At 39.8% G+C, this 67,637-nt stretch overlaps 3 protein-coding genes across 3 annotated transcripts; 2 read left to right on the top strand and 1 right to left on the bottom strand.

Annotated features, from left to right (window-relative positions):
- Nucleotides 1–32,695: 32,695 nt before the first annotated feature.
- Nucleotides 32,696–55,964, top strand: LOC124168386. The gene is made up of 4 exons (XM_046546600.1): nucleotides 32,696–32,751; nucleotides 33,816–33,994; nucleotides 36,970–37,125; nucleotides 54,603–55,964. Exons 1-4 carry the CDS (start codon nucleotides 32,696–32,698, stop codon nucleotides 55,001–55,003), a joined length of 792 nt encoding a protein of 263 aa, XP_046402556.1. The 3' UTR covers nucleotides 55,004–55,964.
- LOC124168202 lies at nucleotides 41,184–43,439 on the bottom strand. The gene is made up of 4 exons (XM_046546334.1): nucleotides 42,179–43,439; nucleotides 41,984–42,081; nucleotides 41,470–41,671; nucleotides 41,184–41,393 (listed from the first exon to the last, which is right to left on the bottom strand). Exons 1-3 carry the CDS (start codon nucleotides 42,669–42,671, stop codon nucleotides 41,528–41,530), a joined length of 735 nt encoding a protein of 244 aa, XP_046402290.1. The 5' UTR covers nucleotides 42,672–43,439; the 3' UTR covers nucleotides 41,184–41,393; nucleotides 41,470–41,527.
- On the top strand, nucleotides 50,085–52,340 carry LOC124168203. Its single transcript, XM_046546335.1, has 4 exons — nucleotides 50,085–51,345; nucleotides 51,443–51,540; nucleotides 51,853–52,054; nucleotides 52,131–52,340. Exons 1-3 carry the CDS (start codon nucleotides 50,853–50,855, stop codon nucleotides 51,994–51,996), a joined length of 735 nt encoding a protein of 244 aa, XP_046402291.1. The 5' UTR covers nucleotides 50,085–50,852; the 3' UTR covers nucleotides 51,997–52,054; nucleotides 52,131–52,340.
- Nucleotides 55,965–67,637: the final 11,673 nt, after the last annotated feature.

Genomic DNA, 67,637 nt, shown 5'->3' on the forward strand with positions numbered 1-67,637 from the left:
TGGTCTCCACCTTCGCACATGTGAAGAAGAGCTGCTGCCCTCTCCCCCGGGTGATGAGAGGCATAATTGTTGGCAGCCCCCAGCCGCCAAGTCACGGTATCTTCACAGGTTTCGGTATCATTTAAATGGTCTACCTTACCCAAGGATAGACTAATACCACCTCAGAACACCATTGCTTTTTGCCCACGACTGCTCATTCCCTGAGTGAACTCGCCTATCTCCCAGCTAACTTCTTAATCTAGAGGTCAGCCCACCACCTGCAACCCAGTTGATGGCTTTAAACTCAACCACAATGTTACTGGATAATCATATTATTTTGCCCTCTAATTACTTATTTAACAAATGATGAAATGAGTATTAGTACAAGCTCATTTTTCAATTTCAAAATGGTAACAACACTACCCAAACTGGTAGATTTTTATAACTAGGCTACATTTGCAGTAAACTTAAAAATTGAGAATTTTAATGTGCACTATTTAATTGAATTTCTATTTGGGATGGATGGCCAAGTCATTGCTGCTGTTAATACAGCTAATATTGATATTCATCCATACAATTTACATTATTTACATTAATTTTAGAGTTCAAACTTTTTAATGAACTTTCCTTACAATTCACTCCATAAAAGATTAGCAGATTAAAAAGTAGACGAATACAAGTGATTCATAACATAATTATTCCTCTGCTTATTTGAGGAATAGGTATTATTTATTTGTGATTTCTGATGTTTTGATGTATAGTTCATGTGAGTGACGTAACTAGGAACATGCTTTGGGAGGCTATGGAAGGAAATGAGAGGAGTTAGTGGGGCTCCCCCCCTGCAAATAGGGAAATATATTGAAAAATAACATGCCTGAACATGATGGTGAATGATGATCATGAATGTGAGTAGGTGGGACAATTAAATTTTCATCATGTACTACTCCCATTTTTTTATTTTTCCAATACTGATTACCTATCAACTGAATAGGTAGTATCACAAATGCATACTTGAAATGCATGTCTCATCGGTCTTCTGCATAATTTCGATACTCCCGGTCTAAGGGTAACATAAAGTGATCCCTGTATAGAAAGCCACAATCAATACTGACACTTATAACATCACCGGCTATAATAAGGTAAACATGTTATGTAGAATCAGCTATAAAAACTGTGGTTGTGCTATCTACATTGAGGAATTTCTTGTAAAAAACTAGATTAAAGTATGTGTAGTGTTGACAAAAATGGCAAATTTACAGCTGTAGCCCTTCAGGCATGCGATTTGGTGATTGTGTGCATTGGCGTCGTCAGCATCAACATTTTGGGGGGGACAAATGGTTATATTAAATTTTTTATACAATTTAGGGGGGGACAAAACTGGCTTTTCAAATATTGGGGGGGACGCATCCCCCATGTCCCCTTTGGCAGCAACGCCCGTGATTGTATGTGTTGGTATTTGATAGTCAATGCGTCAATGTGTTTCTTAGTCCTTTGAATTTGCCTGCATTGAATTATGCTCGACATTTGTTTTTTTTTAGCACCGTCTTTTTTTTGTTGTCTACTTCCGGGTGCCCGACATGTTGTGATGCATTTTAGCTCAGTAAATGAAGTGATGAGTATATCCTGGTGTATCTTTAATTTAGCGTGTCTATAATCATTCCCTACCTCGCTCCAAGAGTATGTATGTATATATAGATCACCCCCTGGAGACATGGGAATTTTTCTTGACTTACTGGAAACCCTACGTGAGCATATCAACAACATGAGTAACTATATTATAATTAGCAGTGGCATAAATCTTGATGTGACCAAAAAAGTAAAAGAGGTTAAATTGTTTGAGGATTGGCTAAGGTCATACAATTTATTTTGCATTAATCGTTCTTCAACGAGAGGAAGCTCATTTCAGGATAACATCATAATAAATATAAAACTAAGCGACTATGTAGTAGGAATTGATGATCCATTAATCTCAAATCACAAGCTACTTTGGGTTAAAATCAAAAACACGCATTTTGTTAACGCAGTACCAAATAAATTAATAAAATCTAGTCCAAAACAAAACAAGCTTTTCTAAGGATTTACTAAATAAAATCTAGTCCAAAACAAAACAAGCTTTTCTAAGGATTTACTGGATATAAGGAAACAACTATTTGATACTGCACAAGGAATATACAAACAAAAAGACTGTAAACTGAAAATCTAAATATTATCTACAAAAAAAAACATAGAGATCGCGAATAATACAAGAAAAGAGAGTAAATAATGTTAAATTCATCGAGAATGCAAACAACAAATGTAAAGTGGCTTGGCAATTGTTAAAGAAAGAACGCAATCAACAGCAAACGTACACAGAGCTGGACATAGACCCTAGTGAGTTTAGTGACTTCTTCATTGAAGCAGTTAAGAGGGCTAGAAAGAATCTACCACTATCAACTTCAACATCTTTGCAAACAGTAGAAACAGCAATATCTCACAACTCTCACAATGGAAACTTGTTGAACCGCAATAAATTATAAATTTAGTCAAAAGACTCAAATCCTCCACCACTAAGGACAGCTTTAGATTCTCTAATAACCTAATCATGCAAATAATTGATATAATTGCAATGTCTTTGACATTTCTTACAAACAGCTGTCTCTCTCAAGGCCAATTTCCACACATACCTAACCTATCAAAAACAACACCCATCTATAAGAAAGGCACTAAAACATATCTAAGCAACTATAGACCAGTGTCCATAGTACATACCTATCATGTCCAAAATAATAGAGAAAATATTAAAAAATCAACTGATGGCCTATTTCGAACATTCTAACACCAAGTCAATTTTGTTTCAGATATGGTAAATCTACCACACTTGCTGTGGAAAGCATCTGCGCTAAAATTATGGAAGGTTTCGAAGAAAATGAATATAATGCAATAATATAGAGTGACCTTAGTATAGCTTTCGACGTAGCACAATAAACATCTTGATGAGGAAGTTAGAGCTCTATGGAATTACTGGCATGACACTCAACACTCTATGTATTTTGCATTTTATTAAATAGACAACAACTAGCACTGTATAATAGAAAATTATCTAAAAAAGCAACAGTTGAGCATGAGTTACCCCAAGGGTCTGTTCTTGGACCCCTTTTATTTATAGTTTATGTAAACCATCTCCCCAATTACCTAAGAACAGCTCCCATTTTATATGCTGGTGACACTACATTAATCACATCCTACTAATATTGTAACATTGTATGGAAAACGGCCAATATGTATTATGTTAAGCAAGGCTAGTGAATGGGTCGAAGGCAATGTACTATTCTTAAATGAGAGTAAGATGTTAAAATTCACCTTCGTACAAAAATAAACATGTAACAAAATAGATTCAGTCAATGTCCTGGATTTTCACCTAGACCAGAGGCTGTCTTGAGCTGATGTGCAGCAAGGAATTAAGGCTAGGGGGGGTTTTAGGAGGTATAGTGGGGAGTATGGAATATGGGAGGTGCGGGTGCCCTCCCTTAGAAAGTTTTAAAGATAAATGGTTCAAAATGATGAGTTTTACGGCTTTCTGAGGGATATTTTATTAATCCTTGCGCTGTTCTTTAAGTAATATATATATCCAATTAAAATGGATTAAATTTTAAAATTTCCCTCAGTTCTGGGAGGGGGTTATCCCCCAGAAGCCCCCCTTGCTGCACCACTGGTCTTGGGATAATCACATTGATAAACTATGCAATAAAATCAGTAGAGTACTGTTATCTTCTCAGAAAACTAAAGCCTATTGTATTATCAAAAACAGTAATAATGAATGTGTATTATGCATTTTATCAAAGTCACATCTGTTGCGGTATTATATTGTAGGGTAATGCTCCCTAGGCAAGTATGGTGCTTTATATTGTAGGGTAATGCTCCCTAGGCAAGTATGGTGCTCTTGTCACAAAAGAAAGCCATGAGGACATTATTCAAATTTAAAGCATAAGGATCACTGCAACTGCAAGTCTTTCTTTCTTGAATCAGAAATTATGACTGTTCATTCTCTCCATATATATATGAGCTACTAAATTTGCCTAAGATAACCTAAAAACTTTGACATGTAGGTCTGATGTACACACATACCACACCAGGCATAAAGAAGATCTGGATACAGCATACTATACACTGTTAAAGACCAAAAATAATTTTAAAAACATGGCTATTAAGGGGTACAGCACACTGCGAAGATTTGAAATTAAAAGACTCAAATAATATTAAAATCATGGCCCAGAAATAGTTGTGCAGGAAACCCCTGTATTCAATAGGAAACCTCTTTATTCAATATACATGTCCGAAGATTTCAAAGGTCTTTGTGACTACAGGGTCAATTATAAATGCAATACATTGTAATACCTGACTTGTACATAGCTATGTATCAATATGTTTAAGAATGCTTTTTCCTTTTAAGTTTTGTGTGGAAATGTATGTATATTTTTTCTTTTCAATGTCATTTCTTTACAATATCTATCGTGGTTTATATAATTTAATGACAAATAAACCAATTAGTTGATTGAATGTGTTCCAGACTGTGCCACATGCTATAGCCATGAGAGTAAGATTACTGATAACAAGGTGGTCCAAGACGTTTCACGCAAAGCGTTAAGTCCATAGGTTTGATTCCTGATTATTTGGGTGTTATATTTCCCATCAAACTTTATCCGAGTTCTATTTCTTGAGCAAGAGAGGTTTGAATTTTCATAAATGAGTGGTGGCGCTCACTCCAAGCCAATACTATGTGCACTGCATACTACCGATTATCCAACCTAAATTACAGGCTAATGATGGGGAAAGGCGGCACGAATAATCGGAAAACACGGATAATCCAAACTTTCACTTTAATTTCTTCTAATTTTCCTAATTTACGCAAATCAAACAATGTATTATTATTTGAGCACATTACCCAGACAGCACACTGGTAACGGTATACATATACCGTAAGTATACCAGGTGTATACTGTTTCCTTGTGAAACTGTATACATGTTTTAGATTCTAAGTATACATAAACAGTATCCTGAAGCGTATACGTATACAGTATACGAAAGGTATCTGTATACCTTTCATATACTGTATACGTATGTGCTACATATGGAAACAGTATCTGAGAGGTATATGTATACCTTTCATATACTGTTTCCATATGTAATCTCAGTGGCGGATGCATATCTATCATTTTAGATGGATTACTGGAATCGTTAAGAGCTTTCTATTCCCAATTGGTAATAACGCGATTGCAATCGTATTCCTACTGCTCCACGTATCACCTGGTTTCCGGAAACCACGCACCCGAGGCTGCGAGATCACGGATTTAGAAAAGTGTTTTGCACGAATGCTTCGAAACCACTGAGCGACTTCGGAAACTACACTGTCAGGCAGCACGCCGCGCAGTCACGTCTCGCACGAGTTGCTCGGGATGCAGCTGCTGCGGCACGAGGATCCGTGATCACTGAGCGTGATTGCGCACCGCGATGCTTGGGAAACAGGAACACGGAACACCCGTGAAGGCAATGGGCGCGCGGTCGCGCAGCAACTGTTAGAGGAACCCAGGGCTTACGGCAAATTGTCTACGCAGACTAGTTCCTGGCTATGACTCATGCTATCTGTACTTCCACTCCCCCGCTGCTTTCACTTCTACTATTACCCAGACGGCACAGAATCCTCCGTATCTAATTCGTATGCAGATATCCATTGACGAAAAGCGAGGGAGCGGTAGTCAATGGATACTATCTGCATACGAATTAGATACGGAGGATTTTGTGCCGTCAGGGTACCTTCCTCTCCCTTTTGACCTTGACTAGTAACGGCGTAAACATGTCCGATTACGACGAAATATTCGGTTCCCTAGGGCCGTATCCAGCCGCATACGAGATCACGGCAATAATAAAGACCGTAGATAATATTTCTCTTAATTTACGATTCCTTGACCATTGAATCTTCTAAAATTAATCAAGAGTTTTTTTTCCCGCCGCTTATCGTCGTCAGCAATGCAATAGCATACGTCCAAGTGCACTTGAAACATTCCTTGTGAGCAAGTGCATAAAACAATTTCATTTTAAGAATAACATTCTAATGGAAATAATAATCCCGGTTTAGCCTTACATAAAAATGAAAATGTCCTGGTGCTTTTGCGTCCATTTTTTGTAAAGACCGCGGAAAATTTCGAAGGAGTGTGAACTCATGCACGGATAATCCGCAACACGGATAAGCCGCCGCCGGATAATCTGGAGTAGTTTAAGTTTTAATTCTGGAGGAGTAATTTAAATTTCCCGCTCTAAATATGAGCGAAAGATCTGCGCTCTCAGTTTGCATTGCGAAACGACTGGAGTGAGTGAAGCCGTCGCCAACGGACGTCAGTTGGGGACGAATCAGGAAATATATACATCGACAGACTGAATGGCGCCACCATATGGCTTTATAAGTGCAAACAAACGGTTGTGTAAAAACTGGGGATGGTCGGATCGGATCCAAATATCCCTTGAGGATTTTGCCCTTCACCCAGTGGCGGATAGATGGCTCATTTCTCGGAGGGCGTTATCTGGGCGTCAGAGAATCTGATTAAGATCATCGCTTCTAAATAAAGCCATGATTGATAGCGAAAGAGGTGATATTGAGGCTATTGTTAGCTATTTCGGTGAAGGTTGATGTGATTGATGACTACAAAGGCTCATATCACGCTTTTCCGACCATTTGAATCATTCCTCTGAGAATGTTATTTAAAAAAATAATTAGCCTTTCATGGAAATTATTCTTACATCAGTGTCGCCGTCCTTGTGTGTGCGCGCATGAGTGCTGGGATTCGTAATTTGATTCCCAAAGTTTAGCATCGTCGTTAATAATGTACATACATTGAATCAAACACCAGTCACTCCACAGAATTGAAGTTATGTGAGCTTAGGGTTGTATATTTAAAAGAAAAACCATCCATTATAAAATGTTGAGTAGCCTAATCATTTACTTCGCGTTTAAGTTTAAACTAATATCTTAAGACATTTTAATTTTTTAAAGAACGCGCGGAGTACACACTGCTAGAATTTGTACTCCGCGCCACCAAAACATTCTCAGGGAGCAAAATATTGCTGCAATGTCCTCCCAGAAGTCTACCTCAAGGGTGTTTGAAAATGAATGAGCTCAACCAGATTCCCACCCTATCTCATCTACAAACGTTGTATATATCGATACTCTCCTTACCTTAAACGCTCTCCAGCAAGTAAGCGCCTCTACATCCATGCAATGACATCAGTTCCACTTGGCGAGGGTCACAATGGACAATGCTTTTAAGCCACTGCACTTATGCACTGCAAGTCGCACGCGCTTACCTTGCTTACGGTAGTCCTAAAAATTGCACATTCATTGAAAGTGGTTTTTTATCGAGAGGAGAGCGATGTGGGAGGGCTCCTTCCTTTGCTAATTACGTGACCCAACTATAAAACTTTACATTGAACCTTTCTTGAACATAGTCATCTTCTTTCATCAAAGTGCAACTGTCAAATATTTGTATGTCTCTCCGTGGTTTCGCCTAACATTCTCGTCCCCATTGCCCGAGGAAGGAAATAAACGCTAAATTTTTCGCGTTTGATAAAGTCAATACGAATACTTTAAACAATACAGGTACCAGCCTGAGCAAGGAGTCTCAAGAAGAGATTTATGCATGTATGTCGGGAACGGTGTATCCTTCTCTAGCCGACATCGAAATTTTATTTCAAACTTGTCGCTATGCATTCTCCCAATTTCTAAAAATGTCTATTGAAAAATTATTTGTTCATGACTTACTTCAAAATTTCCTTTGCCTTCACATCTTTACCCAATTTCAACTTATGATGAAGATATTGAAGGGTCAATTTACGTTTTGAACACAACGAATTACCACATCCATTAACAATAACTTCATGTATTACTTAGCGGGTTACTTTCATGCGCTCCGTTTTTTCTCATCCGAAATATCAACAGTCCAAATCACGGGGCAAGGAAATCGAAATACGGATAAAATTCCCTAGCTAATATGCACACCGTCACTGAGATATTTTATCTGGAAAGCGTACCTTTTTATCGTTCTGAGATATCCTTCACTACTACTGTTGGCGTCAAAATGATGTGCCGCTGTACTTTGCTAATTTATTTCTGGGCTTATGCAAATGCTAAAATAATGAGTAATACGTCATTTTAAGGGAAATTTTATTTTCAATTCTGATTTCATTTTTGTTTTATGAAAATTTTTAAAATATAGACACGCGAGTGGAATAAATGACTCCGTGAACCGTACAATTAGCCGTTTTGTCAACTTCATGAACTTTGTAACTCAACCTAGGAAAAACTGCTACGTCTACAGCATTCATCTTCCATAACAAGTTGGAAAAACTGCTACGTCTACAGCATTCATCTTCCATAACAAGTTGCAAAAATTCATGGAAAATAACAAAATGGCTTTTTTGTAGTTTTTGAACGCTTATTTTGTCTTTAACTGATGAAAATCTTTTAACATTTTCTAGTCCTACACTTTACCCTGAAATAAGAAATAAAACTGATAGAAAAAGTATTTCATTTATTTGTAATTTTTCTATGATCCGATAGTTCTTAATTTATATGTAGCATAAATTATATTTGGGCATTAAGAAAATACGCCAGAGTGTGCGAAGACCACGTGTCTGCACACGAAACTCGAGAAGAACATTGGAGGGGACTGCCACTGAAACATTTTTCTTCGAGCTTCAGGAAGCTTTGTGACGCTCAACAAATCAAACTTTTAAGTAAATCAAGCATAAATGCTCAACTTGCTTATTACTTAATTCGTCCTTTTAGTAAAGAGGCCTCCTTTACAAAGTTTAAGAATTTTTCGTCGCTAATTCCGCTCAAACCTGACGATATAATGAATGTCAATAACAATCGCAAAGCTACCTTTTTAATCCTTTGAGCAGCCTGAAAATGCTATTGCTATCTTTCTTTGGAAACCACGCGCACTGTTCCGATGGATCACAACCGCGAAACCCATTCAAGCCCCCCCTTCCACCCTGTCACACGTTCAAATCTTCCCGAGGTGAGTGCGCTACGAAAAACAAGCTCACCGCGGCCTCAAGGAGACAATACACATAGGAGACAATATGAGGGCACAACTTCCCTAAGAATACTCCAGAAAGGTTGTTACGGTTTCCAACGCTTGCCTTGCCTTCCAAACCCTACGCAAGGCTTCGATGATTCGGACCCATTATCCACTCACCCTAGGAGCCTCTCTCAGCGCCCAGCGTGTGGCTGTCCTTCTTTTACTCCCAACTACGATGCTCACATGCTCTCTCCTTCCTTTGCCATTTTCTAAGAAGACCTTTAGTTTTGGAATTTGCGACTATCTACACTGCCATTCGTTACCTTACCCTCCTTCCAAAGCCATTGCCACTGTTAGTTTTGCCGCGAGACGAGACGAGATCTCATTTTCTGACCTCGTCTCGAGTCTCGTCTCGTGAACCCGTCTCGTCTCGTGAACCCGTCTCGTCTCGGTCTCGAATCTCGGACGAGACTCTCGTCTCAGTCTCGTTACCCCCAAAATAAATAAAGCACCATAAAAGCCGTTTCTTTTGCGTGCTTATTCACTGAATCGGTACCTCGAAATAAGAAAGCCATGAATATAAATTTTAAATATACATTGATCTGGACACCAATCACGTCAATGCTTGTAAAATTATTGATTTTATTGATACTCAATGAATAAACTCGTAGCTTAAAACCAGGGGCGGTCTGGGGTGATTGGGGGCCCTCGGCTGGAGCTCATGATGGGAAACCCCTAACCGGAGGATTCGCTCGCCTCCACTACCCCCTTCCACTCCCCTCGGAACAGGGGCGCAACTAGGAATTAAGGCTAGGGGGCGTTTTAGGCGCAACTAATACTTACGGCTGTGGAGGTATTGCATACCCACCAGGGTAAGCAGGAGTTGCGGGTGCCCTCCTCCCAAAGCATTTGAAGGATAATGGTTCAAAATTGCGAGTTTTACGGCTTTCTAAGGGATATTTGATAAATACTAGCACTATTCTATAAGTAATACTGATCCAAATAAGTAATATGGATTAAACTTAAAAATTCCTCTGAGCTCTGGGGGGGGGGGGGTTATCCCCCCCAAAACCCCCCACCCCCCTCGCTGCGCCTCTGTCTCGGAAAATTTTAGGACTTTAGCTTATAAAATTTACTTATGCATTATGGTTCTGTTATCTACATATTTAGTACATTTGTTCCTTGAAAATGCCCTGAAAGTAATGAACCTCTTAAATAACCTTATCGAATAATCCTTTCAAACAGCAGGAGTAAAAATGCAAAATATTACAAAGGACATTTTGGGGCCAGATAAAGACTTTTGCCTGTTATGCATTAATTATGTGTAGTAAATTTCACATCGCATATAGATGTAGTCACAAGTACGCAGCTTTTACCCATACTCGATGGTTATAATTGTTTTAAAGTGTAGGTAAAAACTTGTGCAAAAATTGAGGTACTAATTTCGCAGAAAAATTTAAGCCTGAATTAACAAACATATCCCAAACTGTATTCTTTAAGGATAATGTGTCTCAATTTGTTTCGTCCATATGAATCAGTTAGCCAATTAAAATTGTTGGGTGGATAAGAAAATAATAGGAAAAATATTAGGATACATATTTAACATTTTCATTTATTTTGATCTTTATATTATAAAAGCAGTATTTAAAAAAATGTATTTTGTCAGTAACTTTCAAATAATAATGGACCCAATTAGTTATTCAATTATTTTTTGTGCTTTGTTTTCTAAGTGATAATGTGTTCAGAGACTCACAAAAAATACTCACAATATAAATAATTATAACTGTAGTAATACAACCAACTTCTACACACTTAAGGTAAGAAATAAAACAATAACAATTAAGATCAATTCTACACTACTGACATTCTTTAAATATTGCTGATATTTGACTCGATGCCGAACTTGAATTCAAAAGTCTATACGAGAACTCCCTGCGGCCGGATGAGATTTAGATGACCTCTCCTTTTTGGCATGCTATCATTCAATTGTTTACAATTTTCATGACACATGATCGGTATCGTTGAAAATTTTTGTAAACTGCTTAATATAATGCACTTATTAATAAAGTACTCTACCGATTAAGTTAGGTTTCCATGGAGTACTTGAGAAGAATTCTGGGATCCTCCATCCCCATCAACCACTTCCCTCTTCAATTCACAATAAGACCTTCCTCCATCCATTCTATCAAAACAATCCTATTTTTTTCCTACCTATCCCTCGTTTGCCTAACATTCTACCCAGTGGCGCCGACTCCATGGGGCCTCAGGGGGGCCGAGCCACGACCACCGAGAGACAAGGCCTGAGCGCTGATGCCTTCTAATTGTCTGACGTCACGAGCCGTAGGTTATCAACCACGCCTTCCGACAATGCTTGCAGTTGTTTATATTTATAAGCCATTGCGGTGAAAATGGTAATTGGGTTGTTGAACGCTAAGTTATTTGGAGTTTTAAAGCTTTTGCGATGTTTTGTGGGCAACAGTATTGAATATAAGTGTTCAAGAGATGGTGTGCTAAAGTTGTCTTTCTCTGTACAGAGGAAAATACAAGGAGGAAACGAAAGTGTGCGTTTTCAAATTTCCTAAGGACGAAGAGACGAAGAGGAAATGGATACTTACCAATCCAAGAAAAGACTTCCAGCCGGCGAAATATTCCAAGGTGAGTTACTATCTTTTTCTTTCTATTTTGGACGGCGTGATTATTCAGGGAAATGTTAGTACAATGTAAATGTTGATCGTCATTAAAAGTGAATTAAAAAGATACTTGATATAAGCATTGACCGGTAGACGAATTGTTATTGGTTTCTTGAAACAATTCTACTCTCGAGTGTATTTGCAGGTTGATTTCAATATTATTTTCGTTATCGCTTGAATAATTAATGGTTTTAATTATTTCATAGTACCTAAATGTCTTTGAAATTTTCGTATATCAACGCTAAATAAAATACGGCGCTTATCCTCGTGTTCTAAGGTGTTGTTATTAAGAAGAACTTGATTTTTTGAGGGTGTTATGAATAGTTTTTGTTATTAGTAAATTGTGGAAACATGTGAAACACTCGGGATGAATAAATGGGATACCTACTTGTGTAATAAATATGACCCATGCCTACGATGGCATTTTACATTATTTGTATGTTTACGCATGCATAGGGTAGTATTACTGTTTTAGAAAAGAAGATTTTTTTGCATTAAGCAGTTCTTACAAAGGTAATATGTACTAACTAATCGTGTTAATCTGAGAACGATTGTGTAGAGAGCGAAATCTTAAAGTCTTCGAGGGTATTAAATAAATGATTCTTCAGTAGTTAATCAATTATGGAAACATGTGAAACGCTCGGGATGAATAAATGGGCTACCTACAAGCGAGATAAATATGGCTCATGTCTAAGTTGACATTTTAGATAAAATATTGTTAATCTAACTACCATTGTGTGCACAGCGAATTATTTAAGTCTTGTTTACTACACCCTTATCAGACGAAGGTATTCTTCACTTGAAATACATTTGATTTTCCGTCTACCAATAAAATTATCTCTGTTTTTAAGGTGTGTATCCGGCATTTTCTGGTTGAAGATGTGCTTCATTAAATCTCCTACTTCGATGAGAAGTCAGGAAAACTGCTGGCTGTACCATTGAACAGCCCAAAACTGAGGGATGGTGCCATGCCGAGGATCTTCCCTGATTGCCCTGGGTACCTTACCACTTCAGAGCAGACCAGGGATGCGCCATCAATGAGGGAAAAGCGTCTTGAAAGTGCTACTGTGGAAGCTGCTTTAGCTGAGAGTTTGAAAACTCAGGAAGCATATAAGGCTTAGAAAAAGCTAGACTCTTTCGGAAACGTAAATTCTCTGGTGAAGATGAATAAGCATTCAGCATTTTGGGATGTGGTCGTGAAGCCGTGTGCTATAATATTAAAGCATTTGGAAGAGTGTGCACCACCTCTTATTACTTACTCATTAATAGAATACATTCATAATAATATCAAAATATACCACTGAAAAAGGGAATTAAAAGCAATAGGCAAATTCACTCCACTTTTTCATGCCTCTTTCATGTATGAAAAGTACCAATGATGTGTTGGATAGAATTTAAAAACTCCACAAACTGTTAATATTTATAGCTATAGTGTAGCTCTACTGGAAGAATGCAAAATTAAAGACTTTGCAAATTAATCTTTGAATAACTTTATCAAATCACAAATGTCTCTTGTTCCAGAAAAAAAGGTAAGTAGGTTCAAGAAAAGAGGACAAGTAAGGTACATCTGTGACATATTTGTATTTGCTGCAATGTTTTGTTAGTATCTCCTGAAGTTCATATATTTGCTCGCAATTCTGGTAATTTGGTTTTCCCACATCCAGTTACTATCAAACGGCTCTGCTCTTCTTTTAAAGTTGGTCCAATTAATGAGAAAAATGAGTATGGGTTTCTATCTTACGTGAAGCACCGAGTATCTCATTACAGAGCCACGAGCGTTATATCACCCTTATTCATTAGAAACCCTTTCTTGACTACAAGGGCAGAGTATAGTAGAACCTGCATATAACTCCAGCAGTTTAGCTTTTAGTGCTCATGAGTTCGCGGTAGAGAACTTACTATATTCATTTAAAGATGTTGTCCATATTTTGCCAGTGAGTACTCTGTCAGCCTGTGTTCTAAAAGATATTCTGAAGAAAGTCATCATTGGTCTCGAAAAAGTTGGTCTGGAGGTGGTTTGTGTTATAAGTGAAAACAAATCCATCAACAGGAAGGCAGTATCTCTCTTCACCAATCCACCAAGGCTGAGTATAGTTTATCCACATCCTTCTCATCATTCTTGACCATTACTCTAAAGGCTTGACTGTCCATATGTTTAAATGTATTCGCAACAACTGGATCAATAAGAAAAACTATTATTTTCCCAACTGAATGCGTTATATATGCTACATTTCTGTGTTATCAGGTAGGACATGGTATTTTTCCATTCAAAACTATTTCCCCAGGTACTTTAAAGCAGCAAATCCTAGTTCACCGTTTCTTAAAAGGTTACAATTCGCCCCGTTAAGTGCATAAATTGCCATGAAATTATAGTTTGCAGATAGGTCTAATCAAAACAATCCCTTTGTCATTTAACAGAAGCACAATTTAGTTTTATCCAAATCTTGTGCATGTGTAAGAACATAACTTTTTTATTTCATTATCGTTTAATGCAGCGATGCTGAAAAAATAGAAGCCCCGTGAAGGATGTAAAAATCCTATGACTTCTATGTTATAAGTTCCACTGATGCGTAAAAAATGTTTTACTGAATATAAGACTTTTAATGATATTCTCGAGGTTTCGAATGCATTTGGAAGCAAGCTGTTTCTCTTCGAAGAAGATTTTTCGGCGAAGGCGTAGGTCCATTCGAGACAATTATGTTTCCCGAGGTAGGGATTTACTGTTAACATCATTTAAGTGTATGTACATATGATATTATATAAGGAAAATTGTAGCCGGAGAAATGTCTGTTCACATATCGTTTGGTTTTCTTACGCATTCCCCACCAATCGGCGCTATCAATGGCAGTCTTCGCTACTCCCTCCGTCTGCCTACGACTCGTGACGTCACAATTCAGCGCTCAGGCCTTGTCTCTCGGTGGTCGTGGCCGAGCCCCCTCAAAAATTCGTTATGGGTGTGAGGAAAAAATGTGTCAGGCTTGTCGATTTTCCTCGTAGTGTCCAGATATCGAGATTCGAGTTATCAGGGTTCTAATGTTGATAATATGACTCTTCTAAAATGCTTAAAAACTTTAAACTCACTACTTATAAAATTTCCCGGGGCAAGATTCCCGGTTTGGGCCCCCCAATATTTTTTGTAAGTCGGCATCCCAGATTTTACCCTCTAACGTTGTTTTCAACATTCCCTCCCCGCTAAATATTCGCCCAATCCATACCTCCTGTCTCCTCCGTATCTCATCTACAATCTGCCTCTCCGCACCCACCATGTCGAGCACTTCATCGTTCTTCCTCCTCTCCGTCCACTTTACTTTCTCCATTATTCGCCACATCCACATCTCGAGTCTTTTCTCGTCCTCCTTCCAAAGTTTCCATATTACTTATAATGCGCTACTCTATGATAATTTTTCAAGCAATTTAATAAATATTTATTGTTTTATGTATCTCGTTCTCTAGAGATAAAGTAGCTGACCCATCTTAACGTCTCAAAAGCAGAATGGGCAGCAGTTTTCAAGATAGTACAGTTGAAGAAAGAAGTTGATTTTTAGGATTAAATTCGTCAACTCTCTGGTTTTAAACGGAATATAATAGAGTCATTTTTTTATATCTGAAGGCATAAAATCACTTTGAATATTTTATTGGAAAGAAATAAACATTTCTTCAAAAAGCAGAGTAATTAGTATCTTGGCCGCAAATCAAGGGATCTGGGTTCAAATCCCGGTTAGGGCAAATGATTTTTCCTCTCAGAAATTTCGCACAAATCTGCAAATAGATTTTTTATAGAGGTTTCTGGCCCCTTTTAGAATGAACTGCATGAATAAATGCCGATCATATGATCCAGTATGGCTTTTTGATTAAATGGACTTTTGGCTGGAAAAATAATCAAAGGAAAGCCAATTGCAGTTATCTTTTTTAATAGTAACATCCTCAACACAATTTAGTGACAGTATGCTAAATACCCTCACAAACCTCGGAAGATATATCATGCAGGAAGAGGTACATAGTTATTTCAACTATCATCCGTCTTTCTGCCGAGGTAATGTGCTCTGCGCAATTCGAAATGGGCCATCATTTTCCCCTTGCAAGAAAACTATAAGAAGGAATGCAAGTGCTGCTGAGCGATACTTTCCACACATGCGAGCATTATCCAATACATTTAGTCGTAGGAGTAAACACTAAAAGTTCCCTTTTTAGAAAATAATTCAGTTTTTTTCAGGATAAATTGTCCAGGGTTATTATCGCAGGAAACAAGGAAAAGTAGTCAGCCATTAACACTCCCTAACATGGCTCAGAAGTCACGCTCTTGCATTCAGAAATTGACTTTTCGGCTAAAATTACTTTTTATAGTTAGATAATTTATCTATAAGTTATTATTGAATTAAATTTATGATGTAATACTTAAGAAAAAAGTAATATTTACTTCATCTCAACAGAAGGACATAGTTTTAGGGATAAAGCTATATAAAATATCAATGCAAAACATACATCTGTATTTCGAGACCTTCGAGAGTCTCGCGGAAGTGGTATCGCCTGGTCTCGTCTCAAATCTCGTCTCCAATTCTACCCAACGGTCTCTTCTCGAAAACGAGACGAGACGAGAAAGTCTCGAGTCTCGCGGCACTGTCGAAAATAAGTTTCTGCAGGGCTCTTACATTTCAGCGGAAAATTCAGTGTGAGCAAGATGAATCCCATATAGAAAAGTGCCCTTCGAAGGTTAAATCTTGGAACGAAAATATCCAAGGAAGCAAATCGTGAAAGAGAGAGACCAAAACTTGAGAGGACGTGAGAGAGTTACAATCGCCAATACATATTAAGAAGTTTTTTGAAAGTGTGAAGTCATGCGATAGTAGTAGAGGAAATTCGGCCTCAATGATGAAATTTCACGATCTAGGGAAAATAAACCCTGGTTCTTCGCTTCCCAAGCACAAGCAATGAGATCCTTTCGTGCTCACGAAGATAAACGGCCTAATTTTCTCGGTAATATCGTGAAAGGGAATATTTTTCAACCAATGGGAATGACGCATTTGAGGAAAACCCCGTGCGAGCTAGTTCGCAGAAATCGCTTGCGCGGATGTCGAAGAGAAGCGATCCTCAAAAGTGCAAAAACCCCTTTATAGAGTGAACTAAGGTGGCTAAAAGGGAAGTATGGCGAGGAAAAAACGGGGCAGTACAATAGTCCAAATTAAGAGGGCATTCTTTAAATAGAGGAGCCTGTTAACAGCTCGGAATATAATCCCTGAAGTAAGAAAGCAATTCATTCGGAGTTCCATCTGGAGCACGTTTCTCTACTGTCGTTAGGCATTGACGACGACTGCAATAAAGAAGATTTTGAAATTTAGTGCTACAGAAGAATGAAGAAAATCGAATAGTGTGTGGTAGTAAAAATGATTTGAAATTCATAGGAAGAGTACGAGAGAAGTGTTTTGAAGACCTCGGTTTCCAAACCCTGCCAAACACCCTAGAGGTGGCTCGCAGGGTATTATGTAGATGTAGATGTTTGGAGAAGTGACAATGTAATCGTCCACGCCATGAACATTGCCGTTGGAGAGAAGCCACGGCAAAGGCAGACCTCGGATGGAGCGGGTGTGAAGCAGAAGGATAATTTACCTACCACGTAATATAATTGAGTGGAGAACTGAGCCAAATAGATTTTAGGTTTGTTGTCTTTTGATGATGATGTTACGGCAAGGCGGAGACTTATTTTTGGTATACGATTAACATTAATATGAAACGTTGTAATTTTAAAATGCTCAAATGCCAAAGCATGTGAAATAGCGCCGTTTTCTTCTAAGCGCCGTTCACTGAGTAGGTATTGCGTCGTCTATATTTTAAGCTTATTTTTTACTTCCATTTTTCCTGTCGACGCTCTTATCTCTACGCTATACTCGAGGATCTCGCGAGTGTAAAACGAGAATGCTGGAGTCCTCTGACGAGGAACAACAGCTGAACAACCTTTTCCCTCCCCTCTTGCGACTGATCTAATCTCCGCCCGCCTAACTTCTCCCCTCCTCGCCAAGCATATTCAGTGGACTCCTCGTGTGTCCTCCTACCTGCCATTTTTCCCTTTATTTTGTTTCGATTCTCCTTCTAACCCACTTTTAGAACGTCTTTAGCTTATTCAAGATTCGTTTTTTGTATACCATTAATATTTTTGGCTTTGTTTAAAAAAAACTTCAAATAAACACTTATCTTCGAAATTTACTAAGCAAGTTGCGGATCTCAAAGATGTTTCAGTTTGTACCTTCGTCGTAACTAGGGATTACGCATGGCATTAGCGAAAGAGGGATGTCATGCATGTAAGGTCAATAGGAAGTAAATCCGACTGGAACCCTTCTTTATTTTATCACCTTAACGAACCCTTTCACCTCGTTCAATTTGTTGTGTCATCCATTCCACCATTGTTGTAACTAGAGATATGCTTTGGGGGTTGATGGGGGGGGGGGGGGGAGAGGGGGATTAGTGGAGGTAACCCCCCCAGGAAATGGGGAGTTCAGGAAAAGTTTTGAAAAATAACATGCCTGAAAATGCATTTTACATCATTTTGGCGCTTATAAGTTAACTTTAAACAGTGCCAGTTATTATGTATCAACTCCAGTTATGATATTTAAATAAATTTTTGATTTCTCCGAGGCTTTGGGGGGGATACATCCCCTCATTCCCCCTCATCCCCCCCCCCCCCCGCCTCTGCATGCCACCACTCTATATTTTGTTGTAAGCCAATCTTTCCCATATGTTTTCACTTTGATTAAACTCCATCAGTTTGTTCTTCTCAACAAAGTCCTCATTGATATTTCTCTTCTGAGCTGCAAACATTATCCTCTAAATTACGATCCAAGCAAGTCACATGTTGTAAGGTCCGTGAGCGTGGAAATGCAGGCGCAGGAGCAACATTTGAGAAGAACAGCTGAGTTTACACAAACCCACATTGACAGATTCCTGGGATCTGAAAGTAAAATAAATTTTATTGACTGAGAGACCATATAATCTTGCAGAAAGCATTGCATTTCAGGTTTACCGAAAATAATAGCTTAACATCAATATAAAAACCAATTTTTATGAGAATAGCTAGCTTGCTGGAAAACCAATAAAACTCTATAATTGCATCTGTTCGGCAAAATATCTCTCTTAATTTAACGTTTCCATCGGACCTAGGAATATTGTGTGATTCTCAAGAGTAATTCTCTGTGTCGCTACATTGTGCCATTAGGAGAACGATCTCTCTTTGCAGCATAAACGTATACCGTTTTCAAGGACTGACATCCAGTATTCTCTCATTACCTTCTGTTGGGACTTCGGAATTTTCCGAGACATTTAAAAGCTGTACTTTATTTGTAAGGATCATGAAGCCAAAAATTCTGGATCTTGGATGAGGATACGTGACTCTTTGAATACGCATGACTAATTAGTGTGTTCTGTTTTTCGTCCTTAGGAAGATTGCATTTTGAGAACACTGTTTGAATCCGTCATATAACGGTGCAAGTTGCTATTGATCTTGACTATATTCTGAAGAGTATAAATACAAATCCATAAACTAAGAGCTGGGTGGTAAAGAATTTGATCTTGGCCGTTGCGATGCATGGATGCGAGAAAGATGCAGGGCCATTAGAAAGGCTGGAAGTGAAATAATAGATCCAAATGCTGGAGGAATATTCTTGCGCTTCGCATAGATTCAGAGTGGACGTCGTAACGAAACGAGTGAAGGGAATAATGAGATATGAGAAAAAAACTGAAGCACAATTGTAGGTAACTTCTTTTTTGTTAAAAAAAAACATATTTTAGAGAACAATGGGAAGTGTGATTTTGAGCCAGAATGCCTTCGTGTGAAAGATGAAGGACGTATGGGTTCTAAGATTTGGACATTTTGAGTGGCGTTCGATGAGGTGAAAACGAATGTTCGTACCCCCCCACCCACCTCCCCAATTTCCTCTCTATAACCTTCCACACTCCACTCCGCTTCCGCTGGAAGAACAATTGGTCTAAAATATTTCATTTTGGAAGTGCGGAAGTTCTAAAGGCGAGGTGGAGTACAAAAATTCGTTTACTACGTTTTGAAAATGAACACTTTTCAAAGTTGTCAACTGTTGCACCTAATCCAACTGATCATAATCTGATGTTTTTTGTCGATTCACACGCATCGGAAAACCGCACATTTTATTCATTGAGCTTTAAATTTATTTCGTTTGCAAAATTCTGTGAATGAAATGTATTCTTGGTCATTGGGAAGATATAATAAAATGTAACTTTATCGCGCATTGTAGTGCCAGAGTGGTAGAGAGGCCCTTGGCCCTGGGGTCCCCTCACCCTCCAGAATAATTAGGGAGCCCCTCAAGTTACGCCGGAGTAATTCCAAAACATCGCCGCGAACTGTCACTCAGACTGTTGCTGATAAAAGCTCAGGCTCGAGACGGGTTTTTCGACCTCCGAGATCATTCGAAAGATACATGCGATCCTCCAGATAAGTGACGATGGCATCTCCCGAGAAACGTAATCGTCTCACTTGCCGTTCCCATGGTGACAAATTCGCCTTTTTAAACTTCCTCGAAATGATGATTCCTCGTCGTGCCTTGATCTCATTTCTCTTGCATTAGCTGCAAACGCGATCATTTTTTGCTAATCTCTGCGCGAAGGCGATCCCCTGAAACCTTTTTTACGCCGCGCACGAGAGTGCAAGTGAGTTGGTCTGGTGGCGGCCTCCCACCCCGGGAGTCTGAGCTCGAATCTTGGCGGAGGATATTTTTCAGAGTTGCAGAGAGAGATCCCTGCTGGAGTGCTTTGAGGAGGGCACTTCAAGGACAGCACACCGTCCGTCGAATGGGATGTTAAGCCGTGGTCCCTTTGGCGCCGTTCGTTAAGAATCAGTCTATAGCCTATAATGCTGGGTTTAACTCCATCCTTCCCTCTTAATCCTAAGTCCAAATGATCACAGCTTTCGGTTGCCTCCTCTGACTGTCATATCGTACGAAATTGCACGTCTTGGAGCTTCCTCGATGGGGCGCGCAAATATACTAAAATTAGAGCAGGGGCTGTTTGGTCAACTCGCGTTCATAAATTTGCGCATGCTTTCCAGGCTTTTCATTTCACTTCAACGGAATATCCTAGGTGAGATCTAACCCCCACTACGTACTCGCAAGTGTCACTGCGGTAGTGCACACGGGAGGGGGAGGTTTTTTCGGGTTACAACCCTGAGCCCCTTGAGCCTCCGAAAGAAGACCCCCCTTTGCCCTGGGGTGTTTTCCATGGAAGGGCCCCCAAATCTACGGTAAACCAATCTCCCATTTCAAAATCCTGGCTACCCTTCTGCCTCACGCTACTGAGTATATATACACTTGCTCCCTGCCATTCACCGTGGCTTAAAAGGGTATCATGTAGATTTAAAGGTAAACGTTCGTACGTATTAAAGTTGTGCGATTACGTGCCTCGTGAAAAGCGAGTTTGAATTGTGCCCCGGATTGGCGCAACAGGCGATGCTTCTGCGGTGGAAGAGATTGCATCTGGAGAGTCGAGTGCGGGCCCTCGTCGTTTTAATCGCGTCTTAACTTTTTTTTACTCTTTGGTCTCCTAAAAAAATAAACCTTTATCATTTCATCTCAACTCCTATTTTTTTATTCATTCAATATAAGATGCATTAATGAAACTAATGATCGTTTGGTGTAGGCATAGGGGGAGTGGGCTGACAAGAAATTTCATTTCTTCCAGTAATATGCACTTCAAGTGAGCTTATTGTTTAAAATTAATATATAATGACGTAAATATAAATTATATTTTAGCACTAATACGGCACAGTGGCTAGAGGTGAAATATTAAGTACGACCAGGCTGGATTTAACCATAGAGTAGGTATATACATACTCTATGATTTAGCAAAAAGTCTCTTTGACATTATTTTGTAATGGCTTATTTTGCATTTTTCTCGAGTGGTAATGGAATTCATCGATAAGGAAGGGAAGAGTATGGATCACTGTCTTCAGTTGCACTCACCAGAACCGGAAGAGGGAATTAAAGCAATGAGTGGAGAGAGCAGAGTTGGAAAATCAACTCCCCACTTCCCCTCACCTCCCTTCATCCCCTTTCGTCATTCCTCGGAGAACACTCTACACATCTTCACTATGCGTCCGATCACCTGAGAGATGTTACACCTGTGAACGGGCAGTTAGCCTCAGAGTGCAACCGAGGCAACATCGGAACGTGCTATCATCTCCTTACGTCGTTCTTTAACATTAGAACATTTTCCGTGTTGCCTTCGTTGGCTGCAGTGTCATAATCTATTCATGATACTAGGGGACACGGAATAGAAGCGACAAAAACATTGGAATATTGTGGCCATGATTACCTTTTGATCGATGCTTCACTTTTCGTGAGAAAGAAGCAGCACTTGGTTGGTCCAAAAAGGTGTAACGAAATTGTACTTCTCTTGTATATACGGAAGTGAAAATAGTCAGTGTTAAATTAAACAATGAAATCTTTCATGGATTTATAAAAAAGGAACATTTTCACAAAATAGACAAGAGGTTTGTTTAGTAGTTTACAGTGGGTTAACAGTGAAGAGACGAATAAAATTAAAATGTGAGAATCAAAACATAAAACTCAATTGTGCAGCTTGCATGAGTCAAATAATAATTATGTAGGAAACAAAATCAATTTCTAACCTTCCAAAAAATCCCTTAACAACAAGGGAAAAGCATTGACTAAAAAAAGGATCATAAATTCTGAAATACACATTTTAGCAATCATCTGTTTCAACATTAGAATTTTCGATTGCACATTTTACGCACAATATAGGTACTTTAATGCTCATCGTTTACTTAATCATAGCATTTGACACAAAACTCGCTCCTCTTTTGTGAGTTCACATGAGTAACATCTTCGGAGTTTCTGTGGTAAATTACCATTCATTTTGGGTAAACTCTTCTCGGGATTCCCACCGAGTTAATTCCTCCATAATGGGCAACGTTTCAGGCTGCGACTCGGGTCTCATCCTCAGGGCTGAATGTTGTTTAATTTGTTTGTGGTTGCTAAGTCTTATTGTTGAAATAAATTTAGTTACTCAAAAAATATTTTTAAAAGCTAAAAATTATGATGCCAGTTCTTTTATCGCACCTATGTGTAACTTATGAAACAATCTATTTCCATATGTGACCTTTTTTAAAAAAATGTTATTTAACTATAGAAAAAAGACTCAAAAATGAAGGAATGAGGACAACGTGTGAGGGCTCAGGGGAGCCCTTCGAGGATACAACACACCGGGGCCGGGAACCAAGCCAGTGGCTCATACGCCCAGACACCCGGGGAGGGGAAAGAAGGGAAGGAAAAAGGATGGAGGCGCCGCCGCGATAGGAGCCCGTCGACGCCTCTGGGAAGGGATAGGTACGGAAGGGACGCGACGAGGGAAAAACACCCCAACGCTATAGAAGCGAAGGGGGCCCTACTACTATTAGCGAAACCAAGCATAAGCAATTAATGTTCTAGCGATCCTAGTGGATTTTCCTATGAGGAAGAAAAATCCATCGACCGAATCGCTAGATGGGAATGAGGACAGTAGAAAACGAGGACACCTCGTCAAGAGGTTAGTAGAAAAATTAACCCGGTGGGAAACCCAAGAAGAGTTTACCCACGCCATTCGCCGGTAAAGCATCAAATCATATTTTACCATTTATTTTGCATGTGAGTCATGGGCGTAGCCAGGATCAAAACTAGGGACAAGCCGTGGTCGTCCAAGTTGTAACACAGATAAGGCTAATGAAACCAAAATTTTAAGAAAATTATGACAGTGCTTTATTAGATTATATAGTTATTTGTTTAGAAATAATAATTATTTTTTTAGTTTCATGTAACTATCGTTTTGAGCTAAATTTATTTTCGCTTTTAGGTGGGGGCAGCCCTCGAAAGTTGACCACGCGATGACTCATCTGTCCACAGTGCCTCTATTGATCTTTCCCCGAAACAAAATGTCCCTTCAAATGTCCAAATGTACGCCATACCTTCATCATTATTCGGTCCCACACAACTGTCCTCATCCCCCACGTCACAGTCGAAAACATTTTCTCAGGCATCACCGTTAGCAAGAAATTCATCCTCGGATGCAGAAACAAATTCCTCCCGGCCATGCATGTCCGATTCTTCGCCATTCGAATCCGTTGACGAAGTGAGTCAGGTGGCATCCACTTCGAAATATTTCTTTTGAAGCCATTTTAGTTCCAAAGCTGCGCACAAGAGAAAGAAGTACGGAGCACAATTCGTAACATTGATTTAAGTAGCTGTAGGGTCAGATTCGACTCGAAACAAATGAGCTTCGAGGAAAACGAAATGCAGCAACACAGATTCACTTACCATGACGCAGCTTCATCTGTCTGGGTCGACCAGGGTTAGGTGGCGTTTACCAGGGTCTCTTCCTGGCCAACTTTGCGCCGCTTTGCGGGGGTCTGTAGGGAGGGGAAGTTTATTCTCCTGGCGACGATATTTAAGGTCCACTGTGAATCTGGAACCAGTGAGAAATTCAGGAAAAAGTCTTCCTAATGAGAGGCTTACAAAAGTTCCTGAAAGACCGCACTATCAAATTAAAAGACTAATTGAATTTCACAATAAACGATTTGGTAATCACTTGAATTTTAACGCTTCTATATTATCATGTTTTATTTATGCTCTTTCCAATGTGCTTTTCTCACGATTTACGCATCGATTTCAACGACTGTCAAGTACTACGTCAAATCTCTGACGTTTCAATGCTTGGTTGATTGCATAGGATGTAGGTATCTATTTATTTGAAAATTGCAGAAAACATTGAATTCATTTATATTTCGCCATAGCATCTTTTAATCGTTCTCAAGAGCCCTCTACTCATCGCATCATTCGTCTTCCAACGTTCACGTTCAAATATTTTTTCGTAAAATTAAGGTAGTATGTTTTACTGTTGATAGGCCTGGCTACACGATTTTTTAATACGTTTGAGTTAATGTACGAATGCGTGATTCAATTAAGAACAGATTCTGTTGTCTGTTCATGTGTCCGCACAATTTAGGTGGATAAACGCCGCTTTCTTTCGTATATTCTCCCATTCATGCATTTAGACATCAACAATTACGAGTGAATACATTCTGTAACGAGACCTTTAAAGTTTTTCCAGTAATTACCTAAATTATGTAATACGGATCGCTCACCACCAAAAAAAAGCGAAGTTTATTGCAACTGATTTTTAGATGAAACATTTATGCGTTTACAAACATGAAGGCTTGAAAATGGTGGCCAAAATTATGGTCATATCCATAAATCTAAGTTAACTTAGAACTGGTTCTATTTTTTGCTCATGCTGCCTTTGGACAAGTTGGGTGTATATATGATGCATGTCTGCGATCATTCTCTCGTTCCTGCATTAAGGCATTATCTTGCGCGCGTTGAGGTACGGAGTAACCAGGCCCTTAGCAACGGCAGCTGGAAAATTTCCCCAAATCACTCCATATGGTCATTATCTTCAACCATATTCGGTTTGGAGTTTGTTGGAGGCCAATATTTTATTACATCGTGCTTTTTTATCACTTCACCATGGTCAATCTGTTAGCAGCAACGTCATCAACTCGTTTGAAATGTTTTTGATTAACCCTGTATATTTCTAGATAAATCTCGATTTCCACTCGAAGATGAGTGTTGGAAGGGCGCATGGAACTGATCTGACTATCGGAGGTTTTTTGTTGTGTCTCCTGATCATCTAAACGATAAGAACTCCTTCAAGCCTCGTCCGGATTCGTCGCGCGACGTTCATGTCACGCATTTTGAAGCGGCACGAATCGACTCAAGAAGACGCAACACTTTCGCTCAATCGGCTTCTAACTTATCACTTGTTTATTAAAACTATACATGAAAGATCTTTTGCAGTTTCCTCTTAAACAATTCTTTGGCTGCACTGCACGACGTGCTACGTCCTAACGGCAGAAGATCTTTCATTCATGATATAAAGGTTCCACCACATCTCCCCTGAAGCAACCGGTTTTACATGTTCAACACGTTCGCTATCATCTTGAAATAGGTGTTTGAATTATATGGAGTAGATCGTAGTCAATGTTGACTTGTGCAAAAAAAATCCCCTCATGGAAAACTTTGATGAAAATTTTCATGCCTAAGATGCAGTCAAATGTTGAAGAAGGCCTACTCTACGTACCATGGGCTCAGATTGATGCGATCAATAGTTATACAGAGATAATACGTCGTGAAGAAGCTTCGAGCTTCATTCCTTCTAGGCCGTTCCATATGTATATTTTGGCATTTCCCCGACGTGTTACTTTCTCCATAATTCATGCTATTAAGTGTGGTCTCATGATGGCAAATGATTAAAAAGGAGGTATATCTTCTACAATAGATTACAGAACAAGGCATTGGGGTGAGGTAGAAAGGGCCAATACGGGCGATGATTGACCGACTCCCGTCAGGTTATTTCTGGAGAATTCTCTTTTCATTTTTCAGCTAACAACTCACAGATCAGCTTATTGAGTTCATTTCATCCGAGGAAATGGTACGACTGCGGATGATTTCCCTAAACGAACTGAAGGTCGTACTTTGTGATAAAGCGACTAACCGGGAATCCACCCGGACCATCAGCAAAGGAGGCAAATGGCTGCGCTATTCCACAGAAAGCTTTGAAAAAAGAACCTCGTGATTTCAATCGTTCCCTGTGACCTCAGAGTGTTCATTTTCTTGCGAAATACCATATCCATTCCTGGCTCTTATTGTCTCGCCAGATTCTATTTTTAAACACACAACGTTGCTATCTTCAGCAATAATCTCTTTTAATTTTCTATGGACTCGTCTAAAGCTGTTGTAGAGTCATTTACTAGATTTCGTTTGTTCATGACGAGCGTAACATCTACCTTCTTTTTACTTTCTCCTTGCATGGCCTCCTTGGAAAATGAAAACTTCTCTTTGCACAGCCTAATTTTCTCTTTTATTGTATTTTCGTCAGTGAAATTCAAGGCGAGAGAAGACACGATTTTTCCCTAAGTATTCCTCATTGAATATTGCTTATGTAATGATGCCACGGGTAATTTATCCTCGCTTAAACTGTATATTATTGAGTATATGTATGTGAAAATAGATTTTTCATAGAAAAAGGCTTCGTAATATACTAAATCATTCTTAAATTAAAATATTACGTTACTCATGTAGAGAATAAGAGACCGCAGTCGGCGTCATCAATTTCCTATGTGAGCGACAATATGAAATGAGATTTTTTGAGGAAAACTATTAGAAGATTACAATTTTCCTAGGAAACTTGGATAACCGAGCACATTGTCATAATTTCTGCGCGTAAATACTCACTTAGCAAAAACGGGATCCAACAAATAGTATCCTGGTGTCCAGCAACCGCCATTGCATGGCATTTGGTCCATGCTTGGGTGTCTGCTTCATGACATTCCGCCGAAGTCTTTTTCTCTTCTCAAAGGACATTTTTCCCGCGCCCGAATGACAAAATTAACCCATCAAGGAGGCTCCTACGAGAGAAAATCTTACAAAATAATAAAATTACTTCAAATTTGTATGATTCATCATCATTATTTTGAACTTAAACCATCTCTTATCATCCAAGTTATTTCTAAATGAGTTATCAAATTGCATTAGCCTCATCGCATAAAAATTACGTAAACTTTTATGAACAGGATTTCAAAAAGGTTATATTTTGATAGTTTTGTTTCATCTTGAAGGTTATTGAAAATAACTGGAGACAGAATAATCCGATGGTCAATAGGGTAGTTTCCTTCATCAAAGAAAACGAAAGGCATTGATTGCGATTCCTTACCCACCATTTGTGTATTCATAATATATAAATTATTTGGTTTTAGAAATCCCAGTTTAGACGAATGTTAATGGTCAATTTTAACCTCATTTGAAAAAGGCCAGATTGGCGCCCATACGTTGCAACTCTATATGACGTCACAGGGGCCCAGATGCTAAAAGAGTAATCAGGAGTTTCAGATCGCCTGATATTACCAAAGTATGCATGAGGCACAGAGCTCAAGGAAACATCTCTTAACAATCACTTCTTAAATTTGCCTATGGTCGGAAAGTTTCCTTCGTTTGAAAGGGTATTAATAATCCTTATTTAAGCCAAGCGCTACGTGCGAGCAGCCTGCATCGTTGCGGGGCTCATAGCCTCGCACCAAGGTGCCCTCAAACAACGGCAGCCGGAACCAGAATGACGTCACACGGGCTTTTCCCAGCATTCATTCTTGGCGTTTTCGTGCGCTGAAATATTTTCACTTTTCCTTTAATTGCGAAAAATAGATATCGTCATTTAAAAATCTTAAAGCATGAAATATGTCCTCCAGGAGTAATAATCATTCGAATTAGGCAATAAAAAAATAGGAAATCAGCATATTAATGCTAAAAATTAAATATCTGCGCAAACAGTTATTCAGTTGATTTGCCATTCTTTGCCATTGCCAGAGTCTTTTATTGTGCATTACTTTGCCTAGTTCTCGGCGGGTTAAAAATCATTCTTCTCCCCTCAGATGGTTGCCAAGTGCATCGAAAAACTGATTTCGGAGAGATTTATTCTTGCCAACTTTAATTGCCATTCGGATTTCTGTTCTGCGGACATTTTTTTCATGAAGCCATTACAAGCTCAACTTAATTCCTCTTGGGCAGTTTTCACTCAGAATTTGTCGTAGGCAACCCTCTCTAGAAGTGCCGGGTGGCTTGATGCAGGAAAGGACTCTAGCCTCCTCCGCTGAGCGATCACGATTCACTCGCCTATCACGGATTGCAGAACTTGAGCTCCATCCATGCAAAAAAAAATTGAATAGAATGATTCAAAGAGTCATTATGCCTCAAGGTTCGCTATTTCTTCCCATAATTATTCAATTGCGCGAGAGTAGTGTATTATTGTTAGGATTTCTATAAACCTCCATGGCAATGGTTTACATCAGAGTCCATCATGCTTTTGGGCCCCACCTCCCAACCTGACACCAGCTTATGTAATGGCATCGTGTCTTTGCCTCCAGCTTATGTAATGACAGTGGGTCTTTCCTTGTTTCACCTGATGCCACTCAGAGTAAGCTTCGCCAATATCTATTATCGGTCACGCAGATTTCGGGACAGTCCACTTATGCGTCGTGCATAGCAACAGAGGGACCGCTCGTGTAAACTAACAGAGATGGCAATCTCGACAGACTGCAAAAGCTCTAAATTTGGAGGACGACTATATCTTCCTCACACATTCACTCCAGTTAATCAATCCCATCCACATAGACAAATTCCATTGGTTCAGTTCCCGGGCGATGCCTCATGACATCTCTCAGATAAATCATAGAAGTGCTAGGTGGCTTAATGCAGGAAAGGACTCGAGGCCTCCTCCGCCGAATGTTCTTACGAGTACACCCACGGTATGACTTCTATCAGCGGAGTCTCCATAGGCTGATGAAATAAAAAGCGTAATCGGCTACTGGTTGTCGACCCCTCCTCCACATTATGTATGTTCAATGTTTTTTACAATTGGATAAGGCTTCTTGAAATAGGATAGGGGGAGTTTTAACTTCACGTGAGTGCATAAAATTCATAAATTGAAAAAAAAAAAGGTTTTATTGATAGAAGTTTCTTAAACGTGACCTTAAATTTCATAGGTGAATTCATTTCATAGAGATGGATGAAGGGTAAAATCTAGATCCATTGAAACTATTGGTAATATAACAAATGACCTTACGATAAACCATCATTATTATTTCGATTACTTGCACCTCTTTGATTATTAAAGATCATTTTCTACACAGAACGAAAAACTACATTAAAAACACTGGAATATTAATGTGTGCATTACCAAGATCTATTGAAGCGAAGAAATCGTTTTATACCGTATAGACAGACCTATTACCCCATTTTTATCAAACTCCCCCCTATATGAACAGCATTTTATACATCAATTTAAAAACAGTGATCCTCCATGTTTTCTCCCAATATTATTGTTAAATTACTTTTTTAAAGACTAAAATACCAAGTTAAGGGCCAAATTTTCCTACGTTTTTATTCTCAAAGGAGGACTTTTTCATCCACTTAAGCAGCAGATCCAGCCTCGACAGTAAACTTTCCTCCCATGTACAACCAACCCAATCTCTTTTCAACTCCCATGCAATATTTCGTTAAATCTGAAAAAAAAAGGGTTAAGACGAGACATTCCTACCTCTAGACCGGTTGAATTTTGTCTTTGCTGGTGAGGTATTACTCCGTTAAACCTGGGCTGTCATCTTGATGTGTTCACCGTCTCCAATCTTGGACAATATGGGCCCATTTTTATTTTTCAAAATTACATCTAAGAAAATTCTTACGTGAAGTTTCCAAATTCAGGAAAATATTATCAATGGTTTACTCTCTTACCCTTGAAATGTCAAATACCAGCACAAGAGCTAGCTGAGTAATCTGTCGTCAAAAAGACCGGTCTAGAGGGAAATATTCCTCTTATTAGACGTATAAATTTGCTGCCGTCATTATTTTCAAATTATCAAGTTTTTCCCATCATGAAAAAAATAGCATTTATTTCGTTGAGTGGTTGATTTTCTAAATGGATCTTGGTCTTTCTTTCTGTGACATCTGGAGTCCTACAGGTGCTATTGATGACGTGTTTTTGATGCAATACCCACTCCGCCTGTCGAGTGAAGATAACGCCGTTCGGCAGCTGCGGAAATAGCGCAACCTGTTGCCATGCTAACATCTCCTTGTAACGAATAGTTACGTCATAATTAACAACGTAATAACGTATTAGTGACGTTGATGATCAAATTCATATCAGTGTGTATCGCGAGATGAGTTGACGTCACACGCTTTATTTGCGTTGCTAGCCGCCTTTATTTCCGTGGGTACAGGTTTCTTATAATTCTGCTAATAATTAATATGCTTAACCTGTTATATAAATCCTCGTCAAAGTTTAACATAGCCGGATTATTTAAAGTATCCTCCACACCTTTCTCGAGAATTCTCTTTCGATATTGATTCCTAAAGGTCGCGAGATAGGGAGACCCTCTATTCGCAACGTCCCTCGCTTCTTCAGAAATGTCCTTTTGAGATTTTGAGAAACTATTTGAGACGAGCTGATTATTGTTTTATTTTGTAAAAAGGAATATTTTGGAAATTCCTATACGTATTTGTTTTCATTTATATGGCCAGTGATTCCAACTAATGATAACCCATGGAAATATTTTCTTTAGCTCTCATAAAATTACATTTTTTCCCCTTCCACCCGTCCTTCCTTCAGCGATAATTTTCACCATCACAATTTCTCTTCCCACTTTCTCTTCTAAGAATAAATGAAATTATTACCAAGCAGGTCAAGCAGGATTTTGATGATGTCATAAAAACTTAATAATTTTTCAAATCCAAGGCATCAAAGTATTGAGTTGGAAATGCTGTACACAAAAGCCAACAAACGCGGCAGACACCCGGAAGAAATTAATGCAGTCACAAAAATTGAAGAGGAAGCGTCATCTTCGGCTCAAACGGTCTTTCTCACTAAAGTACTTCTCTTTTATACCTTACGCTATGAACATCATCTTTAATCGACCATCGTGAGATTGGTTTGACGCAGCTCTCCATTCCTATATCCTAGCCTTTTCATAGCGACGCATTTCTTCTCTTTTACATCCTTTATATTCTGACCGACGTAACTCATTCGAGGCCGTCCCTTGCCCTTCTTCCCTTCCACGTGTCCTACAATTATGTCATCTTGCACATGCCTCAAAATGCGGCCAAACCAGTCCTCAAGGTTTTTAGAATATTTCTTTTTCTCCCACTCTCCCCTGCACTCCCTCATTGCTTATTCGATCCATGCATTTTATCTGAGTCCCTATTTCCTATAGCATCACATTTCGAATGCTTCCACTCTTCTCTGTTGCTGTCAACGTCCAAGCCTCGCTTCCATTGAGAAATATGCTCCATGAGTAACATCTGATGAATTTCTATGAAAAATCTCTCACCTATTCAAGCTAATGTTTTCCTAGCTTAATTTTTCTACTATCCTCCTCTCTTTGGTTCCTTACAAATATTTTAGCCTTCCTTTCGTTCATTGAAATTTTCAGAAGAAAGCATATACTGGTGGAGTTACGGACAAAGCTGGAAATGTGCTTGGGAAAATGGCTGATCTTCTGTTGTCGATTCGCACGCAACGAAAAATAAAACACTGAATCAGATATAGATTTCGTTTGCATCGTGATAGTTAAATTCATCGTTGGTTACAGGCATATCCGTTTAAAAACAACTAAATCGAAAAATGGATTATCAGAGGATAGATGCCCCTAGGAAATTGTCCTCCTCAGCAGATTGCCCTCCTCACCTGCATCTACGTACATAACACCCAGCGAGCCACCTTTAGGATGTTTAGCAGGGGTAATCAATCAGGTGGTCGCCGTAAGGAAAAACATTCTGGGGGTCCTGAGGCCTCTGAACACCTCCCCTACGTGCCTTGATTCCTCAAAGTATTTTTCCTTATTTTAAACTTTAAAATTTTATGTAAGTTTTTCTCAAATGTCAGATTTTAATGTTTGAGATGGAGCTATATGTCTCAAAGAGTTTTTTCTCTGCCTCCTTAAATATCAATATGATAATGTAACTTTAAATTGAGTAACATGCCGCGAGAAATATATCTGTCGGTCGAGAGTTCCGTAAGCCTCAACTTGCAGTAGTGTAATGACGCATAATCCAAACGACGTGAGTCTGTCTTCCAAAGTCAAGCAGCAGCGGACTGGTTGTCCCGAGAATCCCGCGGCTTAGTGAAAAAGCCTTCTTCGAGAAGACAAACTGCCGCCGGGGCGAACCCTGACGATTCTCCATAACATTTCTCAGGAGAACCCCATGCTACCCGGACATGGGCGTCGATTTTATTTACGGAGAATTCATTTCATTTTACAACCATCTTTCGCGCTCCCACGGAAACTTTCTAACTAGGATTGGGTGGGTGTTGTGGCTAGAGTGCCGGCATCCCACTCTGTGGGTCCGGGTTCAGATCCCGGCGATGGCGGAGATACTTCATTCTGTGCTCTTTGGAGGGAACTCCAAGCGCAGCACTCGGTCTGTCGCAAAGCCGTGGCGCCTGTCGCTGAGAGAACACCGGGTTTCCCTCCACCCTTCCCTTCCCTCGTGTCACAAATGACCTCTACCCTCGGTCGCCGCCTCCGAATGCCATTCACTTTCTCAAACCAAAGTCCCGTTCATAGAAAAAGCAGCAATAGGGAGTGGTGGGCGAGAGATTCCTGAATTTCAGATTGTTTGACCTCTGCGTCAATGTTCGCAGAAACAAATAGTGCGGAAATCTGGATAAAATTAGCGTGAAGTCTCGTCGATTATGCATTTACATGAAAAATAGTTGGAGTCTGTCGCAGCGAGCAGTCATTTGTTTCAAGCGCTTTTTTCCCGTTTGTGTTGATTCAAATCGTGGATCAAGGAAGATGATTTGTATCTTTGGATGAAAAAGACCATGGATACACTTTGGAATGGATACTTTGACACCGGGAGAGACAAGGAGGCAGCTAACAAACATTCACTCCATCTCAATGCGTACGTGGGTGTGCGTACGGCAGTTTGCTGTTGATTCTGCAAATCAGAGCCGGCCTTAGGGCGGGGCGACCGGGGCGACCGCCCCGGGCCCTGCGTTCGTGAAAAAAAATTAAAATATACGATAGTTTTGTATCAAAGTACCATAACGGCGTAATTACGAAGTCTGAATTTGGGAGGGGAACACATACTTAGCCAGAGAGTGGTAGGGATTCAAAATGCTCGAGTTTGTAGATGGGGTATAGAGTTTAATATTTTAAGTGAAGGGCCCCGCACTGAAGGTTCGCCCCTAGCCCCGCACTTACTAGGGCCGGCCCTGCTGCAAATGGATGATAGATGGCGCCCCGTCCGAGCTATTTTTTTAACCCCCCTTTTATTTTAAAACTAATTTTTCGTTAAGTGCAAAATTTAAATTGATTTTGTGCATATTTTGATCGGTCTCGACCCGCGTTCAATTCGAAAGCGGCGATCCCCACTGAGTGAAAGCCGGTGTGGCCGTCACCGGGTGTTTTCGGAGATAGTGATAATGCGGTCCGTTCCCATGGAGTCCATATCTCTTCCTTATCTCACCGTCTATATAGTCATCCCCGTCCGGCTCCCATTGGCCCTCAGTCTCAGAAGACCAAGCCAACGCAGCCGATCAACGGGTCAGTGTTCTTCCTGCCGTCCGGTCAAAAGGCAGGAGTCGAAATGCTCAGTGTCGTGCTGTTGCTTCTGGCTGCTCACCTGCCCAGCCTCTCGGCCGCCCCACAACTTGCAGGTACTCATCAACTCCTTTCATCTAGATGTGCACACTGCCTTGCAAAGCCAACATCCAATCACTCCGAGTCCTGCCTACCCTACAAGCCGTCTCAATTGACGTGTTTTTTGCGTTATGATACCAGCCGTTCATCTGAAGAAATTGAATTAAAATAAAAAAGGGTGCGCTGCAGATATTTGCGCCATTAGTCCCACTAAGCATTTTTTTAAGGTGGCAACTGATCTGGGGAAAACGACTCACCCAACATTGTTCTCGCTACATATTTTAATTCCCACCGCAATAGGACTGGACGATATGCCATGAGGACTTTTCACGTACCCGGTATCTCGTCTTTGCACGCGTCGGGGATGTAGGTCGGATTATACATGTGTATATGGCAGAGATTATCTCTTACATGTACTATTTATTTCATTAGATTGGCAGATGGAATGGTTTGGGAGGCTTCTTTAAGCGCCTTGGCACTTGGAATTTTCTCGTACCACTGTGCCAACTGCATGTTTAATCTGCATGTAACTAGCTCGCAACCACGATTTACGTATGACCCATCCAACTGGTCGAACTTCGCATAACTTCTGTTCTCTCGAGGAACCCGGCGTAACAATGAGACCAGGTACCTACTCTTCTTCATTATATATTATAATGCCGTTCGATCACAGCGCTAAATGCGTCTCACAAACCCACTAAGGACGTACTGAAAATTCGTGCACACCCGTATTCCTGCGTATCATTATCAGGTGAGAAATATCATTGGCAGCCACGCCTCCCGGCTGAACGTCAGGTTTTTAATCGCAGTGAATTCTATTGTGGTACTCATTTACAGAACAATAATGTTTGAACCCATCCAATCTTCCACGAAGGAAGTTTCACATACAGAAGCGAAAACATTGCCTGAATGAGATATCAAGTTTCTGAAAATAGCCTTCCCCATCCAATAGGAAGGCAAGTGCAATTTCACGGTGCCTGAATTCTAGCGTAAATAGTATGGAAATCATGGATCCTTTTTGTGTCACGTAGAAAGTAGTGGGCAAGGTCCATCAAGAATGGTGACGAAACCTAATGAAAGGCTTCATAGATGGCTCACTGATCAAGGGCGTACCCAGGATCATAACTAGGGGAGGGGGGGGGGGGGCAAGCCATAGTCTAGGGGGAGGGGGGGCAAACCAAGTTGTGACATTAGTCTATGAGATTATTTCCTTGAAAAAATAGTTTTATTTTAGTTAAATATCTCATACTAATACATATCATTTTTCATGGGTTTAAAGAAAATTTTTTGAATGCTTTCGTTTCAATTCAATACTGATTTTGCTAAAAGACTTTTCCGATTTTTGCTGGTGGGGGGGCAGCTGCCCCCCCCCCTTTCCCCTCGCTGGGTACGCCCATGTCACTGATGATGATGGCATTCAATATTTGGCCTCGTACATTCCTTAGATTCTTTTTTACTTTTCACCTTAAATGTTGCATGTTGTGTCACCTTTATTTCTATTCTAGGGGAGCGCAATGTAAGAACTGCGGAATTGCGCATTTTGTTTACACAGAGGTTAAATGACGCAAAATCATCCTCTTAACTGAGAAATTGCACGAGCAATTGCAACTCTTTCTTTTGAAACAATCAGAATTTTGATGCATTTAAATAAAACAACTGAGCAAACGGCTTCAGGTTTTAGCCTTATTAGCGTGTGCGTTCATCTAATTGTAAGTGTCCATACCTCATTCAGAGTAAGGTCCTTAAATGCTAGACCGCTCCTAATTACTACCGTTGTGGCGTGACGAGATAAGACTCGCGAGCTTCATGGTCCTCGATTGCCCAGCTGTCCAAATCTCATTAACCTTGGCAATCGCTGCCGGCTAATGCAATCACCACGACGATGCTGCCGCGGAGTCAAGCGTGCGGCCCTCTTGAGAAGCTTCACGATTGACAGGGAAAACACACTCAAGGCTGTGCGTTGATAGTCGACATACCTATTCTACTATTTTAGATTATATCAACTCAATCTTAGACAACTTATGAGGATGATGGCTTCGATCTGTGATGGATATACTTTTCGAAAACGCTTGGTTGTTGAGCTTCTGAATTCACCACAATACACCCTCTCACTGTCCAAGCTAATTAGTGCCGCGTAAATACTTGCATCTTCCCTTGGAGCTGTTTCATATCGAGATTGCAGAGTTATATAAGTGAAAATTAGTTCATTCGTTATGCGCTCCGAAATTAGGATCAATCCTTTAATTGGGTCGAGATGACGTCAATTTGTTGCTATGTCGTCATTTGTTTCCCCCTTAACTGGGGAGAGTGACTATAGTCGCAAGCGGACTCCGCTCCCCATGCGGGGAGCGCGACTATAGTCGCGCGTGCCGTCGCGTCGCAATGTTATGCGGAGAAGGCATGAATATTCATTCTTTATGCATCATTGCGTGTTTTATGCTTTGTCAGAGGTTCTATACCAATATATTTTAAGTATATTGCCATTTTTGTGCAATAGCTTTACTATAAATATTTTTTTCGAAAACGGCATCTCCGAAAATCGGTGGATTTGCTCCCCACCAGGCGAAAGATAAGGAAATTTCTGCCCCCAACCAAGGGGTTAATCACGTTATTAATTTTCATGATTTTATACATTTTACTGGTGTTTGAAGGTATTTGATGGCAGTGAATGGCAATTTTTTTTTAATTAAAAGCACAGTCAAATTATTTAACTATTGACCATTTAATTTTTTAAACTCATTTAAACATGAAATTCGATTTAATCCAGAGTTTTATGTCCATTTATGCGGCTGAATATACTATACTCTTTAAAACTGTTATTGACTATATCTATTTTTCAAATATTGAACCTCATAACCAATAATTTATTTTTGCTTTTTTATATAGCCAGAAATAATGATAGAATTCAGAATTATCGATGCACTAAGTTACCTTAGATCCTCATAACCAAATATCAATGGCAGACAACCATTTGGTTTCCTTTATCGCGCAGAGGCTGGCTGGAATGGACGATATTCCGTGCAATTGGATGGAGCAGACGTCTTCATCGATCTGGGAGACAAATCCTCGGGTTCCATGTCAACTAAGGGACTGCTGTCCTCTGGGCCTCCGTCAACCGCCTCGGCAGGACCCGAAGGCGTTGTCACCGGTGAGAATTCACTCTGGGCTCGCAATCATATGGATGCCATTTCATGATCAGGGGCTGGCTGGCAAACATAAAATGCTCCCGGGGCTACATGAACTCGTAATCGATAGGATATCCGTTCGCTTGTATTTCTCAGCAGAACCCAGTAGCCGTTGACCCGTCTCGTCTGTTTTCAACACCTGCTACGAAACGTTCTATTGGGAAAAGTCTCCCAGCAAACTTTGTCCCGCCACCAGTGGCGCCGACTCCAGGGCAGTGGGCTTGAGGTGGGCAAAATTCTTATGGGTGTGAGGAAAAAATGTGTCAGGCTTGCTAATTTTCCCCGGAGTGTCCAGATGTCGAGATTCGAGTTATCAGGGCTCTAATGTTGAACATATGACTATTCTAAAATGCTTAAAAAACTTAAAACTCACTATTTATAATATTTTCTGGGGCAAGATCCCCGGTTTGGCCCCCCCAATATTTTTTGAGAGTCGGCACCCCTGCACCGGCGTTCTGCCCAGGTCGGCTGATCAACAGTCGTCGAGGGCTCCGACAACCCTCACGTCTATCGTGGCGTGTAATAAAAAAAGAAAAAGGATTATTTGAAGCAAAGATTTTTGCAATATAAAATTCTACGTTTTCATTAGGTGCTTTATTCACAAAGTACACCGGGTAAAAATATTATTTTTTATCCATGTGCACGAAATGGCCAAATTTCCGCCTGCTTAGATTTCGAATGCACAGAAAAGGTCGGAACAAGGGCCGTCCTTATCGAGAAAGGTCAATTTTCACTACGCTCTCCGAACAGTAACGATTAAATTATATTAAATATTTTATATATTTTATTTTTATTATACATATAATATTATATATTTTATTAGATTTAGGGGATGTTTCAAAGACAAAAATCTCTATATTGATAATATAACCATAATACATTATAAAATTGTACAAAATGTAAAATTTTCACTTTTTATAATATTTTTTCTCGTGAAACTTCTATTTTCATTAACTTTTATTCAGTTTGTATGAGCCAGAATAGCGTCAAAATCTATTTCGGGGCATTCAATTTCCTAAAATTTTCCAGCGTGGGAGGACCCCCCAGTAGAGGGGGCCCGATCTTGAGCCCCATCCGAGGACCCCCAACCACTCCTCCCCCCCCCCCCCCCCCCAACACCACTCACGTTCTGTAAGAATATCAATTTCCTTTCTCATGGAATATTACTATGACAAAGATAATGCAATGAAATGGACTGTGTATGATGACATGGAGGAAATTAAGTTTTATTTTTCTATCCAATATACTGAGAATTATCTTCTACCGTCAAACCATTGTCTCAAATAATCTTTTGAAATATACTAAATAATCATAAATTATTATTTAAATAATGAGATAAATATAAAAATTTTAATGAAAAAATAATTTGGAAGTCTCGAAAAAGAGTAGGCTGTGTTGAATAGGGCCAGTGGCCCAATTCATTGTCGAGTGCGACACGTTGAACTGATTTATTCTGTGAGGACGTGAATGGAGCTTCTCAAAGTCTCAGCAGGGCTACAGATTAAATACCGGCCTCAATAAATTTCACAGGGCTCCGAATTTCAGACCTTCAAATCCGCCCTACCTACGTGCAATCAGTCAGGTAGTTAGAGGTTTTCATTTGTAGGTGTTTTTATCTCTGATATATTTGGCATGTCTGGTGATCAGATTATCAGCGCGCTAAATCTTAATTTGGAAGAAGTTATCGCAGAGTGGAAAAAGATGTACCTACGTTGCAAATTGATAATCTCTGCCTTGGCGACCGACCAAGAATCACCGGTCTTCAATTAACCCTTTCATTGAGGACTTAAGTAGCGGAGCGATGCCTCGGAATAGTAGGTTAGATTTTTTTGCTAACCCCTCTCTGCTGTGAAGGTGAAATAGTAGATAAAAGTGGATGAGTCAATCTTTTTTCTCTTTGAAGTTTCAAGTGCACAGCTATCACATGTGTCCACTCATAGTTGAAGTGACTCTTAGGCTGTTGTCAAGGGACCTTAAGATGGTGAAATCGGACCCAAGCCAATGGAAATTTGTGCATGAAAAATAGTATTCTTTTCTACCAATTTGCAGCCCTCTACACGATGATGTATCTCGTCAAGGGGTCAATTAAATGTCAACGTCTTTCCTAATCGTTTCCTTAGTTGTTGACGATTTTCTGCTCGTTATCACTATTTTTCTTTATAATCTGTGTATCGATACGATGTGAGGTAAATGCCTAGGCTTTTCCTTCAATGCAATGCGGTTCGCCATCATTTTCGACTTTGCTGTCTCCTTCGAGGAAAATGGCTTCTCGGCATGAGCTCGTGACGTCATAAACTTATCTGCGCAATGATTGAAGCCGTCACGTCGCGAACAATGTGAGCGTGAAGTAGGCGATGGCCCTTAAGGCGTTATGGTAGTGACGGCTGGGAGCCGCTCTGGGCGACCGAAGTCGATCGTTTTTTCCCCCTGCCGGAGTTCACATACCACTCAATTGCGGAACAACTAGAAGAGATAGAGACTTGCGGTTTTCTTTATTGTATTTAGAAGACGTGTATACAGATTAAGACAGGACATAAATAGTAATATGTCCTCAGGTGATCGAGAAAATCAAGTTGGACTTTGGCCAATTATAACTTGCCTCCAAGCAAAAACATAAGAATTTTTAAACCGTCTGTCTGTGGCTACACTTTTCTTCCACAACCACCTTGAGACCCACAGTTCTATGTGAATTCGCTTGGCCTAAAATGTCTCTACCCTGGAGTACTGCAGGCCCAAAACGGCGACAAAGGACGTGATTCGGGCCAATTCGAATTTCTTACTTCCCCTCACCCCGCACCGCCCTCCCAACTACGGCAACGTCGCAGAAAGTGGAATGGGGACCGCTCCCCTTGACCCCTCAAACGAAGGCCCACCTTTCCAGCTCTCCCCAGTCGCAGTCAACGCAGGGAGATTCACTAACGAGTATCAGATTAGTACTCTTAGCTGGGTTCAAAAGTCGAAGCAGGCTGCTTTAGCAGTAGCACCAAAAGGATTATTCGCGGCTAATTTCAACAAATAAGAGTCTCAAGAGCGCCAATACGCTTCATATAGAAAAACAAAAGAATTGACAGTTGCGCAGGATAAATAATTTCATCTTTTTCTTCATAAGAAAATTATATGAAATTTTGGCTAACCAATGATCCCTCACAAGAAGTAAATTGATAACTAGCAATATGTAATTATATTATTTGCCGTCGTAGATAAATCAACATTTTCCTCTTGCGATACATACACAGCCATCGGCTCCTATTGCGTTCCCAGTTGAACTGCTTCAATATCACTAATATGTTGAATCAAGACCTCAATCGATTCTTACCGTCTTCCCAATGATTCTCAGTCACTGACTACCCGTACTAGTCGCGCGTAATACCTAGTTGACTGCTATTGGAGTCAACTTCGACATTTAAACCCAGCTGTGAAGCCATGGAGAGGGAGAGAAAGAAATTATTTTCGACTTCGCTTCTAGTAGGAAACTTCCAAGTGTCACGGAGTGAAGTCTTGTGCCTCTGAAGTTTCACTTCGTTGGGAGAATCGGTAATGGTCAAATCATTAGCCTCTAACCATGCGCTTGTTTAATTGTTGCAGCTTCAGAACTAGCTTCTTCAATTCTTTTCAAAACACAAAATTAAGTCTTCCATATTAAGTGGAGGAAGTGTTGGATAAAATACTGGGTTTTTTTAAAAAACGATATACAGTGGTTTTGCAATATTGTGATGACTGAATTGATTGCGAGTGCAGGAGAAGGAATTTTGGACGGTTTAGTTGGACAACCTTGGCATGGGAAGAGAAAATTATCGAGGTGAACGATGAATAGCCTTTTTTTTTATAAACAATCAAAATATAAAATTACAGTTACAAAAACTGCGCTGACAGCTAGAGTGAAAATAAATAAATAATACTTTTGTTACTAATTTTGGAAGTTGAGATACGATTAGAAAGAGTAAAGTGAGAAAATAAAGTTGAGAAGAGGAACTTATCAAAAATATTTTCTTACATACTATAGGTTAAAACATCTTAAATTAAGGAGCAGAAACCCAAATGATTAAAAATATTACGACATAAATGGCTGTGTGAAATATTTTATTAAATTACATTTGGGAAACATTATATCTTCGCTCCCTTTTCCACTATCGCCTTGCTAATATGAGCAGCTTCTCTTATATCTTCAAGGCAAAGCCTTTTGCCGTACCTAGGTTGGACTATTTCTGGCAACAAGCATTCCATGAAGAATCTATAACAGAAAATTAGATGTAATTGTGCCAGATTTCAATTCTATTGAATATTCAGTAAAAGTTTAAAAAAATTACTTTGTGAGCTTTGGCTCCACTTCCTTCATCCACCATTCATTGTTGGGCGAAATTAATTCTAATTCGCGGCTCCAACCTTTCGTGTACACAAAAAAAGGCATCTGGCCCTTTTAGTCATCCTTAGCTGACTTTGCACCTGATAAAAATAATTGTGCGTCTCTTTGAGGATATATTTCCTCTCTTTTAGCTGCACATAGGGAAGCTGTAATGATAATGATTTATGTAAATAATTTGGGTGAATCTGTTCACTGCATATACTATTTGGTTATATTCAAAACGCTGTGTCGTGTTGTGATATTCGCTCGATAAATTTTGCAGTATCAACAGCAGAAAATCAAAATTAAGGGGCCTTCGAAATAAGTTTTCGGTAAGCAAGTAGACTCGCGTTAAATAAAAAATATGAGTGAAATTACAAATCTATAAATGGAAATTAGTTAAATGCATAAATTAGTTAAATTAATAAATGGAAAAAACACATTTCATATATTTAGCTGCATATGCTACTATTTATAACCTTTTTTGCATTAAAAGCTCCTTCAAATGTTGGATAGGAGGCAGCGGTGACACCAGGACACTTCTCTTCTAACACAGTATCGCTTCCAATCAGACCGTCTAATAGAGAAAATTAAATGGATAGACTGAGTTTACATTAGGTAAATTGTAATATAAGAGGTTTGTCTGAATGATTTACAGAAAGCATTGATATTACCTGGACTAGCCGAAAGATATGGAAACTCCTCATCAACATATAAGCCGCTGGGTTCCACCTTGTACCCCATGCATCGCAAGTGGTCTTTCGCTATCTCCTCCATGTTTCTTCCATTCATCATGTCCGGAGTGCATACGGATCCGTATAGAATGGAATGCACAAGCCTTTTACAGGAGGTGTATGGTCGCATATGGCAAACCTCTCCGTGATTGGAAGCGGACAATCTTTTCCGACGCTCCGTCATCCAAATACTTCTGTCTACTTGAATCGTTGTAGACTTCTGCAGTTTTAACCTACCCTCTGCGGTCATTCTGCTTAATTGTTCAATGAAATCGCCCTTCATGCGTTCCAATAACTCTAATGGCTCTGGCGCATCATCATCCACCATCCGGTAATCTTTATCAGGCCCAGCTCTTTTTGCTCCTGTTTTCAATTTCTTTTTACTTTGCAGCCCTTGCGCTCTTCGTTCCCTCATTCTCTTGGTCTGCCTCATATTTTTATCCTCAAATGTTTTGGTGTATTTTCCTGGGATAAAAAAAGATCCACAGTCAACATTCCAAAAAAATAAAATCTACTTTTCTATGCCTTCATTCCTCTCTATTCATAAATTACTGTTATGGTTATGATAATGACTTACCAGGACTGTAACCACCCGTTGTTGCCTTGTGAATCTTCCCTAGAAAATGGCAAGAGGAATTCAGGGATACGACTGCAGAATGACATCGGGTTCCAAATGACTTGCTTTTAGCATAGTTAATGCGTTTACCATTTCAATATTTCGCAGCTACGCTGTTCAAGGTTTCGCACATACTATTAGTAGCGCGAAAGATCAAACTTCTTGAATTATTTGCCATCTTCTCAACTAATTTCTGTATTGGAGTCCACATATTAGCAGCTATGAAGTCTGGCACTAAGTTAACCTCATCCTCTTTCCCGTCTGGCCCTTTACAAAAGTAATCGGCGCATCGATCATGCTGCCCGAACACATGGCTAGGACAATTGATGATGTCGTTACGAAGTGCCATTATTCGGTTTTGCATGGACATACCTGTTAAAATAAATTAAGGTTAATCACGCGTATTTTCTCGTCTCATATGCCATAAATAACCTCTAACTTCAATACCTTTCTGATTTTTCCAGTGTATACTAGCACAGGAAATAGCTGTGCGAATCTTCAGGACGTTTGCATCCAGTTTATGACGAAGGTGGGCTGGGTATTGCGTGTTATCCTTAATTTTGCGCATATTGTTGCAGAAGTTCCGTAGAATGTGGCTTATGCATTCAATGTTTTCCACGGGCATTGAAATTCCGTATGGGCTGGTCTCCAGTAAGAGTCTGTGGACACTACTGTCTCCGTCACCTAATATAAACAAGATAAGTGTTGGACCTCTTTAACTGTTAATTTTTTCTCCATGAATATTCACTCCCAATGCCTTTTCTTTGATTTCATTAATGGCTTTCTCAATGTAAACGTTGAAAATTACGGGTGACAATGTACAGCCTTGTCGCACTCCTTTCTTAATTCTTGCTTCTTCACGGCTGGGCCCTGATTTTATCACCGCTACTTGGTTTTTGTATAAAATGTGGATGATTCTTCTGTCATTATAAAGAACCCCAATTTCCTTTAGGATTCCAAGCATTGTGCTCCAATCCACGTTATCAAATGCTTTCTCTAAGTCCACAAACGCAATGAATGTTGGCTTGTTCTTTTCCATTCTCTTCTCTATGAGCAGTCTTAGGGCCAGTATTGCTTCTCTTGTGCCTTTGTTTTTTCTGAATCCAAATTGGTCCTCATCCAAGTACTCTTCTGCTTTTCGTTCTATTCTTCTATAGATGATCCTTGTCAGTACGCAACCCATACGCAGGCTTAAAGAAAGCTGGAGTAGCGCCTATAGGCGAAATTCAGAATACAAGCCATTTGCCAAATCAATAAAAATCTAGAGCAAATGCAGAATTTTCTATGATTGAGAATGCATTTCTTCAATGACTGCAAGAGAAGAGAGGTGAGTTTGTTACACCTCACTCTACTTAGAAGAAAAGAACTCCAAGTGTCACCTGGATAGAGTGTAAGAGTGCCTGACTTCTTCTCTACCAGTGCCTCTGTGGAAAACAGCAACCATCAGGAAAAAGGTCCTAGAGTGAAGGCGCAATGAAAACACCAACACCAAAATCCGACAAAGAAACAAAAAGATTGAAAGACCCTACATCAGAAGATGACGCATTCAGTTTAAGATCTGGTGGCGACAGCGAAATCATCCTCTAAAATAGTATGAGGAGAATATAGGACACGTGCCTATGTAATTCTTTGTTAAAACTTTCGCGGGTACTCGTCATGTTGAATAAAAACTTTTGGGCTATGTCGCCGCCTCAATTTTTGGGTGGCCCCAACGTTTCCCGACCGATGCTGGTCGCTTTCTCTAGTGATTCTGAAGAGGTGGGAGTTTAAATTCATGTATATATAGGTATCCGTCTCAGGTGGTGGGGGGAGGGGAGCGAGAGGTTGGAGGAGTGGGTAATTGATTCTTTTTGCTGATTACCTCGCCTCCTTTCCTAAAAACAAGTTTTTATTGACGACGGTAATCAATATCATGGTTGTACATTCAAGAAGCGCACAGTTACTATTGCGCAAATACTTACACAAAAGTTATGCAAAACGATGCTGGACGACTATTTTAGCTTTCCAATCCGGGTGACGCTGACAGCAAAGAACGATAAAAACGTAGGTGAATGAAAGAAAAACCTCGCCAGATGGCTATAATTTCATTTGAATATAATTTTTAATGCGGAATTCAGATGAGTTATCAGCTGGCTAAGTCCTTTGCATTTATTACTTGCGAGTGAACATTCACATCCTTATAAACTCCGTGAAAAACCGTGTATCGTGCGTCATTTGTTTTCAATACGATGCAGAGACGCAGAATCCTTCTAACTAACAATAAGCGGGTGGAAGTGTCATGGTGCTCTGATGTCTTAGAGCTGCGATGATCAAGGAGTCTCTCCTCAACATGGATGAGCTGTACACAGGTCAGCAGCATGGAGATGCGACGACAGGCTACGGAAAAACCCCGCAGTGAAGATCCAAGACAAAAGTAGCTTTAGAAAAACAGCGATAGATGAAACAGGAATTCTTTGGATACAAAATTGTCCGGAATCGTCCCACCATATGATTTACGGTAGGAACAGAGTTGCAAATGAGGTGCGAAGAGAGTTTCCAAAAATCAATACGGGACTGAAGGAAGAGGAATGTGGAGATAATGAATATAACGGCTATGTGAATAAAAGAGTGGGACAATGAGTGCGAATCATGATAAAAAACGAAGGCTTTTATTGATAAAGTATTATAGGAAATGGATAGAGTGATAAACATTTCAATAGACTTACTTACTAAAAAGCTACTTGCCATCCAGATGCATGAACACGCCAGATAGTGCCAGTAGAGGAGAAGAAGTGGAGGAAATGTTCGATAAAATATAAAGTTAATCAAAGAACAAAAGATATGGATGTGGCCATTTTGCTATGAGCCATTGGAATAAGTGAGCAGAATTAGTTTTATGTGGCTTCCGAACGATGATAGATTTAGTGATTTAGTGTTATTATTTGAGAAATATGAGATGTGACTAAAGAGAATTAAGAGAGATAATATGGTGAAGATGAACTTTTAAGCTAAAGGTTTGAATAAGTAGAAGTTGTAAATAAATGGAGACAAGAAATGAAAGATGTATTTACCGCATCAATGTGAACGGGCACTGGGAAAAAACAAAGGAAGAAGCTAGGTATCGGAATGGAAGACGAGAGAAGCAACCCAAGCATGGATTTAGACATGATGGGTAAAATGCAAGAAAGAAGGGAATGTAAAAAAAGAAAAGAGAGAGAGGGAAAAAGATATATTTTAACTAAACAGTGAATTTTGAAGAGAAACGTATAAGATCAGGAAATGATGGTATGAGGGAATGTAAATAATTGAGCGATTATAACGTAGGAAAAATGACTAACTATTCTATAAATATAAAAAAATAGCCGGAATGGTTACAAATCATCTGAGTATTGTTTAGCACATATAGATAAAAATTAAGAAGGAATTTGTGGGTTATGTGGGTGTGGAGCAGAAAGTTAAATTTCAGTTGGAAAGACGAGAGAGATATTAAGCGATACCACAGGAGTAAAATAGATGACTGATGAAGACAACCAAAACAAAGAAGTAAAGCTGGCTGGATCATGTGGATATCACTGAGATAGAAAACGGAAGAAAAGGACGGTTGATTTAGAATAGGAGACAAGAGTACGTGGGGATGAAGATAATGCACGAGACAGGATTATCAGGAGGGTATTCAACGAAACCTGACCTGCTAAGCAGCTAACTACAATAGGTAAGATTGTATAATGATCAATTATTGCCTATTTGAACAAATTCAGCAATTAATTAGCAGCATTTTCCGCCAAAAAATGTTACCGTCTCTAATTTTTATTTTTGTTAAGGGGGAAATTGTGCAGGTAAAGAGGATGCAGGATAATACGGTGACTTACTTCCGTATTGCGATAGTCCTTCTCTATTTCCTGTAACCCTTATCCTTTCGTTTCGCCATATCTTCAGCTCGCTTTCAGACACAACCACTGAAACAGCAGATATTCAAGCGAAAAAGCTGAGAAGTCACTGAGGTGCTGAGAGGTCGAAGAAAAGCGAATGATATTCGCTGGGACTTCCCTGAGTTGCGGGGTGTAAAGGCTACTGCATGAGAAGCGGAGAGGAACACTCCCCTCAGCTGTCTAGCCCGCCCTCCCACCTGTGTTTGAGGTGCGACTGCCGTGACTTCTCAGCTTTTTCGCTTGAATATCTGCTGTTTCAGTGGTTGTGTCTGAAAGCGAGCTGAAGATATGGCGAAAAAGATACTCTTGTCTCCTATTCTAAATCAACCGTCCTTTTCTTCCGTTTTCTATCTCAGTGATATCCACATGATCCAGCCAGCTTTACTTCTTTGTTTTGGTTGTCTTCATCAGTCATCTATTTTACTCCTGTGGTATCGCTTAATATCTCTCTCGTCTTTCCAACTGAAATTTAACTTTCTGCTCCACACCCACATAACCCACAAATTCCTTCTTAATTTTTATCTATATGTGCTAAACAATACTCAGATGATTTGTAACCATTCCGGCTATTTTTTTATATTTATAGAATAGTTAGTCATTTTTCCTACGTTATAATCGCTCAATTATTTACATTCCCTCATACCATCATTTCCTGATCTTATACGTTTCTCTTCAAAATTCACTGTTTAGTTAAAATATATCTTTTTCCCTCTCTCTCTTTTCTTTTTTTACATTCCCTTCTTTCTTGCATTTTACCCATCATGTCTAAATCCATGCTTGGGTTGCTTCTCTCGTCTTCCATTCCGATACCTAGCTTCTTCCTTTGTTTTTTCCCAGTGCCCGTTCACATTGATGCGGTAAATACATCTTTCATTTCTTGTCTCCATTTATTTACAACTTCTACTTAGTCAAACCTTTAGCTTAAAAGTTCATCTTCACCATATTATCTCTCTTAATTCTCTTTAGTCACATCTCATATTTCTCAAATAATAACACTAAATCACTAAATCTATCATCGTTCGGAAGCCACATAAAACTAATTCTGCTCACTTATTCCAATGGCTCATAGCAAAATGGCCACATCCATATCTTTTGTTCTTTGATTAACTTTATATTTTATCGAACATTTCCTCCACTTCTTCTCCTCTACTGGCACTATCTGGCGTGTTCATGCATCTGGATGGCAAGTAGCTTTTTAGTAAGTAAGTCTATTGAAATGTTTATCACTCTATCCATTTCCTATAATACTTTATCAATAAAAGCCTTCGTTTTTTATCATGATTCGCACTCATTGTCCCACTCTTTTATTCACATAGCCGTTATATTCATTATCTCCACATTCCTCTTCCTTCAGTCCCGTATTGATTTTTGGAAACTCTCTTCGCACCTCATTTGCAACTCTGTTCCTACCGTAAATCATATGGTGGGACGATTCCGGACAATTTTGTATCCAAAGAATTCCTGTTTCATCTATCGCTGTTTTTCTAAAGCTACTTTTGTCTTGGATCTTCACTGCGGGGTTTTTCCGTAGCCTGTCGTCGCATCTCCATGCTGCTGACCTGTGTACAGCTCATCCATGTTGAGGAGAGACTCCTTGATCATCGCAGCTCTAAGACATCAGAGCACCATGACACTTCCACCCGCTTATTGTTAGTTAGAAGGATTCTGCGTCTCTGCATCGTATTGAAAACAAATGACGCACGATACACGGTTTTTCACGGAGTTTATAAGGATGTGAATGTTCACTCGCAAGTAATAAATGCAAAGGACTTAGCCAGCTGATAACTCATCTGAATTCCGCATTAAAAATTATATTCAAATGAAATTATAGCCATCTGGCGAGGTTTTTCTTTCATTCACCTACGTTTTTATCGTTCTTTGCTGTCAGCGTCACCCGGATTGGAAAGCTAAAATAGTCGTCCAGCATCGTTTTGCATAACTTTTGTGTAAGTATTTGCGCAATAGTAACTGTGCGCTTCTTGAATGTACAACCATGATATTGATTACCGTCGTCAATAAAAACTTGTTTTTAGGAAAGGAGGCGAGGTAATCAGCAAAAAGAATCAATTACCCACTCCTCCAACCTCTCGCTCCCCTCCCCCCACCACCTGAGACGGATACCTATATATACATGAATTTAAACTCCCACCTCTTCAGAATCACTAGAGAAAGCGACCAGCATCGGTCGGGAAACGTTGGGGCCACCCAAAAATTGAGGCGGCGACATAGCCCAAAAGTTTTTATTCAACATGACGAGTACCCGCGAAAGTTTTAACAAAGAATTACATAGGCACGTGTCCTATATTCTCCTCATACTATTTTAGAGGATGATTTCGCTGTCGCCACCAGATCTTAAACTGAATGCGTCATCTTCTGATGTAGGGTCTTTCAATCTTTTTGTTTCTTTGTCGGATTTTGGTGTTGGTGTTTTCATTGCGCCTTCACTCTAGGACCTTTTTCCTGATGGTTGCTGTTTTCCACAGAGGCACTGGTAGAGAAGAAGTCAGGCACTCTTACACTCTATCCAGGTGACACTTGGAGTTCTTTTCTTCTAAGTAGAGTGAGGTGTAACAAACTCACCTCTCTTCTCTTGCAGTCATTGAAGAAATGCATTCTCAATCATAGAAAATTCTGCATTTGCTCTAGATTTTTATTGATTTGGCAAATGGCTTGTATTCTGAATTTCGCCTATAGGCGCTACTCCAGCTTTCTTTAAGCCTGCGTATGGGTTGCGTACTGACAAGGATCATCTATAGAAGAATAGAACGAAAAGCAGAAGAGTACTTGGATGAGGACCAATTTGGATTCAGAAAAAACAAAGGCACAAGAGAAGCAATACTGGCCCTAAGACTGCTCATAGAGAAGAGAATGGAAAAGAACAAGCCAACATTCATTGCGTTTGTGGACTTAGAGAAAGCATTTGATAACGTGGATTGGAGCACAATGCTTGGAATCCTAAAGGAAATTGGGGTTCTTTATAATGACAGAAGAATCATCCACATTTTATACAAAAACCAAGTAGCGGTGATAAAATCAGGGCCCAGCCGTGAAGAAGCAAGAATTAAGAAAGGAGTGCGACAAGGCTGTACATTGTCACCCGTAATTTTCAACGTTTACATTGAGAAAGCCATTAATGAAATCAAAGAAAAGGCATTGGGAGTGAATATTCATGGAGAAAAAATTAACAGTTAAAGAGGTCCAACACTTATCTTGTTTATATTAGGTGACGGAGACAGTAGTGTCCACAGACTCTTACTGGAGACCAGCCCATACGGAATTTCAATGCCCGTGGAAAACATTGAATGCATAAGCCACATTCTACGGAACTTCTGCAACAATATGCGCAAAATTAAGGATAACACGCAATACCCAGCCCACCTTCGTCATAAACTGGATGCAAACGTCCTGAAGATTCGCACAGCTATTTCCTGTGCTAGTATACACTGGAAAAATCAGAAAGGTATTGAAGTTAGAGGTTATTTATGGCATATGAGACGAGAAAATACGCGTGATTAACCTTAATTTATTTTAACAGGTATGTCCATGCAAAACCGAATAATGGCACTTCGTAACGACATCATCAATTGTCCTAGCCATGTGTTCGGGCAGCATGATCGATGCGCCGATTACTTTTGTAAAGGGCCAGACGGGAAAGAGGATGAGGTTAACTTAGTGCCAGACTTCATAGCTGCTAATATGTGGACTCCAATACAGAAATTAGTTGAGAAGATGGCAAATAATTCAAGAAGTTTGATCTTTCGCGCTACTAATAGTATGTGCGAAACCTTGAACAGCGTAGCTGCGAAATATTGAAATGGTAAACGCATTAACTATGCTAAAAGCAAGTCATTTGGAACCCGATGTCATTCTGCAGTCGTATCCCTGAATTCCTCTTGCCATTTTCTAGGGAAGATTCACAAGGCAACAACGGGTGGTTACAGTCCTGGTAAGTCATTATCATAACCATAACAGTAATTTATGAATAGAGAGGAATGAAGGCATAGAAAAGTAGATTTTATTTTTTTGGAATGTTGACTGTGGATCTTTTTTTATCCCAGGAAAATACACCAAAACATTTGAGGATAAAAATATGAGGCAGACCAAGAGAATGAGGGAACGAAGAGCGCAAGGGCTGCAAAGTAAAAAGAAATTGAAAACAGGAGCAAAAAGAGCTGGGCCTGATAAAGATTACCGGATGGTGGATGATGATGCGCCAGAGCCATTAGAGTTATTGGAACGCATGAAGGGCGATTTCATTGAACAATTAAGCAGAATGACCGCAGAGGGTAGGTTAAAACTGCAGAAGTCTACAACGATTCAAGTAGACAGAAGTATTTGGATGACGGAGCGTCGGAAAAGATTGTCCGCTTCCAATCACGGAGAGGTTTGCCATATGCGACCATACACCTCCTGTAAAAGGCTTGTGCATTCCATTCTATACGGATCCGTATGCACTCCGGACATGATGAATGGAAGAAACATGGAGGAGATAGCGAAAGACCACTTGCGATGCATGGGGTACAAGGTGGAACCCAGCGGCTTATATGTTGATGAGGAGTTTCCATATCTTTCGGCTAGTCCAGGTAATATCAATGCTTTCTGTAAATCATTCAGACAAACCTCTTATATTACAATTTACCTAATGTAAACTCAGTCTATCCATTTAATTTTCTCTATTAGACGGTCTGATTGGAAGCGATACTGTGTTAGAAGAGAAGTGTCCTGGTGTCACCGCTGCCTCCTATCCAACATTTGAAGGAGCTTTTAATGCAAAAAAGGTTATAAATAGTAGCATATGCAGCTAAATATATGAAATGTGTTTTTTCCATTTATTAATTTAACTAATTTATGCATTTAACTAATTTCCATTTATAGATTTGTAATTTCACTCATATTTTTTATTTAACGCGAGTCTACTTGCTTACCGAAAACTTATTTCGAAGGCCCCTTAATTTTGATTTTCTGCTGTTGATACTGCAAAATTTATCGAGCGAATATCACAACACGACACAGCGTTTTGAATATAACCAAATAGTATATGCAGTGAACAGATTCACCCAAATTATTTACATAAATCATTATCATTACAGCTTCCCTATGTGCAGCTAAAAGAGAGGAAATATATCCTCAAAGAGACGCACAATTATTTTTATCAGGTGCAAAGTCAGCTAAGGATGACTAAAAGGGCCAGATGCCTTTTTTTGTGTACACGAAAGGTTGGAGCCGCGAATTAGAATTAATTTCGCCCAACAATGAATGGTGGATGAAGGAAGTGGAGCCAAAGCTCACAAAGTAATTTTTTTAAACTTTTACTGAATATTCAATAGAATTGAAATCTGGCACAATTACATCTAATTTTCTGTTATAGATTCTTCATGGAATGCTTGTTGCCAGAAATAGTCCAACCTAGGTACGGCAAAAGGCTTTGCCTTGAAGATATAAGAGAAGCTGCTCATATTAGCAAGGCGATAGTGGAAAAGGGAGCGAAGATATAATGTTTCCCAAATGTAATTTAATAAAATATTTCACACAGCCATTTATGTCGTAATATTTTTAATCATTTGGGTTTCTGCTCCTTAATTTAAGATGTTTTAACCTATAGTATGTAAGAAAATATTTTTGATAAGTTCCTCTTCTCAACTTTATTTTCTCACTTTACTCTTTCTAATCGTATCTCAACTTCCAAAATTAGTAACAAAAGTATTATTTATTTATTTTCACTCTAGCTGTCAGCGCAGTTTTTGTAACTGTAATTTTATATTTTGATTGTTTATAAAAAAAAAGGCTATTCATCGTTCACCTCGATAATTTTCTCTTCCCATGCCAAGGTTGTCCAACTAAACCGTCCAAAATTCCTTCTCCTGCACTCGCAATCAATTCAGTCATCACAATATTGCAAAACCACTGTATATCGTTTTTTAAAAAAACCCAGTATTTTATCCAACACTTCCTCCACTTAATATGGAAGACTTAATTTTGTGTTTTGAAAAGAATTGAAGAAGCTAGTTCTGAAGCTGCAACAATTAAACAAGCGCATGGTTAGAGGCTAATGATTTGACCATTACCGATTCTCCCAACGAAGTGAAACTTCAGAGGCACAAGACTTCACTCCGTGACACTTGGAAGTTTCCTACTAGAAGCGAAGTCGAAAATAATTTCTTTCTCTCCCTCTCCATGGCTTCACAGCTGGGTTTAAATGTCGAAGTTGACTCCAATAGCAGTCAACTAGGTATTACGCGCGACTAGTACGGGTAGTCAGTGACTGAGAATCATTGGGAAGACGGTAAGAATCGATTGAGGTCTTGATTCAACATATTAGTGATATTGAAGCAGTTCAACTGGGAACGCAATAGGAGCCGATGGCTGTGTATGTATCGCAAGAGGAAAATGTTGATTTATCTACGACGGCAAATAATATAATTACATATTGCTAGTTATCAATTTACTTCTTGTGAGGGATCATTGGTTAGCCAAAATTTCATATAATTTTCTTATGAAGAAAAAGATGAAATTATTTATCCTGCGCAACTGTCAATTCTTTTGTTTTTCTATATGAAGCGTATTGGCGCTCTTGAGACTCTTATTTGTTGAAATTAGCCGCGAATAATCCTTTTGGTGCTACTGCTAAAGCAGCCTGCTTCGACTTTTGAACCCAGCTAAGAGTACTAATCTGATACTCGTTAGTGAATCTCCCTGCGTTGACTGCGACTGGGGAGAGCTGGAAAGGTGGGCCTTCGTTTGAGGGGTCAAGGGGAGCGGTCCCCATTCCACTTTCTGCGACGTTGCCGTAGTTGGGAGGGCGGTGCGGGGTGAGGGGAAGTAAGAAATTCGAATTGGCCCGAATCACGTCCTTTGTCGCCGTTTTGGGCCTGCAGTACTCCAGGGTAGAGACATTTTAGGCCAAGCGAATTCACATAGAACTGTGGGTCTCAAGGTGGTTGTGGAAGAAAAGTGTAGCCACAGACAGACGGTTTAAAAATTCTTATGTTTTTGCTTGGAGGCAAGTTATAATTGGCCAAAGTCCAACTTGATTTTCTCGATCACCTGAGGACATATTACTATTTATGTCCTGTCTTAATCTGTATACACGTCTTCTAAATACAATAAAGAAAACCGCAAGTCTCTATCTCTTCTAGTTGTTCCGCAATTGAGTGGTATGTGAACTCCGGCAGGGGGAAAAAACGATCGACTTCGGTCGCCCAGAGCGGCTCCCAGCCGTCACTACCATAACGCCTTAAAGCGGAGGAAACAGAGGTCCCTTGATTTTTCAAAGTGTAAGTGCATATAGCGCAGAATTCATGACGACAATTTGCAAAGGCGATATTGAAGTACCTATTTGTGAAATTTAAAACTGAAATGAAATCCAGTGAAAATGACAGGTTAGTGATGGCGTAATCAAGAAAATTTTGGCTCATGGCAACCTAACATTTCAAATATGTACTTATTGCCGTGATGATTGGTACACGTATATATCTTTCATATCGAAAATATAGCCGAAAAATGTAACGGAAATTATTTTTATTTTTTGTCGAAATGTCAAAACATAGAGGTAAATATGTATGAGGTTGTCCATGGATGATTGAAAATAATTATCAAGTGTCACTGCAGAAAGATCTTGGCAGTCAGACCTTCAAACTTCACTCCAGCATTGTATTGAAGAATCAAATGCCATCTAATTGATAGAACCAAAACTACCTCTATAATTGAGATCAGTGGCAGATTAAGAGAGTGAGGAAAACTATTTACTCCCCTCCTTCCGCCATAGCAACAGCCTTAATACGCTCCTGGCTATAATAATCACTTAATTAATACTGTTTCATCGATTTTTTCTTTAAATTAGAGCCAGTACCTGAAGAGAATGAGAAGGAAGAAGTCACAACTTGGTCCATTGCCTGGTACTTGACACTCCTCTCAGCTTTCATAGTGTTCTTTGTGTTCATTGGGTTGATGGAGGTGTTCTGCCGGAGACGGGGGCGATTCAGCTATTGCTGTGGGCCAGACCAAGCCAACCGAGGCAGGGTGAATCCAAGGTTGGACTCCACATCAAGCTCAAGACTAGGGGACCCCACCACTGCTCCCCCTCCCCCATATGAACTCTTCAAACCCCCTTCGTACAACACCCTGTTCCCCTCCAACATCAGCGCTCAGCCGGAGAAGATGCCAGAGTCATTAGTGGAGTCTCCACCCGCAGATCAGTTGATATACGTCATAAACGTCCATAGTGGAAGAGGAGTATCTTGAAGCAAACAAACCTAAGACTGGGAAGGTCAAAATGAGCCCAGAGAAGGAAGCAATCTCCCTCAGTGTCTCCCCCCCCACAATCTGCTGGAAATTTCATGAGATAAATGACACATGGCCAGTTCTCTTCCTCCTCCCGTTGTAGCACGGGAGCCAATGATGGCCCATCCCACGTGGCTGTCATCACTACACATGTCCGAAGGTTTAGCGAGCCTTTTGAATGTTGACAAGTGGAATGCGAGAGGCTGATATAAGACTTTGGATGGAGATAGATGATTCACCCTTAATTCGTGGTTGGGTTTCCTGGTCCACGAGATCCTTCAGCTGTACACCCACACCTTTGATTACTTAGATGATATGCAAGCAGAGGAAATGCTCAAACAATGTCTTTGTAATTATTGAGACTAGATGATTAATGAGTGTGGATTTGAACCGAAGCAGATGGGAAAGAGCTCGTTATGTTTTCACCTCTGAGCCTTGGCTGCTTCAAAATTCAACTAAGCCTATCATGCATAAAGTGCAGAAGCAATAATACCACTCATTTCTCATTGTTATCAATTACCGTAGTTTTTCGTCTCCTGAATCGAACTCACTTCATTTTTTCACTTCTCTCAAAAAAAGTTAAAAAATTAGAACACATTTGTTGTCCTTTATGAATTATTTACCTTGGTTCGATAAAAAATTGAAAATAGGTTGTAGGTTGAAAGTTCTGTCAAGTATAATCAGAAAAATGATTGGATTTTGCAATTTTTCAATTAATTGATATTTTAATCTGAATATTTGCTCAACTAAACCTCTTGTCAATGGAATGTTGATCCTACAAAACATCTAAAGGAAAAGGTCCTGCATAAGATGTTGCAGAATCATATTTGATGTCAATCAATAGGAATTCAAATATCTTTTCAGCTATAACTAGGAATTCTTCCTGGACTTTGTGCAGGGGAGAGGGCAAATACCCTCTCCTCACCTAATGCAAAAAATTTTAAGCACAGACAGGCTTCAATTGTCCTTCCAAGTGGAGTGGAAAGCCCAAGCATGTAAAGAGGGAGAGAAAATCATTCCCTTAAAAACTTTCACTTTTGTATCTATGCCATAATTTCTTTAAAGCTATACCATTAATAAAAATTGTGGATTTATTCGGACAAAGTTAGAAAAGTATGGGGGTATAGCAGTGACGTCATGGCAAAATTAGCAGTCCTGGAACGCACTTTACTTAACTCTTTTTAGAAGTCAAATATTACTCTTTGTTTTTTTATTAAAAGTAATTAGTTACATTTTATTACAAAATTTTTGTACTGGTTATTAATGTATATATTAGAAATTATGTGGCAACAAAATTGATAAAATTGTTATTTGACACTTACGTCTTTTGTTAACCAGTGCACGTTCCGGCACCATGACACAGCTGGGGTATAGGCTAGGGAACTGATGGGCAGATAATCTGATGATTGTTTAATGTAATGACTGCAGGCTCTGCTATTTGGCCAATTCAGAGGTGGTTTTCCATATCCCCATCCCAACTCAATAGGACTGCAGATATTCAAACTCCTCCTAGAAATTCTTAGTCTTACATATTTTCCTCCCCCAAGACTTGATCCTAGGCACAGATTCCAGCAAGTCAGAAGAGACTTCTAAGATACCTATTGATGACAACTAAACAAGGGCTTAGTTGGAGAAGCCAGAGGTAAAATTGCTCCTTTTCATGGAGGCATTTGACTCTACCAGTTTTGAGACCACCATCTGCTGGAAGTGCTTAATAAATTGAGTACCTAGCCTGTTCTCTTTCATCTATCATCGCAGCATTTAAACTATTGGTAGTGTAAGGAGTTTCAAATCCAAATGCATGAATTAGAAATAGCTCGGATAGCCAATCAAACCATCGGAAGTGTAAAAAAAAGCTCTGTATCTGAAATTTTAATGAGTGAAACAAACCATTTTACTCCAAAGTGAAGACAGTGGAACCATCTAATTAGTGACGCGTATTGACAGATTCTACCATTATCTGCAATGCATTAGCGTAAAAAATAGACCATCACTTCCTACCTTGATTTTCGACGCTTATGTAAGACTGTCCCATTTACTGCTTGTACAAATAATTCATGATTACTATATTTTTGTATATGTTTACCATTTTTCTACATTATAGATAATGAAAATACTCACTAATTTAAACTGATGCTGTGTGCATTGACTTCTCTTAAAATCTTTTTTCTAATTTATATTGTTTTATATTAATTAGTATTGTCTATTTGTCATGCTTTTAATATTTTTCAACATTAAAACATGAACTTAAAACTGATTTTATTTAAATACTTAATTTTTAAATGAATACAATCAATTGGGAATGTAATAGTAAATACCTTATCTCAAGCCAATCTTCGCAGAATGATTTTGAAAGTAACTCCCTGGAGGGCCAAAATTTGAAGTATGGCCCAGCATGCACCCAGATGAAGCACTGCTTCAGCAAATAAAATTACTTTAATTTTATGTTGGTATTATTAAAGTATACCGGGACTAGCCACGGTGATAACTTTTTACGGAGTCACCCGCAATGCACAAATAGTGCGAAAAATCCACAGAGGAAAAATCATTCGCCTTGACCGGCCTTGATCGCCTTTCCTCAGTGGATTTTTCGCACTATTTGTGCATTGCGGGTGACTCCGTAAAAAGTTATCACCGTGGCTAGTCCCGGTATACTTTAATAAGTCCAGAGCGAACACCTCTTAGTGTTCAAAGTTCGGGCTTTGCTCTCCGGCTGTGGCGCCATGCGCACGACCTGGACTGCTCGTCGCATAATATGCTCGGCAGTCCATACCACCTTGTCCGGTATAGTCCACCAATTTCCACAGGGGAGAATGACGCCTCGGTAGCTTAACTGGCTAAAGCACTCGGCCGGAAATCGAGGGATCCGGGTTCGAATCCCGGTCAAGGCGAATGATTTTTCCTCTATGGATTTTTCGCACCTTATGTTGGTATTGTTGCAAAAATTACAAGGCTTTTCGGGAAACATGCAGCAGTTACCTATGGGGCTTATAATGTAAGTCATAACACCGGAGCTCAGGAGCTTTAAGAGTTATGATGGCTGCCATAGCTCAATTTGCGATTACAGTAGTCAAAATAACTCTGATAGGAGTTGCGAACTGGAGCTATCTCGGGACTAGAATAACGCAGGCTTCGGACCCGTCCTTATGATAACTCCAGCCCGAATTCCTTCGCTTCTCAACTGTCATTTGTTGATGCCTGCCGTCGGAATCTGAAGGATTTAGCAATGGATCGACCAATAAACATATATTGGGGAAGGATGATGAGGGTGTTTGCGGAGTATGTAAGAAGAAGGAGGCATTTGACACTAGAAAGGAGACGAATAAGGGATTCCCACAATCCGATCGAATTAAGTGAAGACCATTTTCGAATGTTTTTCAGAGTGTCGAAAGACAATTTTCAATATCTCTGCCGGTCTCTGGGACCCACACTAAGGAAACGTAGAATATCTGGACTAAGCGTGGAAAAACAGGTACTTAAATATTATAAAAGATTTCTCATTATATCACTATGGACGTGTGTAATGTTGAATCTTCCATGCTAACGGAAGAGAAGGAAATTCAACTTTTCATTTTATATTGGACATTTTTATTTTCATTATTCGTATTAAATACATGTGCGTCTGTGTGTTCAAATATGTTCGTTCTGTTTGCATGATTGCCTCGTTTGCGAATGTGCAGACTATAGCGTTGGCATCTATCAATCTCATTTGCACATTATTTACTGTCGATAAAATATTAAGGTTTGTAACTTCACCCCACATTTTATTCATTGTTGCCTTCCCGTTTATTCCTTGGAATACGCCAAGGGCAAAGTTTCTGTGGTCATTCATAAAATCAGTGAACACCACGCACTGCTCCCTGCTCATTTTCTCCGACATTTGCCGGTATCTAAAATCGTATTCATTGCCATAATAGCAACATGGGCGGAGAATAGGTTTGAATTCGACGATATAGGAATGACTGTATACAATGGATGACATATAGGTAACTGTATATGAATAAGCATTAAAGCATAAACATTTCAACAATGTAGTTTATATCAATTATTTTACGTTAACTTACGAAATACAAGGTTGGGACTCCATTCCGAAATTCACGTTAAACCCGTCTGCTCAGAAAAATTGACTATCGGATACCTAAGCTCCTTCTGGTTGACTCATTTCTAAAGATTTGCTTTACGAATTTTTCATAGCCACTGTAGCTCCGAATTCTTTCGGAGACTTCTCGTAACTCCAGCCGGTACGTAATAGGGTTGGAGCTACAAATCAAAACAAATCCGGGCGGAGTTACAGATAGCTCTAGCTCCGAGTCAAAGTTACGTAATAGGTCCCTATGTTTCACAATCATAAACATAAATGCATTCACCAACTTGCCTATGCTCCCAAAGCTCCTCTTTCTACACCTTCATCCTCGGTGGGCAGTGGCGTAGCCAGGTGGGTAGTGGCGTACATCTCGGAGGGTCTGGACCCCCTCCAACCCCGAAAGATAAAAACTCAATTATTTTCCTTCATTCCTTCATAAAAGAAAACAAAGTAATGAAAAATGACGAATTTTCAAAATATTTCTTAAACAGATGAAGTTTTTTCGAATATGAAAAGTTTGAAAAGTGTTTAAATTAACTCCAAACCCTCTATCTTAGTACCCTGTTTTTTTTTAATTTTCACCCCTGGCTTTTGGACCCCCCCCCCCCCCCTGTTGGTGGGTGGGGATGACCTGCATGAAATTAATGGCTATAAAAGAGAGCGTTCCACATTTAGTTGACAGTACGGGCCTTAGGCCCTTATTAGCCGAGGCAACCAGACGCGCCACCGGTTGCGCGTCTGGTTAATAGGACTCATTTGATTCTATGCCCCACGACTGACCAGTTCCACCGGACGCGCAACAGGTTGCGCGTCTGGTTGCCTCGGCTAATAGGGACCTTATGGAGAACAGTTTTGCCAAGCTTCCACTCCGGCGGCAGGCATCCTGACAGCGTATGCAACCACACATACTAGAGCGCCAAAATGGTGTAGTTTAAAAAGGAGTGTGTTCGCGACGATATTTTTTTAGCTGCCATAAATAAATGTGCCCCCAACGAATAATGTCATCCCTTTCAATAAGGATGCTTCTTTTCCCCCTACGTTCGCACACGATGCCTATATCCAAAAGAAGACGATATAGTGTAGTCCTTTTGTAATCTGGGAAATTACTATCCATATTTACCGAGTTTAAGATGGATTTTGAAGTCGGAGGAATATTTTTCACAAAGAATTCATGTGTACCCTCCTTCTAATTCCCGATCTCACAAAATCGTCGAAAATCACTGCTCTCGGATTTTTGTAAGGCTGTCTAATTTCTTTAGTTTTTGAAGGAGTTACCAATGGATCATGGGAGCTTTTCTTTCTCACTCTGTAAACAGTGAACTCCGAGCACCCAGTAGCCTTCGAAGTTTCTCGGCAGGCCTCACTGATGCTGAGAGATTTCCCGAAATACGAGAAGACTTTGAAGACTTTTGAGCACCAAATGTCTTTCGCGGCTTCTGAGCTTCTCACCATTTCTTCTCTTCTCTGTATTGGGCATGGTGATTGGGCGCGTCACAGCAGAGATAAGTGTAAAACACACTTTGCAGCTTTCAAATTCAGCAGACCACACAACACTTCTTCACTTAAAAAAATGCAACAACAAACTGAACGCCTCCGTAAATTCTTCCCCCGGCCCCTTCCGCTAGGGTCGCTTTTGGTCAAGGCCGTAGCCAGAAAATATTTTCGGGGGGGGGGTTTATGGAATAGTTGACAAATATAAAATTATTTAAAAAAGATAAATAAAATAGCGTATACGGTTAAATATTCATATTTATTATAAACCCTTCAAGGAAAATATAAAAATATTATTATAAAATTGAATTTAGCCTTCTAGCTTTTTTTTCAGCGACCGAATGAATTAACTCCTCGGTGCCGATGTCAATTCTGCGGTCACTCAGGAGGCCCACTCACCTCTCTACTATTCACAGCACTATTATTCCACACACTGCACCTACAAATTCGCTTAGATAATTATTGACTTAAGTCGCATTGGATTACTAGATGTCCCTGCGCCGCTATATACGATCTCGTAATATCGTCGTGTGAGCATCCAAGCGAGCATAAAGTATCTACGTTTTTTTTTTCATTTTGGGGGGGGGGGAATCAATCCCCCTTGATCCCCCCTGGATACGGCCTTGCTTCTGGTGCAGATGTTGTATGGTACCATATGAACGGAACTTGAGGAAAAACCCAAGCCCCCTTTTGTAAAAGGCATGCACTGGAAGGGGTATTGTTTCGCACAGATATTCTCTTTCTTGGTTTCTGCGGCCGAAACACCCGAGGCAAATTTTGCGTCTTATTTCCAAGCCGTTAAAATTTGCTTGCTTTCTTGTATCAATGTATTGAAATAAAAACACTGCTAAAATTGATTGTTTGAGGCGTAACTTGGTAAAAGCGATTCATAATTAAATTAAAAAGAAGAACTTTGTGCTTTCACATTAATATTTATTCACGACCATGGTTTCAACGTTAGACGTCGCCTGATGATGACGTCTAACGTTGAAACCATGGTCGTGAATAAATATTAATGTGAAAGCACAAAGTTCTTCTTTTTAATTTAAAAACACTGCTGTTACGACGTATGAGCATTCTCTGTTCAGGATATCAAACGAGTAGATGTATATTTCATAGTATGCATTGATAAAAAGCTCCTTTTCCGCCCGAGAATTTTCCCCCTGGGCGCAAGAAAAAGCAAGAAGCCAGGCCCAGCGGCGCCGTAATATTTTTTCTTAAGATCAAAACCTTGTAGCTCCCTTCAGAATTGATGTAAGTTAATTATTTTTTCACTAAAAATAACTTTGTAGTTTTGTTCCAATTTGATACGCAGCGTATGGGGACCGACGACGCATGAAACGTAAGTTAGTAGGCGACTACTTTTTACCTTGCAAAAATCATAATTTTCTTGTCCTAAAGGGGTGTTCGTCGGCACAAAAACAACAACAACTCAACCATTGTAAATCTAACGGAAATTTAAGGAAACATTTTTCATAGCTTTTGTTATAATTTTTATCGAAAATCTATTGGCACCAATGAATGCAGCATCTCTTTCTACATTAGAATGCAGTTTTTAATCAGTATATAGCGCAACATTAATTTTCGTGCTGTTAATGATAACAACGCGCTCCCGGCCTTAGATGGGAATTAGCATGGGAAACGAATCTGACCTCGGGTACGATACGAGCGGCAAGCGGCGTGAGCGGCGCCGCTCTGATATCGGGCCTCCTTTAGTTGCGTGTAAATCTATTGAGGGATACGTATGAGCGGCGAGCGACAGTGAGCGGCGCCGCCCAGTGTCGCTCATATGATTCCAAGTCCAGACCGATTTCTTTTCCACTGCCGCTCAGTAGATTCATCCTTCAGTGTAGTTGAAAATGTCAGCGGAGAAACATGGAAGTAGTGAGAATACGGCAAAACAAAGGAAGACTGAAGTTATACTAACAATAAGTAATATACAAATAGAATTTTTAATTAGTGAGGTGCAGTCCAGGGTATTTATGTGGAAAGATCAACATTTTATTGTAGCATTCTACCGATTAAGGTAGGTTTCCATGGAGTACTATAGAAGTAATCTGGGAGCCTCCCTTTCCTTCCAACACTGACTTCTTCAATAAAATGTAAAGGCCTCTTTACACGATACATTAACACGTACGAGTTAATGTCTGTTTGCATGAATGATTTTTGTAGACCGAAACGGAAATTGCACAAATGCATGAACCAAATTAGAACAGGTTCTATTTTCTGTGCATGCATTCGAACAAGTTGGGTGGTAACAAGGTGCATTTTGGCATTCACACATTTAGACATTAACCCGTGCGTGTTAATGTACCGTGTAAACAGGCCTTAAGGCCACTGTAACTCCCTTTCAATTTTTTCTAAAAATCATATTCTCTTCCTTCCTCTCCCTCATTTCCCTAACATTCTACCCTCTAACACCGTTTTCAACATCCCCTCCCTGCTAAGTATTCCTTCCATCCATACCTTCTGTCTCCTCCGTATCTCACCTAAAAGCTGCTTCTCCTCACCCACCATGTCCAGCACTTCGTCGTTCCTTTTCCTCTCCGTCCATTTCACCTTCTCCATTCTTCTCCATACCTACATCTTAAATGCCTCCAATCTTCTCTCGTCCTCCTTCCTAAGTTTCCACATTTATGCACCGTAAAGCGCTACACTCCAGATCAAACTCGTCACTAACCTTTTCTTTTAATTCTTACATAACACACCTCTCAGAAGATCCTTCCTGTTCATGAACGCCTCCAATGCTTATGCAATTCTCTTCCTAATGTCCTTACTAATGTATCCGTTTTTCTCTATCGCACTACCTAAATATTTTAATTGCTCTACCTGCTCAAGTTTTTCCCCACCTACTTTTATCTTGAGTCTCACATTCCTTGCTTGCGAAGTTTTACAAAACTGCATTACCTTGTCCTTCTTGTGATTAATCTTCATCCCATACTCTTCGTACCGCTCGTCTAACCTATCTACTAGAGCCCGCAGTCCCCTCGCTGATTGGCTAATCAGCACCTGATCATCTACGAGCCTTACCGATTTAAGCATCATTCTTCCCACTTTCACTCCAGCTTCCAACTTGTCCCATGCTTCTCTTACCATCTCCTCAGCGTATACGTTAAAAAGCAGCGGCGATAAAGAACAACCTTGTCTCACTGTTCGGCCAATGCTTTCCCACCCAGATTCTACGTCCGCTACCCTCACTTGTGCAGTCTGGGCCATATGAAGATAACGAATGAGTCGCCTATCCCTCCAATCTACACCTATTCTCTTGAGGATATCCATTAACTTTACCCAGATTACCCTTTCAAATGGTCCTCTCCACGAGGAACCTCATTATTGCTATTGCATCACGAGTTGACTTCCCTTTTCTAAAACCAAACTGATTTTCGCCCAAATATGCGTTTGCCCTCGCCTCCAATCGTCTGTTCAATATCCTCAGCACCACTTTTGCTGCATACGATATTAGGCTAATAGTCCCATAATCTCAGCATTCCACAGCTTTCTTCTTTTTCGGAAGCAGAATTAAAAGCATCTTCACGAAATCCTCCGGCAAACATCCCTCCTCATAGATCCTCTGTACTAGTTCGAAAAAAAATTCTTACTATCCTTCCCTAGATTCTTCAGATGCTCACACAGGATACATTGTCCACGCCCACTGCTTTCCTGGCCTTCATATCACGAAGGGCTCTCTTGATTTCCGCATCGAAGATACGTGGCCAAAGATTATCCTCCTCCACTGCACTTTCCTCATCTAAAATCAATTTCTCCGGCCTGCTTCTTCCGTCATACAGATCCTCCACGTGTTCCCTCCACCTACTCTGTTCCTTTTCACGCTCGGTTAGCATACTTCCATCTTTAGCCTTAATTTTGGACACGGCTTATCCTCTTTTGCTGCCCGATAGCGACTTAACTTTTTGGCGACCATTTTTTTACCGACCCTGGCATACAAGGTGCCTACTTCTCCATCCTTCTGGAACTTTTCTATTTCCTCACACTGTCTTTTCCACCAAGCCTCCCTTTCCCTCTTAGTTTCACGTCGTTATTGATTATTTAGTTCCCTATACATTATTTTTCCCTGCTCTGTGTCCACGTTCTTCCACTTCCTTCTCTCCTCCATCTCTTTCACCATTGCCTCCGTGACCCAAGGCTTCTTTATCCTTCTGCTGTCAATGTAGCCAATTGAATCTGCCGCTTTGACTATTCCCATTTTTATATTATCCCACCCTTCCTCCACAGTCTGTGTACTTCTAATCTTCCGGGTACTATTGTCCAGTAATTCGTGATATTCCTTCCTCATAGTCCCCTTCAGCACTTCTACATTCCATTTCCTTGCCTTCCTAACTTTGATTAGACTTTTGAATCTTACGTTCCATTTAATGAGCGCTAGGTTGTGGTCTGAATCCGAATCCACGGCAGGGAAGCTGTGGGAGTTTTTCACACTATTCTTAAACCTCTGTCTTACCATGACGTAGTCAATCCCCCTACATCCCCTGGACTTTTCTATGTGTACCTTTGCCCTTTATGATAATTGAACCACTTGTTTGTGATGAATAATTTGTTTCTCATGTAAAATTCAGCTGCTTTTCTCTCCTGTCGTTCCGCATTCCTAGTCCAATATCTCTTTATTTCGTTTCCATCCCTCCCTTCCCCGACTGAGGCGTTCCAGTCCCCATCACTAATAGATTTTTCTTACCCGGGGTTTCCCTAATCGTTTCCTCGAGTTGTTCATACACCTCCTCTACTTCTTCCTCCCTATGATTGCCAGTGTGCATATACATTTGAACTACCACAAGTTTGGTGGGTCACGCCTCAATTTCTACCATCAGAATCCTATCGCCTACCTGGTCTATACCTACAACGTGCTTACCCATCTTCCCGTTTAATACTAAAGCTACTCATCGCTGGCTTTCCTCCCTACCACTATATATAACCCTGTACCCATCACTCCAATAGTCCCCACTGTCTTTCCACCTAACTTCGGATATACCCAAGATATATATCCTCCCTTTCTGCATTTCCCTTTTCATATTTTCTAGCTTCCCCACCCTCATCATTGTCCTAAAATTCCACATCCCAACATTTATTGCTCACTTCTTCTTCTTCTCCAAATGCATTTCCTTCTTTGTTTCTTTCTTGATTGCTGCTGGTGATGATGATGATGAGTATCTGCAAGGATTTCGCATGTGGACGATCCCGAGGACCTTGCCAACCTCGCTGCCGTGAACGGCACCCGCCCTTTGCAGACGGGTCCCGGGTGATGAGGGTATCTGGTTGTACTCCATGTTTTCAGGGAAGAGATAGTTGGTAGGGTTTCCCACTTCCATTCCAACAGTGTTTTTCATGTGACACCATCACGTGGACTACCTTTCGTCTGGCTCCTACCCTTCGACTAATCTGGCATGGCAATATTTTATAATGAATCCCGCCAGTGCAGCTCAAGGGGTCATAGGACTGTGCAAGCCTTTCCACCGTGACAAGGTTGTAGCCCAAGGGAAAGGATGATCAACATAACAACTTCAAAAACTCTACACTGACGAGAAAACTATATTTTTGTTTTAAAAGATAATTATCTGGTAGTAACAATTGAAGTGTATTTAAATGTGAGTGTGTGTGTGTCTATTGTTTTGTATATGTCACCACTGGTCGAGAGTATTTGAGATTTATGTAACTTCTATAGCGTGAGGGAGTGGGCGCCATGTTGTAACGGTACGGTGTTGATTTTGTGTTACGTACGATACAAGAACAATAAATCGTTTAACTAAATGGACTACCGGGTTGTTAATTCAGACCTCGGGAACACTTCAACAATGACATGACAACGTCCTCACTTTTTGCCATCTTAAAATGCACTGACACTGCAACTGGGGAAATTCGAAGAGAGGTTAGAAAATTGCCGCTCGTATTGTAGCCACCGCTGCCGCTCACGTGCCGCTCGTATTGTACCCGAGGCCTAAGAGCCCATACTGTCAACTAAATGTGGAACTCTCTATATCAAAACATGCTTCAGTTGGGTTCTGTAAAGAACTGTTGTGAGCATAATAGCATATTGTCTGACTCAGTCTGTTGCTGCTTTTGTGTTCAAGTCTTGCTTGTGTCCCTTTGCAGAGAAATGATATGCATGAGGATGTTAGAAATACAGTGCTTAACGGCACATCAATGAAGTAAATGGGACCATGTTTATTAGGTGCCATGCGACAGTTATCAGTCCCTCAATACACTGCCGGCCTCATGCGGGAGGAAGTCTGTGACAGTGAAAGAACTTACATAGTAAAATTCCTTATATCTCTCCACGAAATTGTTGTAGATTCATAATTTGTGTCTCCTTTAAAAACTAAAATTTATTTTCAAGGTACTTTTTATCAAATACATATAATGATTTCATCCCATATTCTGTTATGTTTTTAGTTTTTAATGTTTAAAAAATAAAAACATAACAGAAATTGAAAAAAAAATAATTTTTTTTAAATTTCCTGACTTCTGGAATGTTACATTTGCACCTATAATCTCCTCCCCATTGTGAGTAACTTATAATGTCCACCCAAAAAACCAGATTCAGAATTTTCATTTGGACTTCATTTGGTCATTGGTTTACCAAGTTAGGTAACTCAGTAAATGTTGACCTGCGTATGTAACTGCATGGCACCCAAGAAGAGCTCTTTGCCTTTAAGGCACACAAAAATAATGCTGCATTACACACAGGATAACATCATAATGATGTCCCCTTATCAGGATGTATTGCTGTTCTTATTTCTTGCTTAGGTAATGTAAATTAAATGTAAATGGTCAAACAATTTCATAAGTAAACATTTATGCAAACAAATGATTCCATTCAAGCCATCATTTTTTAAAAGTCACAGCAAAAAATTGCAATGGCATAGCATGCTACAATAACATATCAACTATTTATTAGTCATTGTTCATATTTCTACATCACAATTTGTATGTATCAACATACATACATCATATTTCTACATCACTTTGTATGTATCAACATACATTCAAGAAGAATGGTACATACATAAA

The sequence above is a fragment of the Ischnura elegans genome, chromosome 11 (assembly GCF_921293095.1).
Source record: "Ischnura elegans chromosome 11, ioIscEleg1.1, whole genome shotgun sequence".
In the NCBI taxonomy this organism is placed as follows: domain Eukaryota; kingdom Metazoa; phylum Arthropoda; class Insecta; order Odonata; family Coenagrionidae; genus Ischnura; species Ischnura elegans.

Coding starts and splice junctions, on each gene's coding strand:
- LOC124168203 (XM_046546335.1), top strand. CDS start 50,853: ATGAGGCAGACCAAGAGAATGAGGGAACGAAGAGCGCAAGGGCTGCAA. Junction 51,346..51,442: donor ATATCTTTCGGCTAGTCCAG/GTAATATCAATG, acceptor TTTCTCTATTAG/ACGGTCTGATTGGAAGCGAT. Junction 51,541..51,852: donor GAGCTTTTAATGCAAAAAAG/GTTATAAATAGT, acceptor TTATCATTACAG/CTTCCCTATGTGCAGCTAAA.
- LOC124168386 (XM_046546600.1), top strand. CDS start 32,696: ATGGCGGAGATACTTCATTCTGTGCTCTTTGGAGGGAACTCCAAGCGC. Junction 32,752..33,815: donor AACTCCAAGCGCAGCACTCG/GTCTGTCGCAAA, acceptor CCGTCTATATAG/TCATCCCCGTCCGGCTCCCA. Junction 37,126..54,602: donor ACCCGAAGGCGTTGTCACCG/GTGAGAATTCAC, acceptor TCTTTAAATTAG/AGCCAGTACCTGAAGAGAAT.
- LOC124168202 (XM_046546334.1), bottom strand. CDS start 42,671: ATGAGGCAGACCAAGAGAATGAGGGAACGAAGAGCGCAAGGGCTGCAA. Junction 42,082..42,178: donor ATATCTTTCGGCTAGTCCAG/GTAATATCAATG, acceptor TTTCTCTATTAG/ACGGTCTGATTGGAAGCGAT. Junction 41,672..41,983: donor GAGCTTTTAATGCAAAAAAG/GTTATAAATAGT, acceptor TTATCATTACAG/CTTCCCTATGTGCAGCTAAA.